At 35.8% G+C, this 71,368-nt stretch overlaps 4 protein-coding genes, 1 long non-coding RNA gene and 1 pseudogene across 16 annotated transcripts in view; 2 read left to right on the forward strand and 4 right to left on the reverse strand.

Annotated features, from left to right (window-relative positions):
• Window positions 1-219: 219 nt before the first annotated feature.
• LOC148291197 (protein FAR1-RELATED SEQUENCE 5-like) lies at window positions 220-3,748 on the reverse strand. 2 transcript variants are annotated; one of them, XR_015826165.1, is made up of 3 exons: window positions 1,025-3,748; window positions 798-941; window positions 220-531 (listed from the first exon to the last, which is right to left on the reverse strand). XR_015826165.1 is itself a non-coding variant. In XM_088245165.1 (2 exons), exons 1-2 carry the CDS (start codon window positions 3,169-3,171, stop codon window positions 848-850), a joined length of 2,241 nt encoding a protein of 746 aa, XP_088101291.1. In that variant the 5' UTR covers window positions 3,172-3,748; the 3' UTR covers window positions 220-847. The 2 variants fall into 2 exon arrangements, 1 of the variants encoding a protein (XP_088101291.1); XM_088245165.1 differs by having other exon boundaries at window positions 220-941.
• A 19,066-nt stretch (window positions 3,749-22,814) lies between these two features.
• Window positions 22,815-27,934, forward strand: CK1 (choline kinase 1). Of its 3 annotated transcripts, none has more exons than XM_021955487.2 (9): window positions 22,815-23,243; window positions 23,657-23,757; window positions 23,818-24,051; window positions 25,114-25,235; window positions 25,313-25,508; window positions 26,342-26,459; window positions 26,613-26,660; window positions 27,294-27,394; window positions 27,502-27,934. In XM_021955487.2, the coding sequence occupies exons 2-9, from the start codon at window positions 23,701-23,703 to the stop codon at window positions 27,622-27,624; spliced, it is 999 nt and encodes a 332-aa protein (XP_021811179.2). In that variant the 5' UTR covers window positions 22,815-23,243; window positions 23,657-23,700; the 3' UTR covers window positions 27,625-27,934. The 3 variants fall into 3 exon arrangements, with proteins under 3 accessions (XP_021811179.2, XP_021811177.2, XP_088101665.1); XM_088245539.1 differs by having other exon boundaries at window positions 22,819-23,243; window positions 23,657-23,731; XM_021955485.2 differs by having other exon boundaries at window positions 22,817-23,243; window positions 23,657-24,051.
• A 936-nt stretch (window positions 27,935-28,870) lies between these two features.
• LOC110754431 (NAD(P)-binding Rossmann-fold superfamily protein) lies at window positions 28,871-32,562 on the reverse strand. The gene is made up of 10 exons (XM_021955489.2): window positions 32,404-32,562; window positions 32,214-32,275; window positions 31,837-31,956; window positions 31,618-31,717; window positions 31,367-31,447; window positions 31,057-31,106; window positions 30,812-30,962; window positions 30,672-30,728; window positions 29,305-29,426; window positions 28,871-29,193 (listed from the first exon to the last, which is right to left on the reverse strand). The coding sequence occupies exons 1-10, from the start codon at window positions 32,509-32,511 to the stop codon at window positions 28,983-28,985; spliced, it is 1,062 nt and encodes a 353-aa protein (XP_021811181.2). The 5' UTR covers window positions 32,512-32,562; the 3' UTR covers window positions 28,871-28,982.
• Window positions 32,563-37,424: 4,862 nt separating this feature from the next.
• Window positions 37,425-52,802, reverse strand: LOC110754425 (DNAse I-like superfamily protein). 9 transcript variants are annotated; one of them, XR_015826262.1, is made up of 14 exons: window positions 47,539-50,480; window positions 47,233-47,392; window positions 46,894-46,968; window positions 46,401-46,473; window positions 46,171-46,275; window positions 44,780-45,623; window positions 43,791-43,975; window positions 42,949-43,057; window positions 42,400-42,542; window positions 41,175-41,409; window positions 40,893-40,936; window positions 40,204-40,473; window positions 38,476-38,539; window positions 37,425-37,623 (listed from the first exon to the last, which is right to left on the reverse strand). XR_015826262.1 is itself a non-coding variant. In XM_088245381.1 (12 exons), the coding sequence occupies exons 1-11, from the start codon at window positions 47,584-47,586 to the stop codon at window positions 40,913-40,915; spliced, it is 2,001 nt and encodes a 666-aa protein (XP_088101507.1). In that variant the 5' UTR covers window positions 47,587-50,480; the 3' UTR covers window positions 39,525-40,473; window positions 40,893-40,912. The 9 variants fall into 9 exon arrangements, 7 of the variants coding, with proteins under 7 accessions (XP_088101507.1, XP_021811174.2, XP_088101508.1 ...); XR_015826263.1 differs by lacking the exon at window positions 38,476-38,539 and having other exon boundaries at window positions 37,426-37,623; XM_088245381.1 differs by lacking the exons at window positions 37,425-37,623; window positions 38,476-38,539 and having other exon boundaries at window positions 39,525-40,473.
• Window positions 52,803-64,556: 11,754 nt separating this feature from the next.
• On the forward strand, window positions 64,557-66,278 carry LOC110754428 (3-ketoacyl-CoA synthase 13 pseudogene; annotated as a pseudogene).
• A 4,736-nt stretch (window positions 66,279-71,014) lies between these two features.
• The window catches only part of LOC110774438 (uncharacterized), a 1,230-nt gene continuing 876 nt past the window's right edge, over window positions 71,015-71,368 (reverse strand). The window contains exon 3 of the long non-coding RNA XR_015826053.1: window positions 71,015-71,240. This is a non-coding gene — a long non-coding RNA (uncharacterized LOC110774438). The remainder of the gene's footprint in view (window positions 71,241-71,368) is intronic.

Genomic DNA, 71,368 nt, shown 5'->3' on the forward strand with positions numbered 1-71,368 from the left:
ACACGAGTGACCATAAGCACGTGCAAGCTGCTCGGAAAAAGCTGACCCATACGACCGAGTGAATATGGCTACCATTGTTCAGTTGGTTGGGGTGATCGTGATATTGCTAAGAGGGAGCACATAAAATGCTTTGCAATGTAATTTTCTTGTGTGTGCGAAATTACGAGTAGTTGAAATGTTGGTGTACACTTTAATATTCTCCAAGCATTCGAAATGTGATTAGCTGCAATGTACTTATCATGCATAGAAGATGTTGTATTGTAGTTTGTATTTTACACGCTGATTTCTAATCATTGTGTTCCAACATAGTGCAAATTTCAAGTATCCTTCAGGTACGAATGTTTACAAAATCGTGCACCAATATTGCTTCATAGTCAAGGTCAGATCTTAATAACCAGTCAAGCACTAGAACATAACATTAGGAAAAATTGGTTGCTGCTGTAAATGATTAGTGTTGCTAGAAATGATTCGTGCTGGAAATCATTACTGCTGATGGAAACAACAGCTCCCTGCTGGAAATGCTACATTACCCTGTGATATAATCAATGAATCTGTGTCACTCGTTCATAATTCAGCATAAACTACCCATTGTACATGGTAAAAGTCATTGCTTCTTCACAAAACTCAAAATTTGATACTTTATCAAATGTCTATGAAAATTTCCAAATAGGGAGAAGACATGTAAAATTAACATGTGTCCAAATTTCATGCAAGAAGTAAACCAACCAAATTTCCATTTCAATTAGCAGTGGACATGAACAAACAAATAAAATAAAACTGCATATAGAAAACTTAACCTGATCATTAGCCTTCATAACAACCGGCCTTTGTATAATACAAACATAAATCATTCGGTAGGTCCGTGCATCCTGTAAAATTCGTCGAATAATGGGTCACTGAGATCTATTGGAGTTGATTCCTCATTGTTTGACGGTGATGTCCTGCATAAACACCAAACACAAGCACATAAAAAATTTAACTATTCAAATTTTAGGTGTTATTATAAATAGTTTTAACATCTTACGGTGTGTTCAAATTTCTTGGGCATTGTCTTCTATCATGACCAATGTCTCCACACTCCCGACAGTGTCGAATCCCTCGCTTCATTGGCTTTTCCTTTGCTCCCGTTACTTGTTTCCACCTTCCTTTGCACCTTACTCTCTTAGGGTCTTTCATATATTGTGTTTGAGAGCTAGACCCTCCAACTTCGTTATTACTTGGTCCATCCTTCAACAACTTCAACTTCACCCGCAAACTTTTTAGAGTCTCTGACACTAGCTCACATCCTTCTTCACACATTAATGCATCCTCAACCACATCTGAAGCAAGTCGGGACATTGTACTCCGCTTTATTAAAAGACCAGGATCTGCAGAGTCTTTAATTTCGTTGCCATTTGCATCTGACACCAATCCAGCTTTCGTAGTTTTCTTCCACCTTTTCAAAATATATTTATCGGGCATATATTCAATCTGGTCCCTTCTGAACAATGCTAGGATGTGCTTGCAAATAATCCCAACAAATTCAAATTTTTTGCAGCTACACGATGCGTGGTCAGAATCTTTGACATATACAACTTCTGCCACTCTTGTTTGCCAATTTTTCCTTTCGCTCACATTAAAGACAACTTTTGAAGCATCCTCTGTTTTGAGCTCTAGGAAACATGTTGTACTTTGTATTAGTTCTTTCTCAAACTTTTGAAACATTGCCCTTGTGTACAAGGTAGCCATTTGTTTGTTCATTGGCATTGGTAGAATACATTGAGCCACTTCAAATGCATCTACGTGATCAGCAGCTAACTCTTTTTGACGTTGATGGGAAAGTGCCCTCTCAAATCGTATTATGAAATCCATCAACGAATTTCTCCTTGATATGTATTGCTTGAAGAAAGCATGAGAACCTTCCGCTCTTTGGCTGCTTGACATTCCAGCGGCAAAAAAGTCTTGTGCGTAGGCTGGAACCCAAGATTCCCTTAAATCAAACATTGAACTTAGCCATTGATGGTCAGTCAAACCAGCCTTTGTAACCACAATATTCCACTTTGCATCAAACTCATCCTTATTGTCAGTATCCCATATGGCTTTCTGAAATTCACGCCAATACTCCTTATAAGCAGAATGTGGTAACTTAACATGGAACTTTGATGTGATGTGCCATATGCAAAGCCGATGAAATGTAGTCGGGAAGGCTATTGAAATCGCTCTGGTGATGGCCGCATCTTGATCTGTAATGATCGTTTTAGGTTCGCCACCTTGCATGGCTTTCTTAAACTCCTCAAACATCCAAATAAACGACTCAGTCGTTTCCTTGCTCAAAAATGTGCATGCTAAGACAATTGTCTGACCATGGTTATTAACTCCCAATATTGGTGCAAATGTCAAGTCGTATCGATTCGTGTTGAATGTGGTATCGAATACAACAACATCTCCATACAACCGGTATGCCCGTCTAGAAGTTGCATCTGCCCAAAAACATCGACTAAACCTGTCTTCGCCATCTCCCTCAATCTTGAAATAAAAAGCCTCATTTTTTTTCTGTTCAGCCATAAAATACTCGGTCACTAGTTCAACATCGTGGTTCCTCAGCTTCCCATTCACACTACATTCAAGATTGTAAATATCCTTTTTGATAAAACCGATTTTATCCATTCCTCCGGATTGCACCTCGAAAATACTTACCTTCTGATGAATGGGGATATTAACCGAACCCAACTGTTTTGTAAGTACTTTTGTAGAATCCGAAATACGACGGTGTGATCTCAATAAATGCACTCTTTCTGAGTCTGTCATCTTATGATTGTGTCCCTCTGCAAAAAGAGAGATGGCATACTTCTTGCTCCCATTTGTCTTCACAACCACAATCTTAGCTTTGCAATTGCATCTACTTATTCCCCGCTGTCTTTTTCTCTCCCGAGTTTCATCTTTCCTGTATGCACCTTGTTTGCAACAAACAAATTCTTTCCTCAGAATCTCTTTCTTATATGTCCCCCGAAAGCTGGAATGAAGTCGAATACCAAAGCCAGCCAAGAATGCATATCTGTTATAGAAATTATAAGCGAGGTCAAGCGAGTCGAACTTCATCCCAACCGCTGGTGTTTCCTCATTTCTTACTTCAGGAATGTAAACCATCCCATTAGCTGTTACACAGTCATCACTCTCTGAGCCCCCAGACATTTTACCCACATATATTTTTGAACTACTTCTAAATCACTGCATAGCAAATATTAATTCATTAATCAATCATTACTGCATTACAACATATCAATGCATTCCACTTACAATAAACATCGCCCAAATTGACACAAAAAAGACGCATAGCCTAGCTTGTTTGTAAGAGCCATTATTACACAAAATTTAATAATAGTTACGTCATCTCTTGTGCAATAATCTGGAAAAAAATAACATTAGAACCAACATGTTCAACTAAGAACACAAATGTAATTCAAACCAGCAATTACAGAACTTCTCCCAATATCCTCTCCAAATGCTTACTCCTAATGCCATTAAGCCTAAGTTTAGGATCTTTTACCTACATTTTATAATTTCCCACCCCCACCAAAAACAATCAACTAAATATATTGAATATTCATAAGGAAATGACGCATTATTGACAGAAAACTGACGCATTATTGACGGCAGAATAACACATTATTGACCGCAGAAATGACGCATTATTGATGCCACAAATGACGAATTTCTCACCCTCACAAAAAACAAACCAAACCCAATAAAATCAATCCAGCAACAGTAAACTTACCTCTCAAACTCAAGCGGGAGCTCCAAAGTCAATCAGCTTAAGAGAATGTGGTGGACATTAGAGAAGACTCTTTGGTAGTGGAGACTCCATCTCTACCACAATCGAGGAACAAATGCTGCTGCGGCGTCTAGCTACAGAACCAGATATGCTACTTTGCTTTCATTTGGAATCTCGTGTGCTGAACGAAAAAGAGAAGGGGTTTTCACTTCAGCCATAGAATCAAAACAGGGCAATAGCTAGATAAGAGCCATTAATCGTCATACCGAGGATGCCATAGATCACAGGCCTCCCAAGGAGCTGATGACAATGGAGCGACTATAGGGTTTGGGAGCTTTGGATCTTTCTAATTCTGGGTTTGCGTTACATTAAAAAACAGAGGATTGTGTTCTTGAATTTTTCAGAGAGGGAAATATCTTCAACTGAAGTTGGGTTTCCAACGGGTCAGATTCAACCCGGTTCTACATGCACCCTCTTTTAAAAACTCACCGTTGGATGAAATCCAATGGCTCTAACATACCCCTCAAAAAAACCCCTTATAACTTTCCCCTCACTATAGAAGCTCCCGCTTTTAGGCCAGTTTCTAGGCAATTTTGAAGCTTTTTTGGCAGGCCCTGACCAGTTTTTAGGCCACGTTTAAGCATTGAATTTCTGATCCATTTTAACACATATTCTAAGCAGAGTCGTTCTGTTGTGAATATGTCATATATAGACTATAGATGTGGGACTTTATATTGGCCTCATGATTCATTTGAATAGATGAAATAATCATATGGCTAATATGAAGGTCACATGATTCATCTTAATAGTTACCTCACTTAAGTTTAATAAAAAGGTTAACTATTGATTTGCCCTCTAAACTTGTACCTAACTTTCGATTTACCCATTATCCTTTTTTTTTTTTTTTTAGAAAATTAAAGATACAAATTTTTTTTTTCTTCAATACCCCCCGCCCTGCTTTGTCTAATCCTCAATATTTCATCCAATTTTCTGTTAAATCATTAATATAAAAAAATTTGTTGAAAAAACATAACCAAGAAAAAAAACCCTACCCCACCCACAGACCCAGCACCCCCCTCTTCCTCCCCTCTAGTTTTTTTCTCCTTCTCATCTTTTACCCTGACGCTTCTCTCCCACACCCAGCAACTCCAGTCCATTCCCAGGGATTCCAGCTCAGCCCCTGTGAAGACCCGTATTTTAAACGGATAAAAGAAGATATTTATCATTTGGATAAACTTTGACGATATTATTTTTTTAAGATATTTATTTTTTGGATACACTTGAATGATATTATCTTTTAAAGATATTTATCATTTGGATAAACTTGGATGATCTTATCTTTTGGATAAACTTGGATGTTCTTATCCTTTTAATATTGAAGTTTATCATATCCCTATAAACACTATAAATAGGAGCATAACTTTATAGTTTCAAAATATGAGAAATTATAAAAGAAATTGAGAGAGAGAGAGAGAGAGAGAGAGAGAGAGAGAGAGGTGATTCTTGGAGGAGATTTGGGGCTTAGCTTGTATTTTCTTAACTTGGAGCAATGCTTTGGAATCGAGGTAGGGATTTCTTGGGGGGCCTTACGGGGATTGATCTAATTAAATTTTGTGAGCATTATATTATGCATGATATTATTATTTGAAAGGCATAATTATATCATATCATGGAAATTGGCTGGAATTCTTGGGTTGATAAAGAAAGTATGGAAAATAGGGTAATGGGAAGGATCTTTTGTGTAGTTGAGTCTAACTCTTGGCAGGTACAAGGTCTCAGGGATCCTACAGTGCACATGATTTTTATTGGGTAATTCGGGACTGGCGACAGGGAGTTAGACAAGATGACTAACAAAAGGGAAAATTATGGGATGATTGAGATGGGTGTTAGTTCATATAAATGGGCATTCGAGACCAAGTGGTATAAGCATGGTATGAGACGTGCAGGTCTGCTTGTCCAGTTATATGAATTAACGGGAGTAGATGAAGAGCATTCATTCATGTATTATTATTAATGTGATATTTGGTTGTGTGATTGCTTGTCACTTAATTTAGTTATATCAATCTACTGTTGTAAGGTCTCATGTCCCTACTGAGTGGTGCTTGCTCATCCCTCATCCTGTTTAAATTTTTAGATGAATTAGTGGGCAAGACAAGGACTAAATCGGTTGAGGCTGAATTAGATGAGAGTGATAGAGCTTTATTTATTTATTGTAAAGTTGTAAGATTTTGGGATCTATTTTTATAAGAAAAAGTTTATTTTATGTTTTGGCTTCTTTTTATTTTATTTTACTTTTTATTTTCTCACGCACCGGGCGCGAGGTTTCCATTGACCCCCAAGTCCGGGGCGTGACAACCCCTCCAACCCTCTCTCTCTCTCTCTCTCTCTCTCTCTCTCTCTCAACCCAGCTGTATTTTCACTCAATATTATCGCCTCCTCCTCCTTCTCTTTCAAAGGACCCGACCCTCACCCCACCCCCCCCCCCCCCCCCCCTTCTCTCTCTCTCTGAATGGTCAATGGGAGTAAAGGAAAGCTCATATAGAACCCATAAACATGATCAGAATGTTTTTCTCTATGTCTCTTAGCCTATCAATGGCCAAGTCAAATGGGTATTTAAAATAACAAGCTTCAATTGGTGAAAACAAAACAATCATGTTGAGTTTTTGAAATTAAAAGTGGGTGTTGATGGCTTCGTGAGTTGGAATTAGGGTAGTGGCTAGTGAAATTGGATGGAATTTGGGGGAGGAGGAAAGGAAGAGAGAGAGAGAGAGAAGGCTGTGGGAGTGGTGGGTTGATTTTTATTAAAATTCTTTTATTTTTTGTATTTTATATTTAATGTTATTTTATTTTTCAGTATTTAGTTATTTTTAATGTACAAATTGACCAATTTACCCTTATATTTAATGGCAAATTGGATAAAATGTTGACGATTTAGATGGCAGGGGGGAAATTGACGAAAAATAAAAGTTCATATCCTTAATTTTCTACAAATAAAAAAAAGGATACTGAGTAAATTCAAAGTTAGGTACAAGTTCAGGGGGCAAATCAATAGTTAACCCTTAATAAAATGATCATGTGGCTAATATGAAGGTCCACATGAGAGGTCCATATATCACATCCTCACCATAGAATTTTGCATTTTGAGCAAAGCATCATCACATATCCAATCCATCATAGACTAGTCACTAGTGCAATGAAAAGTTCATTAAACTTACAACCCAAATGAACAAAATTGAAGACCAAATTTAAATATCCTTAGAGCCCTTCCATTCGTTGCCTCCAGCTCGAGCAGAACAGGGCCCAAGCCCAGGGAAGAGCTTCCAGTGGGCCACTCTTGCCAGGGCAAGCTGTGGGACCCATGCAACCGAGCCAGCCCACAGGCCAAACCAGCCTGACCTCTAGCCTGGGTTTGCTGACGTCAGCAACCAAAATTAAAAATTAAAAAATCTAAAAAAAAATTAAAAATTTCAGAATTTTAAAAAAATAAATACTTAGTCATATTCTTCACTTCCAACACCAAAACTCTATACAAATTCCTCTCATCATATCTCATGTGAATAGTGGTTGCCATGGCAATGGGTGGAAACACCACAACTTTTTGCAATGGCTGCCACTATTCACGTGAATAGTAACAGCCCTTGCCTTGCCCTTGCCCGTTGCCATGACAAATGGGTGGAAGTGCTCTTAAAACTCAAATGAAAACAAAATGCAATCTAAAGTTAATTCAATTAGAACCCAAAATAAGTTAGCCTTGCAAACCAATCAACCACATTGTTATTAAAGTGAATGGTGAAGGAAGTGGAGGAGTTAGATGTTGTGTTGTAGAAATAGTTGAAGTTCCATATCATCTATAAAAAAAAATGAAGTAAATAAACTAATTAATATAATTTTATAACAAATAAAGTACCTAAAACCAGGGCATGTCCATTAATTTTGGAGGCCCTGTGCAAAGAGAGATGTTAAGGCCCTATATATACAACTAAAAAAATTCATAATCCATAAATACTTAAATAGAACCAAACCCACCCTTAGTGACATCAATTACATCATAATCCACAAATAGAACCAAATCAATCTATATTTTTTTTTTTTTTGAGAAAGAGAATTCATTCATAGAACCAAAGACGTACAAAGAGCGACATGATACAGTGACCTTGTTAAAACCTTACTAGGACAACCTCATGGGACAAACCCTAGGGAAGAAAAGAGTATCACACATGTCATGGACTAACAACAGAGTCCAATTTAGGTCACGCTAGACCATTACAATAAAAGAACAAATATAAAATGAAAACTAACACAAAGACCTTCGACGAGAACCGCAACTAGAGACCAACACAATACACTCACATGAGAGGACAACAGAAACCCCAAATAGTAAACTCACATGAGAGGACCGCAGAACATCTCAATTGTCAAAAGAACCCTTCTATAAGCAAAATCATAGTCATTTAACACCTACACAAACTGCAAGGTATACCATAGCAGAAACCAGAAGAGAACACGAAGGAGGAACACATAAACAATAGTAAAATGACCCCTGAGAAGCACTCCACTTCAACTTAGAACCTGACAAAAAAAACCTCCTATGACCAAGCTTAGTTCTTCGGTCGATGCATAGTAGAGAAAAGCACCATATCCCAACAATTATCACCAGCGTTGCTGCTGCCGCCGCTGTTGAAACAAAGACAAAGCATTAGCCACCAATTATCACTACTCTCCCGAGAGAGACACAATCCAGCATCATTACTATCATCGCTGCTGAGACAAGGACAACACTAGTCACCTAAAACACTGCAAAAACAACCAAACAAAAAAAAAACAGACAAATAGACTAGATCCAAATAGATCTAGACTATCTGGGGAAGGGAATGACAGGACCCGTCCCGAATTCCTTGGAATCTGTGACGAACCCTATGGTTCTTCAGACATCAAATCAATGTCGAGCCCACTTACTAGCAGCATCTTCTTCTCTGAAAATAAGGAAAAAGAGGGTCTAGACTTTCTACCAAAATTTCGACAGAGTCTCCCCTGAAAAACGGACTTTTCCCAAAAATTCCAACATGTCAAAACATAGTAAAAAGTTCCCAACAAGCAGCACGCACAATACAAAGGCATACAGTTTACAGAAGAGGCCTTCGGCCTTACATCCAACCCTAACATGGGCGATAACAGAGCAATTCTAAGGAAATTCAATTTACAACCGAAAGCAAACTTTCAACAGAAACAAAAACAAATAGAAAATTTCCCTACAAAAGTTCAGGGCGTGGAAATGCAAATCTTGGCTCGGTTGCTCGGCTTAGATCAAGCCAGTACTTGGGAGGTGCAAAACAGAAAATTGTGACTGGAAAAAACAAGTTTCAACATGGTTAAAATCAACGTACTAACCCCACCATTTTAGAAAACGATACCAAAACATGCATTCAAAACCGATATATAACTATTTAGTAAAAAATAACACCAAGGTAAAACACAAATCTCGTAATAGTATACTAATACCCAAACCCACTCAAAACTTTTCCCTTTTTCTCAAACAACTCTCACCCAAAACGCGTGCCCGTTGGCACAGCAAGCGAGGATGGATCCTCACCAATAAATTAGAATAAAGGTATATATATAGGTAAGACCACTACCAAACTTGTATTGGGGACAAATCCAACCGGGGGATTGTTTGACTAGACCACATGGAAGAATCCTCAATTGACCATGTGGCTAGGGAACAAGCTGTCCAACTGGGGGACTGGGCTCACCAGCATGCACAGCAGAATTATTAATACTCATGCGCTTGTGACAAGTCCTGTGCGTGCAGACTACCCCGCTAAGGGTCTACGAAACACCCCGTCAAGGGTGCCCGGGTTCCGACATATCCAAGTATCCAATGTGTCTAAGTTTCCAATCCAAGTATCTAAGTACCGAGGAGGTACATAGGGTAGTGCTAAAAGCACTCCAGACTAACATAAACCACAACCCAAATCCCATTCCACAACCTCTTTCCAACCATCCCATGTAATCAACACATATCCCTAGACAACCGGACATCACTTGTGTCCAAGACTCAAATCCCAAAATATACATATTCAAAATATAGATAATAGCTCTCAAGATAACAATTAGTCAACCCAACTTAATCACGACCTTCAAGTATCCGAAAACATACTAGTGATTCCATAAAATACCATAAAGCAATATTAAAACAATATTAAAGTTTCAACAATCAAAATATCCCTATATATATATGCATAGCTTTCCACCTTTAAAAATAATGATTATTTAAAAACAAATCCACTCACAGAAAGTCTAAAGTTGCATGACCCTGAGAGGGTTCTGCTTCCTGAGCACGCTGAGCTTGAGTACCTATTGAAGAACACAAGGACTAGATTAAATAAAGCACTTTAAATTGAATCGAATTGAATAAAATGATTAAATTGGGTCGGGGCGCTACAGGGAAGGGAGGAGAAGAGGGGATTAGAGGAAGGGAAAAGATAAGAGAAAAAGAAGGGGAGATAAGGAGAAGAATGGGAAGATGGGCAGAGGGGAGGAGGTGGGGTGGCCACCTCCACCCCTTAGCTTCTTCCGATTGGTTGTCGGCAAGGAGAAAGGGGATGAGGGTGCGGCTAGGGTTTCTCAATTCTTATAAAAGTTAATAATATAATTTTAACGCAAACCAAATCGATCCTTAATAAAGTCAATTACATTTACGTTCTTATATTCATAGCCCACTTAATTGTCTTTTACATACAACAAATGTGAAAGTACAAAAACTATAAATAAATCTTAATAAAAAACAGCAACCAACAACCAACCCTTCATCCAGGAACCAAAACAGTCAACAACCAGCAACCAACGCTTCTAAAAACAGTCATCCTTGCATTTTTAGTTGCAAAATCATTAATCAAACGAGTACAATAAAGTTCTTCCAAAAAGTCACTTTCAATAGATATCAAACTTAAACCATTTAGTCTTTCTTGTGACATGGTTGATCGCAAGTAAGATTTCAATAACTTCAATTTGGAAAAACTTCTTTCAGCTGAAGCAACTGTAATATGTAAAGTCAATAATATTCTATAAGCAATGATTGTTTTGGAAAACAAATTAGCCTTTTTAAAGCACTCAAAATGTCAGTGGATGTCTCTGCTATAAAGGAGTTACCATAGCTTCTACCAAACAGGCCCACTCATCATCCACTAAACATATACTATCATATTTCCAGACAAAGCTAATTGCTCACCACTAGTGCACCTCCATCAAAACCCACTTTATATCTCAACTAGACAACTAGATATTGTATATTAGTGTGGCTCATTAGGCCATCTCCAGTCATAGGGTTAAATGTAGTCTAGGGCTAAAAATTTGGCCCTCCAAAATATTAATTTTTTAAAGAATAGTGCAGGGCTAAATTTTTCCATCTCTAGCCATACATGGCTATATTTTAGGGCCTTTCATATTTTATTATTTTGAGAAATAACTTTTAAAAATATGAAAGTTGTACCATGAGTGTTGTACAATAGTTTATTATTTTATTACATGGTGTTTATTAGTTTATAGTTTTCAATCAATTATTCTAACCTCCAATTCTAACCTCCAATTCATTTTATTTAATATATATATATATATATATATATATATATATATAAAATAAAATGAATTTAAAAATATTTTAAAAGGTTATTAAAAATAAAATAAAAGACCTAACACCTAGCTGACATCATCGATGATGTCAACGAGCCTTTAATATTGACTGTTGGATCTGCAGTTGCACGAGATGTTTCGTGCTCTTGCCTACCATGATACTTTCTCTTCTTGGAAAGCACATGCGCTGGGCCCACAAAAAAATTTGGCTTAGTTGAAGGGCTAAAGGGCCAAATATGGCCCTCCAAATTTGGCCAAAAAAGATTTTAGCCCATGACTGGAGATGTATTTTGCATTATTTTAGGACTATATTTGGCCTATGGCCCATGACTAGAGATGGCCTTATTACCTCTTATTATTTTGTCACTAAACTTGTACATATATATTGTACTACACACTGCACAAGAAATATGAATGAATACAAAAACATTTTGCAGCTTTAGACTCTTCATCTGCCACTTTTGGTAAAATCTCTCGTATGACTTTTAATAGGCCTTTCTTTGTTTCTTTTATAAATGGGCCTAAAAAAAATTTGGGGGCCTTGTGCAGTCGCCCAGCCTGCACAAGTTATGGGCCGGGCCTGCCTAAAACCTCAAATAAAGAAGAAACATTTACTTACTTGCTTCAATTTCTTCAAGCTCCCTGTAGAATGCAGGCTCATCTTTCGTTGGTTCGTTATAGAAGCAAAATTCCTTCACCCTAAGCCAATCACTTGTACACACTAATCCCTCTACCATTTTAGGAGTTAATGAACTTCTAAAGGGATCCACAATCATCTTTACTAAGCTAAAATCATTCTCAGTAGCAACGGTTGGAGATAGGATTGCAAAGATATCCGTGGAAATCATTCCAAGGTTTGGATATCTTGATTCATTTCCTTTCCACCAATCCAAGAGTTTGAAGTGCTTGTTCAAAGGGTTTTCAAATGGATCAGTCAAATACTTATCCACCTTATTGGATATCTCCATAAGTTATTCAGCTTTCCTTTGTTGCGCAAGTTCTTGCAGCATTTGAGCTTGAATATCATCCTCACCAACCTCATCATTGGCATCCTCTTCTTGTGCGTCATATATAGGTTGTGTACCAATGTTTGCATCCTCTCTATACTCACTATACAACTTTAGCAAGCATGTTCTTATCTCACCAACAATTTCTTCAATCTTATTTGGGTCGAAACCAATATTTTGATATGCTAAAACGTTGTGCTCCTCAAGGGCATGACCATATTGTATGATTGAGGTTCATGATTAATCCATGTTGGCAGATGAGTGCACAACAAAAGATCTCTACCTTTAGTAAAGATGGAGAATGCTCTGACGATATGATTCAAGAGTCTTTGGCCAAAGCATTAGGTATGATTCAAAATGGTGATCCCAATCATACTTGTATGAGTTATATAAGCTTGAAGTTCACATTAGGGGCTTGCAATGTTTTCCATGCATTAATGATGTGAGAGAAAGCATTGAGTTAGAGAATGACCGTATTACATTATAATTCCAACTGAATAGGTTCTCCACCTTATTCGACATTGGCTTGGATAACCGTAACATGTTGCTAGACGTCACTCACGGTTTGTAGAAACTTTGAGGATATGCCATAACTATGTCCTCATAAAAGGGAGAGTTAAAAAGGGGTTTTAATTCACAATCAATTAAGAAAGAGTCCAAATTGCCCACTGCCTTGCCGATTAGAACCTAACCAATCATACACCCATAAAGGTGAAAAGTTAAAAATTTATTAGGAGATGATGAGCAAAGATTAATTAAATAATCTGTCACATCCCGGATCGGCTCCGCCGTAACACGATATTGTCTGCTTTGGGCCCCCCTCTCTGCCCTCACGGTTTTGTTTCTGGGAACTCATGAGCAACTTCTCAGTGGGTCACCCATCCTGGGATTGCTCTAGCCCAAACTCGCTTAACTTCGGAGTTCCCATGAATTCGAAGCCAGTGAGCTCCCAAAAGGCCTCGTGCTAGATGGAGGTGAGTATATACATATAAGGCACATCACCCCCTCTTCGTTGGTCGATATGGGATGTTACAATCCACCCCCCTTAGGGGCCCGACGTCCTCATCGGCACACTCACACCGCACGGCAGAGTGGCTCTAATACCATTTTCACATCCCGGATTGGCTCCGCCGTACCACAATATTGTCCGCTTTGAGCCCTCCTCTCTTCCCTCACGATTTTGTTTCTGGGAACTCACGAGCAACTTCCCAATGGGTCACCCATCTTGGGATTGCTTTAGCCCAAACTTGCTTAACTTTGGAGTTCCCATGAATCCGAAGCCAGTGAGCTCCCAAAAGGCCTCAAGCTAGATGAAGGTGGGCATGTACATATAAGGCACATCACCCCCTCTCCGTTGATCGATGTGGGATGTTACATAATCAAAGCTCAGGACTTTTATTGGGCCTAAAATTAGTTTTAGAGGTTCAAGGCATATTGGGCTCATAAGATAAGTTGTACATGACAACTTACAAGATGAAGTCGAAAAGGCCCAATAAGGAGAGAAATTTGGCCATATGGTGAAGTTAGTGGGTTTGACATGATGGCTTACATGGATCATTTTAAGTGAAATGGGTGATGGGTGACCCAACTTATAATGCCTAGCCTACAAACATATGGCTATGGGTTGATTCATCTTAGGGTTTTTCGGATGATGGGAGGATAAGGAGGCAACACCATGCCCCTCCCTCCCCTCCACCATGGCCGGCCACATAAGGAGGGGTACTAGCATCTCCACCTCCTTGTGTTCTTCATCTCCTCCTCCATCCTCTTCCCTTGGAGTGTATGAAGTTAGAGGCCAAACATTTGGGTGGCTCTCTTTTGGAAAATCATGTGGTGAAGGCCCTCCATAGGTGATCAATCTTGAGCTTTTCTCAAGGTAGTGCTTCAAAGGTATAAAGAAATCTCTACTATCTCTAGTAGTTTGCATAAGTGTCTAAAGTGCTTCAGTCCTTTTAGGCCTAAAGATACTTTGGTTAGATTTTGTTTTTAAGCTCAAAATTTTAATTTTTGATTCCCTTGCCTAGAGATTAAGTGTAATCTCATCTTTGTGCCTTAATGAATCTAAAATATCATAAGGTTTCCTTCATAGTGGTCGTACCACCATCTCATTATACCTTCAAGATTTCAACACACAATGATACTCATACATGAAAATTGCCTCCACGTAAGCATTATATCATTCTCTCACTCGCACAAACAGAGCAAAAGAAAACGAACATGAAGGGGGTCACACTGTTATAAACCTTTACCAAATTTACCCTCGCAAAGTTTGTCTACATACTTAAGCACAAATGTACTGCTACAATTCCAGTCTCTTGTAGGGTTTTACACTTTGACCACCATCTCATTATACCTTCTTGATTTCAACACACAATGATACTTGTTGATTTAAGGGAGAAGAGGTTTAAGAAATAGTTGGTTTAGTGTTTAGGACAATAACTTGATGTGGAATAGAAAACTTTTTGAAAGAGTAACAAGATGATTTTATTTTATTGATTGAAATAAATAAAAAGGTACAAGGCTTTAGAGTTGGTTGATGGGAGAGTTAGACATGCTGTAGTTTTTCAGCTTACATTTTTGTATAGGCATCAAGCCTATATATATAGGAGACTTAACTGACAATAGCTTAGTCGGTGAGATTAGCTCTTTAAATATTTTATATTATAACACACTTTGATTTCTTAGATTTTTTGTATTCACCGACTTTGCTAAGTCGGTTTGCAGATTCTTTAAAAATCTAGACTTTTCTATATTATTCAAGACTAAGTGTGCATTACTTTTTAACACTCCTCCTTAATGCACATTTGCGTTACTCCGAGCATGCTTCGTAGCAGTTCAAATTTTAGTCTTGGAAGTGCCTTAGTGAAGATGTCTGCAATCTGCTCTTCTGTCTTGCAGTACTTGAGCTCAACTTATTTTTTTGCTGAGACTTCTTGTAATAAGTGATGTGAGATGGCAATATGCTTTGTCCTACTGTGGAATACTGGATTCTTCACCATTGCTATAGTAGGCTTGTTGTAACAAAATATTTCAGTAGCTTCTGTTTGGCAGTCTCCCATATCTTCAAATATTCTTCTGAGCCAAATAGTTTGGCATGCTGAACTTGCTGTTGATACGTACTCGGCTTCTGCGGATGATTGTGCCACGGTATCTTGTTTGCTTGATGACCATGAAAATATACCGGACCCAATTGTAAATGCATGGCCTCATGTGCTTTTCATGTCATCCACTGATCCAGCCCAATCACTATCTATGTAGCCAAATAGTCTTGGATCTATAGTAGACTTATACCATATGCCATAGTCAATTGTGCCTTGCAAGTATCTTAATATTTTCTTTGCTGCTCCATAGTGTATTTAGCTTGGATTTTGCATAAACTTGATAGTAAGCTCGTCGCGTACATTATGTCGGGTCTAGTTGTTGTTAAGTATAGTAAGCTCCCAATGAGACTTCTGTAAACTGATCCATTGACTTTACTTGATCCATCATCCTTTCTTAATTTCTCATTGGTGATAAGTGGAGTAGCCACAGTCTCGCACTCGTACATTTTGAACATTTTCAAAAGATCCTCGGTGTACTTTTTCTGGCATATGAAGATTCCATCTTCTTCTTGGTTTATTTCAATGCCCGAAAAATAGTGCGTAAACCCAAGGTCACTCATCTCAAATGTTTTCATCATATCTTTTTTGAACTCTTGAATTATTTCTGCATTGTTTCATGTGTAGATAAGGTCATCCACATATAGAGATACGATCAAGATATCGGACTTACTTTGAGTTTTGGTGTAGAGAGTAGGCTCGCTTTTGCTCCTCCTGAAGCCTGCGTTGATGAAGTATTTGTCTATGCGGCTATTCCATGCTCGTGGTGCTTGCTTGAGTCTATACAAGGCTTTCTTTAACTTGAGTGCTTTATCTTCTCCTCCTTGCTCAATAAATCCTTGTGGTTGCTCCACATATATTTCTTCTTCGAGCTCTCCATTTAGAAATGCAGACTTTATGTCTAGCTGATAAATTCTCCATTTCTTTTGAGCTGCTAATGCTACCAGTGCTCTTATAGTATCAAGTCTTGCAACTGGTGCAAAGGTTTCGTTATAATCTATGCCCGACTGCTGCGAGTAGCCTCTAGCTACTAACCTCGCTTTATGCTTTTGTATTGATCCATCAGGATTAAATTTGGTCTTATAGACCCATATGATCTCTTTATCTTGTGGGCGATCAACGAATTCCCATGTTTTGTTTTTCTCAATTGTTTTGATTTCTTCTTCCACAGCTTTTCTCCAGATTTCTTCTTTTACTGCAACTTCAAAACTTTCTGGTTCTATAGTTATGAAGTTGCAAGTTTCATATATATCTTGGAGTGATCTAGTTCTTTGTTCTGGTTCTGAAGAGCCATCATGTTGTATAGATGGAGGAGTTGTAGGTGGTGGAGTCGTACCTAGAGTTTCTTCAATTTCCTCTCTGCACGGTTGTGTTATAGTAACACTTTTCTTTTAAACTTTTTCTTCCTCCTAGTCCCATGACGCCGATTCATCGAATTCAACAGTTAATTGATGCTCTACTCCTTCATCTTCACAAAATTTGTTGAATTCTTTAGAGGTATATTCTTTTCCTCTATCACTTCTTAGAGCTTTAATATAGTGGCCACTTTTTTTTTCAACATGGGTTTTGAATTTTTTGAAAATATTAAATACTTCTGATCTTTCTCGTAGAAAATAAACCCACGTTATTCTAGTATAGTCATCTATGAATAGGATAAAGTACCTGTTGTTATCAAGAGATGGAGTCCTCATAGGTCCACAAACGTCTGTGTGAACAAGCTCCAACAAGGCCTTAGCTCTCCAAGCCTTTCCAGATGGAAATGCTTGTCGATGTTGTTTGCCAAGTTGGCAACCTTCACAGACATCATGGATCTCTTTTATGTTTGGAAGATCTCTCATCATATTCTTTTGATAAAGAGTTTTTAGTGCATAAAAATTAAAGTGGCCAAATCTTTTATGCCATAACCATGAATCTTCTACTTATGCTTTCATGGTTGTGGTGGCTTTTACAAATTACCATTGGATAGGAAAATTTCTATTTTCCATCCTTACTTTTGTTATTATGTGATTTTTATTTCTTTTATCAAATATTGTGTAGGAGTTTCCAGAAAAGTGCAGAGAGTATCCATTTTCAATCATTTGTCCAACACTTAATAGATTATGCTCCAGGCTAGGAACTAGTAGAACATCTTTAATATATTTAGTTCCTTTATTAGTTTGGATAGTGATTGTACCTTTTCCTTTGTTCTCCACCAGTGTTCCATTTTCCAGTTTTACTTGTGATTTTAGGGACTTGTCTATGTTGGAGAAGATGCTTTCATCTCCAGTCATGTGCTTACTACAGCCGCTGTCAATATACCATTTCTTGTTGGTTTCTTCTGGTGTGGCTTGGTGAGCATAAAACACATGCTCATTCTTCTCACTTTTTTCTGAGTAATTGGCTTAATAGTTCTTGGTCCGACAGTCTTTTTCAATGTGCCCAAATTTTTTACAATTTTGACATTTGGGCTTGGCACGGAACCAACAATATTTTTCTAGGTGGTTTGTGGCAGGGATGATAGTTTTTTCTTTCCTTTATTTCTTTTTTATTTCCCCAATTCTTATTGAATTTATAATCTTCTCTTCTAGAACTTTCTCCAAATTTCCTTTCCCCCTTCTTTAGTTTTCTGAGACCTTAAATTTAGTTTTGACTAAAAGTCTCTTTCTACTGAATTTTCACTTCGCCTACTCATTCTTTTTGTCATATGCTTCATGAGAGCCCATTAGTTCTGTCATTGACAGACTAGTTAAATCTTTTGTCTGTTCAATGGAAGTAACTAAAGGATCATACTTATCAGGAAGACTTATAAGTATTTTTTCTACAATTCTTGAATCATTAATATTTTCTCCATAGGCTCTCAATTGATTAATTTTTATTTTTATTTTAGCATAATAGTCTTGTGTGGTCTCAGAATCCTTCATTTTAATGTTTTCAAACTCTCTTCTCAAAGTTTGTAGTTTAACTGCACGTACCTTGGCATAGCCTTGAAATTCCTCCTTTAAGGTATTCCATGCTTCCCTTGCAACTGTGGCTCCCATGATCCTTGGCAAAATCGTATCATGCAAGGCTTGTTGCTGGGCACATAAGGCCTTTGCATCTTTTCGTTGATCCTTCTTTAGTTGCCTCAACTGTTCCACGGTTGGATTTTCTAGATAATATTGAAGCCACTATCAACTATGTCCCATAAATCTTGAGACATAAAATAGGTCTTCATTTTAATACTCCAGAAGTCATAGTTTTCTCCCGTGAAAATAGGAAGAGGGTCAGAGTTTTGGCTAGTGGTAGACATGATGGAAGACTAGTGAACCAATGCCCAAGGTTGATCGGAACCATAATATGAAATATCGATAATATCGACGAAATATCGAGGATATTTCGGATATTTCAAATCACGGATATTTCGGAACATATCCATGTACATATCGTATAAATATCTACAATATCGACGATAATATCGGAAAATATCGATGTCGATAATTTCGCTCACACTTCAGCAATATTTTGTCAAAATATCGATGCAATATCGCTAAAATATAGAAAATATCGAAAATATTGATGCAAAGGAAAAAAAAAAGGAAAAAGAAGAAAAGAAAAAAAATGGAAAAAAAGGGAGAAAAAAAACACAAAGGGAATTTGAACCCCTCTCATTTTACTCCTCCAACACCTTAACCACTATATCACTTATGTTTTTGTGATAATATGCTAAAATATTTATATTTATATTGTTTTGTTTTGAATTCTTTTTGCAAGAATCAAATTTTCACATGAGAATGAATCTTTAATCCATTTAATGTTATTGATTATTTTATTATTCATTATAAGCACTTACATTACTAAATTTCCCTTCAAATTGATGCTTAATTACTTAAATCTCTATAATTATTTTCTTTATCTACTATTTAATTCTTCCTTGGATAAATTTATTTATGTTCTTAGTTAATTTTCAATCTTCACTATTATTTTTTAAGCATGGTAAAGTGCCTAATTTTCATGAAAAATCAAGTTGGTTTACATCTTTAATTATTTTTAATTTTTGATAAATAATAAATATAAGAACGTGTACCATGTCCAATGAATAATGTGAAATAAGGTTACTCATGTATCTTACCATGTAAAATATTGTACTAAAAAATGATAAATAAATTACTAGGGGGTGTTTAATTCTCTTTCATTAATTACTCCAGATTTTCTAAGTCACAGAGTTTGTTGGGTCGCAATATAATCAACTTAAATCACTCAAACCCACTATGCAATACATTTCCTTCCAATTTTTTGTGTCAAAATAATAGATGATTGACTAAATAAACTTATTCTAAAGTTTCATTAAAAATTTCCATTTATTTATCACAATTTCCGTGGTTTTTATTCAATTTTTATCGATATCGATATTTTCCCGATATTTCCATCGATATTTAAGACCTTGATCGGAACAAGCTCTGATACCACTGTTGATGTAAGGGAGAAGAGGTTTAGGAAATAGTTGGTTTAGTGTTTAGGACAATAACTTTATGTGGAATAGAAAACTTTTTGAAAGAGTAACAAGATAATTTTATTTTATTGATTGAAATAAAAAAAAAAGGTACAAGGCTTTAGAGTTGGCTGATGGGAGAGTTAGACAAGCTTAGTCGGTGAGATTAGCTCTTTGAATATTTTATATTATAACACACTTTGATTTCTCAAATTTTTTGTATTCACCGACTTTGTCAAGTCGGTTTGCACATTCTTTAAAAATCTAGACTTTTCTATATCACTGAAAACCTTTATGTATTATTCAAGACCAAGTGTGCATTACTTTTTAACAATACTCATACATGAATATTGCCTCCATGTAGCATAATATCATTCGCTCACCCGCACAAACAGAGCAAAAGAAAATGGACATGAAGGGGTGACGCTGTTATAAACCTTTACTAAATTTACCCTCACAAAGTTTGTCTACATGCTCAAGCACTTAGGCTCTTCTAGGGTTTTACACTTTTCTTTCCTCTTCCCAAAACAATATCAGGTAAGCTCTTCAACTTTCTTTAGAACCATTTAGGCTTATTTGGTCAATCCCTAAAATTGCCACCTCGTTGTAACCACCCTACTCTTCATGCTACAATCCCTTGATTCGTGGAACACTTCTTCTCAAGCCACCACGTCATTAGACACATGTTTATCATGGATATAACCACTAACCATGATTCCCCTTTTTATTGAACCACTCTCCCACATTTTCATATTTTCGTAGAGCCAATAACCACCCAACTAACTAGGTAGTTATCCTTCATCTTTTTAGTTATAGCCGCCCACTTCTCTAGTCACCATGCTAGAGTTACGCACTCTCTAGGTAGTTATCTAAGTAGCCTACTTCATCAACGATCTTAGCTCCAATTACTTAGGTGTGTCCACTTCACTTGTCACAAGCCATCTTCGTACAACCTTAGCACACTTGCGCTCGCCCGATTAATGTGTCTAGAAAGTATAAACCAATAAACACCATGTAATAAAATAATATTTTAATTTGACATATGGAATGAAATGTATAACTCTATGTCAAATTACTACATAAGTCATTAAATTCAAATTTAATGTTTGATATTTGACATCGCCTTGGAGATGCTCTTAATATTTTTGTCCAATAAGGGTATTTTGATATTTTTGAATGTTTCATGGATTATGCTTCATAAAATTTTCATCACTAGTCTCTCTGCAAGCGCTTCAACGCATGCGAGAGGTTTTTTTTTTTTTTTTTTTTATAATTTTAATTTATTTTAGAATTAAAAAAGATAATGGGTAGTTATGTTCCATAAAAATATGATCCATTATCTGATTTTTCTTTTAATTTTAATTTTTTTCAAATGAAAAAGTGTGAATTTACCATATTATCCGTATTTAATTAATAATTTCAATTCTTAATATTTGCATTAATCAATGGCATTTTTTGGTATTTTGGATGTTTCACCATTCTCTTGGTATTTTGAATGTTTCACCATTCTCTGCCTTTTGCTTTATATATAGATAGATGACAATGTTTAAAAGAAAAGCCAAACAGAGAAAAGAGAACCTTCCTCATTACACTCTTAACGGTCGACATACATTTAAATCATGACCTTTAAATCTTCTTGTTCTTTTGGTTATGGATAGCAATGATTGCCAATACAGCAGTGCCCACAGAGAACCCCATTACATTAAAGTCAACTTTTGTTTGGCAGTGCTCACTTTTGTTTTACGCTCCTTCATCAAGCAAATATATTTAATTGAAAATTGGTCTCTTTGTATACGCTCTCGCGTCTGTGGGAGGTTTTTTTTTTTTTTTATAAAAAAAATTTAATTTATTTTAGAATTAAAATAATATAATGGTAGTTGTGTTCCATAAAAATAGGATCTATTATCCGATTTTTCTTTTAATTTTAATTTTTTTAATATAAAAAAGTGTGAATTTACCATATTATCCTCATTTAATTAATAATTTTAATTCTTAATGTTTGGATTAATCAAGGGCATTTTCTTGTATTTTGAATGTTTCACCATTCTCTACCTTTTGCCATATATATAGACTAGCCTCTCTGCATGCGCTTCTGCCCCTGCGAGAGGCTTTTTAAAAAAAAAATTAAATTTATTTAGAATTAAAAAAGATAATTGGTAGTTGTGTTCCATAAAAATAGGGCATTATCTGATTTTTCTTTTAATTATATTTTTTTTAAATATGAAAATGTGTGAATTTACCATATTATCCTCATTTAATTAATAATTTCAATTCTTAATGTTTGCATTAACTAAGTGCATTTTCTAGTATTTTGAATATTTCACCTTTCTTTGTCTTTTGCTTTATATATATATATATTACAATAAATAAATAAAGAAATAAAATTTAAAATTACAAGAAAGCCCTTGTGCCGACAAAACATGTTCTCACCACCCTCTACACACGTTTTCAACACAAACAATAAAATAAGAAAATAATTAACATCCCAAACAAAAAGAATATATATAATTAGCATAAAATTTTCAAAACAAACATGAAAAAGAAAAAGAAAATGTGTGGAGAGTTTAATCCCACGCGTTTATTTTTTTTATTTTTTTATTCATAATGATGCATCGAAAATATACAGAAAAGAAAAAAAAAAACGAAAAACTCTTTCGTCAGCGAAAGAAAAATCCAAGCAGAGAAGAAAAAGTCATCTTCTTGGAAGCTTTCCATTCACATAACTGGGCCTCTGCAAGCAACCCATTTCCTTGTTCTGCGTAATCCATACAAGAATAAAAAAGTATCACGATAAGAACAAGACTTTGACTTTTAACATTCACCGTCTTTTGACCAAAAAAAAAGAAAGGAAAAAGCTTTCACCGTCCTAGCCTCATTTAGAAATTAGTCAATTCGAGTTGGGTACGAAAGTCTGACCCAGAATCTGCGCCAAGATTCAGAATTTCCAAACTACAGCTGCCCATTTTAGTTTTACAGCTTCACAACAAAACCCATTTCAAGAATTTGCTTCTGTCGCTTTTGGCAGAGAGAGGAAAAGTCAGTTTTTGGACTTTTTTTTCGGGAAATAATATTTTTCTTGGGATCCTTTTTTCAAACATACAACCCCACACTGTTATATAATTGGCTTGAAGGGTTCTCGGTTTTGATTGTTTATTCATTCGTTTCTTTCTTTTGTGCCAAAGGTCATTGTTTTAATTCTTTAAAGTACCAAATAACTTTCAAAGATTGTTTGAAACATTTATATAAGGCTCTGTAGTTTGGCATCAACCTGCAGCTTTCTTGGACGGTCCTGCCTGTCTTGCTGTTATTAGGTGAGTTCTGTTTTCTTAGATCAGTTCTTCTTTTTGCTGGGTTCTGTGGAACTCATATGTTTCCTGATGTTTTGAGCATTTGCTGTGATCTTCTTGAATGCTGAACAATACTGCCTTAATAGAGCAAGTTTAGCCAAATGAGCATTTCAATTAGATGTTACTATTAAGATTGCAGCTTTGAACTTAATTTTTCCTCCTTGCATGATTGTTGGGTAAGTTTACTTTTACTGAACAGGTTTATAATTCTATCAGTTGTGATGATTAATTTTCTGAATTCGTTGATTTCATTATGTATATCTTTTGATTTTCTTTAGTTCTTTTGAAACTTTCAAACTGTTGTTTGAGTGTTTTGATAAGATTCCAGAACACTATAACATTACAGCGCTGAGAATTATTTCCCCTTTGACATGCAGGTCAAGAATTTCAAAAGAATTTGCTCTCTTTGTATTGATACATAATGGCCATAAAGAGAGTTGGGTTAATCAAAGGTTGTCTTCCAGAGGAATTAAAAAAGGTACTTGTATCTGTAGCTTCTGAATGGGGGGACGTAGTGGATGATTTGAATGCCTTGCAGGTCATACCACTGAAGGGTGCCATGACTAATGAGGTTTATCAAATAAGTTGGCCCACGAGGGATGGTGATTTTTCCCGAAATGTTCTGGTCCGGGTTTATGGCGAAGGAGTTGAAGTTTTCTTTAATAGGGATGATGAAATTCAGACCTTTGAGTGCATGTCCAAGCATGGCCAGGGACCGCGTCTTCTTGGGCGGTTCGCAGATGGACGGGTTGAAGAGTTCATTCACGCTAGAGTATGTGAATTGCTAAATTTCCTTACCATTTCATATTATTTTCTATTTTTTTAGTATGGGTTGCTTTAAGTCTTTAACTAATGACATTCTTTGGGATACTTTCACTAAATCTGCTATAATTGCCACTACTTTTCTTTATTCCTCTCTCTCTCTCTCTCTCTCTCTCTCTCTCTCTCTCTCATGTTACTTTAATGGTTTCATAGTCATTGGCGTGCTGTATTGTATTGGTTGAAAAGAATAATTAAAAAAAAGGAATAAGGTCCAATATGCACTTTAGGACTAAATTGGATGGTGCAGAGAGCAAACAGGGTCAGGCAGTACGGTCAAAGTAATGTTTCCCATTCTTTTTCAGGAGGTGCTTTAGCTTTGTTTATGATAAGGGTGTCTGATTTCTTCTATTGCTGTGAAAGTAGGAACCTGTTACTCGCTTGAAGGATCATTCTCAATTAGAAATCTTTTGATAACTTTGTGAAGATTATGAATGATACTACAAAAGCCCAAACTCGTTATACCAGGAAATAAAGACTATTTAAACCCTGACTCTTAGGCCTAAGTTTACAGAATTATATTTACTGAACTATAACTTGGATACACAAACAGCCTATTTGCAGAATCTTTTAGTTACCCGGGTAAAAAAAAAGAGAGGCAATAAATCATGTAGCTATCTAGATAGATGATGAACGTGTAATAGGTCCTGTTCTTCTCCAGTTTCACCTTCGAGTTACTGAATGTTTCAGCAGTACCACTTATGTGTCATCTAATTTGAATTAGACGTTAGTGATCTTATATTTTCTAAATGTGAAGCAGAAACAAACGAGATGTATGTCATGGTTAAATATTCTTCACTGATCTGCGTAGTCAAAATTTCAGTGTTCTCCAAATTCTAAAGTAGCAAGCAATTTATTTTTTTCGTCTCCTTTAGTTCAGATTTGAATTCTTCATTGTTCATTCAAATGAAGCTAGACTATTAGTCATTTCTAAAAAGGAATGTTTGAGGTTCACTGTATAACCTATTTCTGAAGATCCTTTTTATCATAACCATACTTTCTTTTAAATTCTCAGACACTATCAGCTGCTGACCTCCGTGATCCTGAAATATCTGCTATTATAGCAGCTAAGCTGAGAGAGTTCCACAATCTTGATATGCCTGGTCCGAAAAATGTAGTCCTTTGGGATAGAATGAGGTAGCTATATTTTTCAAGAAGTTAAAGTTTCCCTTTGAGAATTTAAGACTTTTTATGCAGTTCACCTTTTTCCACAGAAACTGGCTTAGTGAGGCTAAAAATTTGTGTTCAATAAAAGACAAAAAGGAATTTGGCTTGGATACTTTAGAGGAGGAAATTGGTATGTTAGAGAAGGAACTATCACGGGACTATCATGAGATTGGGTTCTGTCACAATGACCTGCAATACGGTAACATAATGATGGATGAAGAGACCAGATCAATCACTTTAATTGTGAGTTTCTTACTGTGTTCTGTTCTTATTATCTGTTTCTGTGGTTTTGAAAGTAATTACACTTTCACTTTCTTTATCAGTTTCTTCATGTTTCTTGCTGGGAAGATTTCTCTGTACCTCTACCACATAATTAGGGAAACTGCTAGGTTATAAGAAACATCCTTTCAAGTGATTCCATTTGTGACCTATGATGGTAGCTGAAGTCGAACACTTTAGTTCATTGAACATGAATTTAATTGTTTTGACATACGACTGACTGTTTTAGTTGTTCTTAATAACTTAATGGTGCCCACTTCTTGAATGGTAGGGAACATTTATAAAGATTGAAAATTCCTACCCCCAATACTTTTTATTCAAAAAATGTACGAACTGGAATCAATAATCTGAAGGATTATTCAAAAAGAACAGAACAAGAGAAACCAAAGGGGACTCATACTCACCTATTTTGTATTCGAGTCGACATCTACGATTTTATTTATATGTCTATTTTAGTAACCAACCCCTCCTTTTCCAGTATGAATTATGATGTTGATGTTTCTAGTTATTCAATACAGAAAATTCTAAGTAGTATTTTTTCAGAATGTGACTTAGCAGCCGCTGATGAGTAACTTTCTTGGCATGCTTACACGTGTATGTTATTCCAGTTCTCTAGCCTTGCATTCAACAAGCATGATTCAATTCAAGCTATCAATACAATCATTGTTGGATTTTCTTTTCTTTTTTTTATTTCTTTTAATGTTCTAGCCAAAGAAAGTATACACCAAGAAATGTCTAGAGTTCTGTTGCAACGATTATTTATTATAATTACTAATATTATGTGTTAACATGTCCAGGATTATGAATATGCCAGTTATAATCCTGTTGCTTACGACCTTGCAAATCATTTCTGTGAGATGGTAGCAAACTACCACTCTGAGACACCTCACGTTTTGGACTACAGCAATTATCCAGGTAACTGTTTAATCTGTTAATGATTTGGTCTTCGTTGCATTTTCTTCTACAAACTTTGAGAATTCAATGAAGCTGCAAACACGGAATTAAGAATTTTGTATTGTCTTCGTTATGAATTTAAATATTTTGATTTTCTTGACTGCATTGCATCAGGTCTGGAGGAGCGCCAGAGATTTGTCCGTATATATCTGAGCTCTGCAGGTTAGCCTATTCATTTCATGATTTCTCTTTTCAATTGTCTGCGATACATGATATTGGTCATTTTTCCTACATTAAACTGTTCAACTTTCTCATGTTCTGATACTACAACAAAATTAACTTATTTGATTTTCACCTTATCATATATGGCTCATATTATCTGAGACTCTTTACCAGTAGATAATTGTGTGAGGAAGATTTCTGCAAGATTTAAGCTTGGTTTGTGCATGCTTGATGCTCAGATTAGTCATGCTTGACATTTAACATTCTTGACTTCTGAAAAGTTCCAAGAAAGAGGTTTCTCTTTACATTAACAAAGTCATTGCTTTGACTGGACAAGTCTAATGCCACTTTGAATGATGCAAATGAAATTAGGAAATCTTGCAATTCTTTTGTATAATTTTCTGGCCCGAGTGGTTCTAGTGTTTTGTTTCTTGGAATCATGCTGCATCCTCAGCCACCAAATAAAATGAGTTGTTTTCAATTAATCAGGGTTATTACAGTCTGACGTAGACCAAGTGTGTGTTGAGAAAACAGATAGTAGGAGAAATAATTAAACAAATTCTTCTAAATTAAGTGTTCTCTTTGAAATCTTTGGTGATTCTGAACATACTTCATCTCCATTATTTCTAATAGGTTACCAACCCAGTGATGCCGATGTGGATGAGCTAGTTGACAAATCAGAGAAGTACACTTTGGCCAACCATCTCTTTTGGGGCTTATGGGGAATAATTTCGGTAACAATTTCTACTTTTATTACACTTTTATGCTTCACAATAGCTTGTGTCCGAGTGATTGCTTCTTCGTGTGTATAACAAAAATAAGTTACCTGGTGGTTTTGTAGGGTTATGTGAACAAAATTGATTTTGACTACATGGAGTATGCAAGGCAGAGGTTTCAGCAGTACTGGTTGAGAAAGCCGGCATTGTTGGGTTCTTCAAGGTATTTACCGGTGATAAAGCAATAATGGCCTTGTAGCATATTGAGGGTCCTCTGTTACTTCATAAATTTCATCTGAAAGGTGAAATACTCTGTAAGCAAAGGTAAAAAAAAATAGATGTGTGAGATAAAAATAGAATAAATAAAAAAGATGCAGGATCGTGTAAAATGTGTATGTCATTGGCATTGACAACACTTAATATTGAAACGGATGACTTGTAAATAATGTTTTGTTTCTTCTTTGTTTGTTCAATGACTTGTGCAAGTACTTGTTAACTAAGAGTTGTTCAGTGCTCTTGTGAACTTTGTTGTGCGTATATTAAGGTTGTTTTGTACCATTTGTCAAATTTCTATATATTTTTGCTTCAAACGCTTTTATTTTCGTGGCATGTTTAGTTACTTAGAATGATGGAAGTTATGAATCGGGAAAGTCGGGACAAGGGGAGAGAAGGAATATGCATAAGATCAACTACTCCCTTCAATTTTATAAATTAAAAATAAATAAAAAAACCAAATTGGTCAAAAAGACAAAATAAGTGGAAAGAAATAAAAATAGGAAGACCAAAATAAAGCGGAACAAAGTATTGGTCTTATTATGGACACAGTAGACCCAAAAATTTGAGTTTTAGTTCCAAATTTGACTACTCTCCTTGTACAATTTGTTTAATAATCCTAAAAATTTAGGCCAATTAGCGGGCAACAACATTATCGCGTTAGGGATTTGTCATTGGTTTTGCTTTGATTTGATTTGACTTTAGTTGATTGAACGACTTTCATGTTTACAGAAAACAAAATAAAGCTGCCGACCTCCTTTGCCAATATGGGGCATGAGCTCTCATTGGGCATGCACCAATATGAGTCTGCTCCTGATTATCTTACCAATACTTTATTGGATGATGAATTAGGGAGGGCCCATGCTAGGACTGTGCCTGTTTAGCCCTTCTTTCTCTTGGCTTCGGCCATCCTTGTAACCAACAAAAAAAAAAGGCTCTTTTATCTTCATGTGGCTATACAAACCCATGCTTATCATAGTGATTGCTAAGAAAGCGGTGTTAGCATCAGTCGTGCGTAGATGTCTGATGCAACATCAACCATTGATTAATGTGAGACTCGCAAAAGGTGCATCACATGCCCATGCGTGATGCTAGCATCTTTCCTTCCTTGCTCGTAAGGACCCGTAGTCCAATGGAAACCCTACCACTCTCCTGGTTTTTTGGGCAACTTACTACTTTCAATTCATGGTTCACATATATTGTAGAAGAGAAAAGAACGACTGTTATATAAAAGGTAAAATCTGCTCTTTTCCCCATTCATTCGGCTGTTACTACATTTACGTTAAATTTCTCCGAGCAATTAGAATCACAATATGGGGTTCTAAACTTGAACTTATGCGGAGATACTAGACAAACTCTTGAGACTGTCCAAAATGGAGTCGATTACGGCATGAGAGCCACTGGTGGCCGCAAACAACAGGTGTTTAGGTGCTTCTGCTCTGTCGAAATAAAACGATCCTGATGCTAGCTTTTCTTTTGGCTGTAAAGCCAACCAAATTATGGTGTCTGCACCTTCCTCGTTTGTTCTAAGCTTTCCCGAAAGACTAAAACAAATTTAAGAGTGAGAAATAAGAGTAGAATAAAGGAAAAAGAACGAGATGGCAGATATGATGAACATATGGAAGAATTTAGAAGGTTAAGGATAAGTTCCGTACGCTTTAGAGAAACTTGGCAAACTCGTGGCAACCCCTGGTGTCTCAGCCCAACCTGGGTGCATTGAATAGAATCCAATCCCCTTGTTTTTGTTTATTTCAGCCCATTTCTCAGTTAATGCCACCTGAAAAATAACAATGTTAGCTCCGGAAAGTAGCTGAAAAAAAAACAGAACTTATGTTGAAAATTATGGGGATCAAAACAGAACCGATACTATCATATGGTATTTCTAAGTATTAAGAAAATCATCTGTGATAGGCTAAATACATCAAAACAAAGAGGCTCATCCATCCTGGATTTGAGCCAGGAATATCAAGAAAAACAAATTTAAGGAATATCATTTGGCATGTATTATTCATAGGTCCAGTAAGAAACTAAAATAAGGAACTGAAAAAGTAGCTAATCCTAAACTATTAGATATCTTTCTATAGGCAAGATTATACCACTCAAAGTTCAAATGTTTTAATCTTGGCCGCAAGAGTGTTTTTAGTCATGGATCTAGGGGTGCAGATTAGCTCCTCCTTATTTTACATAATTTAACATCAAAGTTTCCATACTAGTCACTCCTTTCAGACCAAGAAAAAAATTAATTCCTTATTAGTTTCTTATACAGAGTCATATATTCATTTATAAGATTAGAAAAATAAAATAAAATAAAATAAAATAAAATAAAAATAAAAAAGAAGCAATTTATAAGAATAGGAGCAATGTATCATTCAGGATGTGTTGCTTGAGAATGGTTGTATTTCACTTCAATTTCTTCAATAAATTTCCATTTCTAGTTTTTTTAAGGAGCAATTAACCTTATTGGATGTTGTGAAATTCCTCGCATTAAAAGTTCTTAGGAGGAACCACAAGAAATTATATTGCTATGACCTCTAAAAGCCTAAACATTGTCTCCCTAAATGTAAATATGACTTGTGCTTGGTATATTTTCCCTTCAAATATTGTCATATATAAGAACTGACAGTTTACTTATCATGTTTCATGGCAAATACCAGGGATTCCATTCAATCTCTTGAACTACAGAACTACCAACTCCAACCAATATCATAGCTACCAAAACCAAGCACTAGTATTATATTTTCAACCGTGTTCATATGAAGGAAGAAAAACTCAAGCCTTAAGTTTAGAACACACTGCATTCTACATCATTGCATGTGACATATCAGAAAGTTGTGTGCAAAAAGCATTTTCTACAACTTACTTTCTTGAATGCTTAGTTTTGCTCCCCTTAAATTCACAGTAGGTATAATTGTATCACAATATTAAGTTCATCCTTCTTGACATTTGGTGAAGCATAACATAAAAAGGATAAACGTTCACTACAAGAATGCAAACATATTATGTCTCTTACAGATCATCAAACCTGAACTCTCTTGTTCCGAGAATACTGCTGCACCCCATTAAAGTTTTCTTCACTAAACTGCATTAAGACATATTTTGGAATTTGATAAGTATCAAATAGATAGAATTACATTGCTAACAGAATTTTATAGAAGCAGATACCTGTAAATCCATGGTCAAGGGTGAGGTGTACATTCCACCAGAAGAAACAGTAATAACCCGTGCATCAGGTGCAGCTTTCTCCAGCAATGGCAACATCAATTCCGTCATTGCATAGGTGCCTAATACATTAACAGCAAAGTTCAACTCAAACCTGGAATTTGAAATGACAAAAAAGAAAAAACAAATTACATTTTAGAAACCGAATGTCTAAAACTAAGCTGTATATAGAGTAATCAAGGTCGCACCCTTCTGATGTGGTAATTCTATTATGCTCAAGCAGACCAGCATTATTCACCTAAAGGCAGTGGAGTATGCACAATTAGGTTTCTCAAAATCACGCAGAAAGCTACATCACAAGCAAGTAACCAAATTGCAAACTAATGTAATTACTTTAATTCATAATCCCAAAAAACCAGAAATACATTAAAAGAGAAAGGAGAAGAAACCAATGTGTACATATATATAAAGTTTAGATGACTGGTTATAAAACTAACAAGAGCCTCGTACATTTAACTGCAATATCATGTTACTAGCAGATTAGAATGGATAAATTACCAATATGTGCACTGGAACATTCTTTGAGGAAAACTGCGACGCAAATGACTTGATATCACTAACAGATGAAAGATCACAGACCTGCAAACTAAAATCATATTAAGCCATTTATGATCAAAACAAAAAAATTTACATACTGTGTTTACTAGTTAACCACATAATTTGCTAAAATGTAACATCCGACTAACCATAAAACACTTGAAAGGAACCCTGACAAATAAGTAAGACAATAAAAAGGATGCCATATATACCTCCAAATGAACATTTTGGTTTCCGGTGTCAGACTGAATTTTAGATTGTGCAGCTTCACCCCTCTCCTTATTTCGACATACCATATACACATTTGCCCCACTGAAAAACATTATATAAAGGAAAACAAAAGCAATGAATTAGTTCCTCAAGGTATATTTCTAACACCTGAAGTCAAAATATATTAGCAACTAGCCAACAAATAAAGCAGGAAAAAGCACCGTGACGCAAGTCCCTCGGCAGTCGCAAAACCAATGCCAGAATTGGCTCCTGTTACAATGCAATTTTTCCCTTCTATCCGAGTTTGCGTATCCTCTGGCTGGAATTTCTTTGAATGTTCTCTACAATGAATATACTTCAATTTACATTGTAAAGAGTGTAAAATAGACTATTGCCATGAAGTTAAAGTTTTCACCTAGATCTCTAATGACAGTGGGGATTTTATTTCATAAAATGAGAAATTAAATTTAGCATCTAACATGGAAAACTTTATATGCTTTGCTATTCAACAAAGTAAATGAGCAATTTTTACTGAATAGCTATAATCTTTACTGGGATCAATATGATCCCAATTAAAAATATAGGAATTGGAGCTTACATGAAACCAGACTTGGTGAAATTCAGGTACCCATAAATCCCAAAAGCTGTTTGTCTCCATGCCTGTAAGAGAGAAAAAAAAGTTCAAAATTTAAAGGAAAAAGGTCACAATTAAAAACACAAGACTAAATAGAATTGTTTTTATAAAAAAAATACAGATTGAAGGAAAATAGAACTCATCAACGGAGTACCTTGAGAAGAAACATTGTAAGAGCTCCAACGGATAAGTGAAGTTCAAGTCTGACGGACACTGAAGTCTTCTGCAGTTTTTGCGTCCTTTTGGGCGGAAACTCTTCCATGGGGTTTTAGAGGAATTTACTTTATTTTTTGGTCAAATTGCCGCCCATGTGCGCATCTCGTGTACGAATTAAAGTTGCAGTTTAATTTAATGGTCTGACGTTATGCCACGTAGCAGCAAATGCTGCCTCTAATATCAAACCATATAAAGTAGCGTTATTAGTAAAAGACATAGGTTGGCGGATGTTGCGAAAGGAGTTTGATATTTATACATATCTTTTTTTGGTTGATATTGTGCTTGTGAAAGAGTGTTAGAGCAACTCCACCCATTTGCCTTTTGTCATGGCAAGAGGGGGGCTAGGGCAGCCACTATTCACATGAATAGTGGTTGCCCTTGCAAAAAGCATTGTGTGTTTCCACCCGTTGTCATGGCAAAGGGCAATTACTATTCCTTTTTTTATTTTTTTCACAAATTTTTTTACCTCAATAATTAATTTGGATAAGATTTTTTTTTTTTAAACATAAAGAATTAACTTTGAGAATATTTCGAATAAGATTTCTTTTAATTATATTTTGTTTGATGTATTGAATGTGTTGAAAATTTTGTGTAGAAAATGAAAAATAATAGAAGGAGAAGAAATTATAGGAGGATTTTGTGTTGAAAATGAAGAAGAATGGTAGGTATTTATAGAAAAATAGTTTAGAACTTTTTGGTGAATTTTTAAAAATTATTCGAATTTTTAAAAATTATTCGAATTTTTTTCACATTTTTTTTTGCCCAAAAAAAGCTCAGCCGTTGGATTTGAAAAAAAAAACCCATTGGAGCACCAGAAGACGCCATGTGGCGCATGACGTCACCTCCCCCTCAGGCTGCAGGTTGGGCGAGACTTGCCTTCGGGCCAGCCCGTCTTCATGGGTCCCACTCCTAGCCCGGGCTTGGGCTCCTCGCTGGAACTGGATTCCCCCCCCCCCCCCCTTCCCCAGACAGAGGCTGGGCTTATCGCTGGAGTTGCTCTTACATGTCCAAATTTTAGTATGTTTTTTACTATGCATCCGAGTTCAAAATCCCCTTCTTTCCGTAATTTAGATTAGATTAAAGTAGAATATCGTTTATATATATATATATATATATATATATATATATATATATAAAGTAATATTATTAGTTGAACCAAGAAACAAAGCTGGCTTAGGGTACACATTTGATCACAACCAGTAAGAGCATGTCTAATGCAAGGGCAAGGGGCAAGGGGCTAGGTTTTGTTTTAGCCCCTCAAAATAGTACTATTCACAAAATCTAGCCTCTCAAATTTTTTGTGGTTCTAGTTAGGGGTGGGCATCAATCCGGCCGATCCGGTTACACCGGCTGAACCGATTATATTGGTTTGGTTTGGTTTGGTTTTGACCAAAGAAAAAGTCAACAGTTTGAAAAATCGATCCGAACCGGATTGGTTTGGTTCGACTGCGGTTTGAGTGTTTTTGAAACTGTCCTAAACCGAACCGAACCGATATAACTCCATTTAATATTAATTTTATTTAATATACATGTGTCAAACAACAATTGGTTAGTAAAAAGTCATATTATATACCCTTTCACACCTAATTGGACCCCAAAACAGAACAAAACCAAGAAAACCCTCCACTACACTCACATTCGAAGCCTCTCTCCTCTTCTCTACAACTAAAACTCAAACCTAATCTGAAAAAAAACCCCAACGTTGTCAAGCAGCCGCCAGAAAGTCTTGCTCATGCTCAATGGGGCTTGGAGAAAATAGCTCATACCACTTCATGTCTGTCTTGAGCTTAGTATTCTGTATCTAATCTCACCACTGTCTTGCTCAATCCCATTTCTGACAAACCTTCCAAAACATCTCCTCCTCCTCCTCATGCTGTAAGTTTTTTCTGTCTATTTATTCTTTATTCTTTTTGGTTCTGTCTTGAAATGCTTTATGGGTTATTTTGTTTATTGGTTTTTGTTTTATGATGTAATTGGTCTGGTGTTTCTTTAAGTTCTGGTAATTAGTATTCTGTTCATTGTGTTCAAACCCAATTCATGTTGTATGTCTGTCTTGAGCTTAGTATATGGGTTTTCCTGGATTTTTTTTATGTTCTGGAGCTCTATGTGCTTGTTCAGGGAGTTCTACTCTTGGAGTTTTTTTATTGTGGGAACTTTTTATTTTTTTTTCCGATTTTGCTTTGATTGAATTTTGCACTTAGAACTGAAATTCAATACTAATGATTAGAACTTTTAGATACAAGAAAATTTTAGTTCAGTTTATATTTAGGATCACTGATTGGCTTTGGTGTTCCTATATTTGTCATTCAGTTTGGAATAATATGGAGGCATTTTATTATTTATTGGAAAACATCAGGTTGTGAGTTTGCATAACTAATATAGATGAATATATTTTTTGTTCACATCTATTGAACTAGATCATGTTAGATTTAGACTTTACAAGAAGTTTTCCGAGCCCTGACTATGTAATTCTCGTTTCCACAGGAAGATGAGGATGAGTCCAAAGGAAGTCCAAGAATACATTTGCACCACCTCTTTGTGGTAGCTTCTATGGTGTTGTGCTTGATGGGCCTGGAGGTTCTGTGCCAACAGTGACAGAGTATATGGTTAATGGTTCTCTCAGAAATGCCTTGCAGAAGAATAAGAAGAAATGTGTTTGTTTGGCTTTTTGTTCTTTGCATTAATTTGATAAATCAGAATGAATGTTGTAGCTGACTAGTTGGTATGTAATTTCCAATTGTATTAATCAATTGGGTATTGAAATTTGTTTGTATTTGTATGAAAATATGGGATTGTATGTTGAAGTTTGTTGCTGGAATTTTGGATGAACTTTGATGAAAATGTTTATGTTTGTTCGGAGCAAGTTCAGTTTTAGGATTATTTGATGGAATATCTCAACAGGTTTTGTGTTATTGTAAGCATGTTTTCTTTTATGTTTGTAAGCATGTTATTGTAAGCATGTTTTCTTTTATGTTTGTTCGCACCAAACCGGATATGAATGGTTTGGTTTGGTTTGGTTTTCGTTTTGATTTTAGCTCAAACCGAACCACACCGGACCATGAAAGTTTAATTGGTTCAGCTGTGATTTGAGGGTGAAACCGGACCAAACCGGACCATGCCCACGCCTAGTTCTAGTCGTGGTGATGGGCTAAGGACTAAAACTCAAAACTTGTTATTTTAGTTTATTATTATTTTATTTGCAATACAAATCAAAGCATAAGAAAAGCAACACAAAAATTTATTTTTGGAAACAATTTTGAGCAAAATGAAAAAAGACTAACACTTTTTTTCATTTTCATTTAATTTTGTAGTTACTAAGACAACATATATTCGTGCCTCTAGTACACATGTTCAACTAGATCATTTCAAAGACTATCATGAACATAATCAAACCTAATTTGTGAAAAACAATCCATATAGCCTCCAAGATTTTGTACGTCTCTATCCACTGGCTTGAATTCTTCATCACTTGGTCGCTCATATATTCTTGCTTTCCTTGGGTTCATTGGGTCAACTTCTTATACATCTAAATTTTCTTTGTCTTCGGCATGCTCATCCTCCACAATCATGTTGTGCATGATTACGCAAGCTATCATGATGGTTCGAAGGGTAGCCCTATTCCACATTCAAGCAGCCCCCCGAATGATGCCAAATCGAGCTTGCAGTATACCAAAACATCGTTCAACGTCTTTACGGTATGCCTCTTGGTACTTGAAGAACATTTTTTTCCTCTCATTATTGGGCTTTGGAAACATTTTCAGAAAAGTACCCCACTTTGGATAAATATCGTCTGCCAAATAGTAGCCCATGTTGTAGTCATGTCTGTTGACATTGTACACCACCTGAGGTGCTCGACCTACCTTGAGTTCATTGAACACCGATGATTGTTCGAGCACGTTGATATCATTTTGGGACCTAGGAATTCCAAAATAGGCATGCCAGATTCAAGTGTCGAATGAGGCAACAGCCTCTAGAATTACAGTGGGTTTTTTTTGTGACCTCTTAAAGCTCCAGTGGATGAGTATACTGGTTGATGCATTCCCGACCATTGTGAGAACCTAGTTCGATAGGCGGATTGGAGGAGGAGCTTTGAAATTCTGCTATGGTGCCAAAGATAAGAGCGTTTTCTGACATCTACTCTCATCATCTTCTTCATGATCTCAGTTCATCTTCTTGAACAATATCTTCATTGTGAAATGATAAGAAAAGATATCCAAGTGTTGGATTTTGAAGTATAGAGATGAGTTTATTGAGAAGAAGATGAAGATGAAGATGAAAGCCTACATATTGAGGTTTGTATGTAGAAATGTTAAAAAGGTAAACAACTAAAAAGGTTTGGTGTGTATATATATATAAAGGAGTAAATAAAATAAAAAATGCAAAAAAAGGTATTAAAAAAAAGGCTCACTAGCCGTTGAAAACTGAAAAAAAATAATAATAAATAAATAAATAAATAAAAACTAAAAAGCCCAGCAACTAGTCATTAGGCAATTGTCATTGAAGGCCACGTGGCAGATCCTCATAAGCCATTGCATTTGGAAAGGCAACTTTTGTTGCCTTCCTATTTTTGAAAAGCTGATCGTGGGCCCCTTTTTGCCCAGGCCAGCACTTTAGCAAAACCAGCCCCTTATCTTGCTTTAGGGCAAATTGGACTGAACCAAACACATGCATTATAAATTTTTTTTTTTTTTTTTTTCATTTGAGGACAAATTTGGACCTATGACAGGACCCACCCCAAATTCCTCAAAAACCGTGACGAATCATGTGGTATTTTCGACATAAAACTGATGTTGGACCCACTTACTAACAACATCCTCTTCTCCAAAACAAGGAAAAGAGTAACGAGACTTTTTGCCAAAATTTCGGCAAAGTCTCCCCTGAAAAACAGACATTTCCCAAAAAATTTAACCTATCAAAACACAATAATAAATCCCATCCAGCAACATGCACAATGTAGTAACACACAATTTACATAATAGGCATTCGGCCTTACATTCAACCCTAACATGGGCGATAACAAAGCATATCTAAAAAAATTTAGTTTACAAACGAAAACAACGTTTAATGGAAAAGAAATTAACAAAGGTTGCCCTACTGAAGTTTCAGGGCTCGGAAGTTCAAGGCTCAGCTTGGCCGCTCAGCTCAAGTCAACTACTGCCTGAGGGGTGCAAAATAGGAAACTTGTGAGTGGACAAAAACACAGTTTTATTATATTTGAAAACAAGATACTAACCCCACCATTTGGAAAACGATGCAGAAAACATGCAATTGAAACCCGATATGCTCGTATATAATTCGTTAAAACTAATTTGAAATCTATATCCCATAATAATTTACTAATACTCAGACTCACTCAACACCCTTCCCTTTTTCTTAAACAACTATCACCCAAAAACGTGTGCTCGTTGGCACCACGAGTGAGGAAGGATCTGCACCGATAAATAAGAACAAAGATATATGTATAGGTGTATATATATATATGACCACAACCAACTTGTACTGGGGAAACAATCTAACCGGGGGATTGTTTGACTAGACCACATAGAAGAATCCTCAATTGACCATGTGGCTAGGGAACGAACCGTCCAACCGGGTGACTGGGCTCACCAACACGCACATCAAAATTCTCAATACTCGTACGCCTGTGACAAGTCCAATGCACGCAGACTAACCCCGCTAAGGGTCTATGAAACACCCTGTTAAGGGAGCCTAGGTTCAAACACATCCAAGTATCCCAAAATTCCAAGTATCCACAACTCACTCACATCCCATTATCCCTTTCCAACAATCCCATGTACCCAACACATATCCAAGTATAGATAGTAATTCTCTAAAATAGTGTATATCAATAATGTATATCTACAAATATCCAAATATACTTCCAATACTTTTATAACAATATCATATTTCCACATTAAATATATAATAAGCTCAATAATCATATAACTCATTATGCATAGTTTTGGGTCTTGAAAATAATGATTATTATTCAAAAACAAGGTCCACTCACAGATAATCCAAAGCTTCTTGACTGTGAGAGGGTCCCGCCTGTTAAGTACGCTGAACCGGAGTACCTATTGAAGAATACGGAGACTAGATAAAATAAGGGTAATGATTTCCCCACTTCAATTTTATCCACTTACACTCCTTTTTTCGTTATAAAATGGAGTGTAAGTGGATAAAATTGGAGTGGGGAAATCACCACTCTAAAATAAAATACTTTAGACAAGAACTTTAAAATAAACTCCTAGTTTTCTCGGGATTCAAGTTGTGTGTGTACGACGAACGAGAAGTTCCTAAGGTCCAACTACGTGTTTCGAATGGTGGAGTAACCTCGGAAGACGCTCGGTCAATGCTGGTCACTTTGGTACCGATCTTGTGGTCGGGGGTGGCTGGACGAGAAATCTGCCGGCCAAAGAATGGTCGGCTGGAGCTGTTGCACGAGAGAGGGAGCTGAGGTCGGGGGGAGAGAGAGAGAGAGAGAGAGAGAGAGAGAAAGGAATCTGGTGGTTTTTAAAAAATTCAATTTCGAAATATTTATGGTTGTGCTACTGCACTTTCGTTGATCGTAACTTCTTCGTTAAAACTCTGATTTGAGCCCACTACATGTCTACGAACTCGTATCGATGCGCTCTACGCAACAGTGCCAGTCAATTCCCCAAAATCCTATCAGATTAAAAAGTTACCAAAATGACCCTATCCCAAGGGCAAAATTGTAATTTCATAATTAAATAATTTAAACAAATTATTAAAATTGGGTCGGGGTGTCACAACCTAGCCCAGGTTAGATAAGTCCCATTAGACATGCTCTAACAGTTCCATACCTAATCAAATTGAATTGAAAGTTTAGTACACCGACTCATAATTAATTCGTGTTTAAAATAAGGATATGATTTCCCCACTCTCCTTTTCTCCATTTACACTCCCTTTTGCTTTTTAATACTTTTTAATCAATTTTGTTCTTTCTCTTTCCCATTCTACCCTTATTCTACATTAATTTCTTTTTACTTCGCTTTTATATTAGGTTTTTTTCTTTATAATTAATTTTCCAACTTGCACTCCATTTTCAGTATTTTTTTTCCTTTAATCGAGTAAGAAATTAAGTTTTTTTTTTTCCCTTTAATACTGCAAATGGAGTGTAAGTTGGAAAATTAAGTATAAAGAAAAAGAAATAATATAAAAGTGAAGTAAAAAAGAAATTAATGTAGGGTGAGGATAGAATAGGAAAGAAAAAGAAAAAAATTAATTAAAAAGTATTAAAAAGCAAAAGGGAGTGTAAGTGGAGAAAAAAGAGAGTAGGGAAATCGGCTCCCTTACAATATTGATTAATCATATAAATTTTGACCTATAAAAAATGAGTTGAACTCTCTTCTGAACCAAACTGATCCGTATCCAAACTTAAGTTTGTCAAAAATACGATAGCGTTATGATCTTTTTATGCCATAACCAAAAGGAAATACACCAATGAAGTATTTCCCCAATACTATGTGGACAATAGTGCGCCACAAGCTGCAATATATATCTGTCTTTTTTTTTTGTCTGAATATATATATATCTTTGTTTCCGTATTTACTTTACGGACTTTAAATTGACCACTTCGAGTCATCGTAATTTTGAAAAGGGTACTCAATATTAATATTAATCTTTTATTATGTTAGCCTAAGATCATGCAATATATAATCTTGCTAGGGTCCTATGAAAGAGATTGGGGCTCAAAAGAGATTATTTGATGCTACACCTGGCCGCCGAAAACTCAAACACTGGCAATGTAGGTTCGGTGGTCGGTGAGTCCCCGTTGGAGCGGGGTGGTCGGTGAGTCCCCCTTGGAGCGGGTTGGTTCGGTTGCGAAGCCCTAGTACACCATGGTTGATGACTCAGTCTGTCATTGTCAATGTTCCATATTTAGGATTCCCAAGAATTCATCTCAGTAGATTCGCTCCATCACCAAGGAGATAATTGAACTGCGTCAAGAATGTCTGCTAATCTGTCTTTGAATTTTGCTTTTCATCTTCTCAAATCATTGTTTAGTGGCCAATGAAAAAGATAAAAGAAATGGAAGACATTAAGTACAAAGAACATAGATGTGATCTGAGCATGGAACACCATCTAAAAAGATTGCATTAAAAATTTGTATTGAGATGTATTATTTCTATACAGCTTAAGAAAGCTTCTCTCATGAAGGTTGATCATACAAATTACAACACACATTGATACACGTGTATAAATCCAACTTACTGTACAACCTGTATGCTCTATGACTCAACTAATATGCTCAAGAGACCAATGGCCAAGAACCGCTATAACATTTACACTCTAAATGCAACATACATCACTGTTGAGTGTTGTTGACAAATTAATCATGGCAAAGAATGAATGTAACTCGCAAATTTCGAAGAAAAAAATTTCACAAGTTGTTGGAACTCCCACCTGGAGTGCATTAGCATCCATCAACGTTCCCAATCAGAAATATCCTGCGCGGGGAAGCAAGTTCAGGAATAGAAGACCAAACCTTTTAAGGTATTCATGAAACAAAGTCGTATAACAGAAGAAAACACATACATAAACTCAAACCCAGGAAAAAGCAAGTTGGTTAGGTACTAGGATCAACAACTCTAACTATTCTATTAGTTTTACCTAGTAATAGTAGAATTCAGAAAACCAACCAGATAGGTATAAATCACATCACATGCCTAGCAGCAAAGTACTCACTTGTTCCAATTTTAAGCAGTTCATTCCAACATCAATACCCATATCCATTGCGATTTCCTCATTTTCAATCTCTGCATCAGTGAATGTGAGGGCCCGTTGAAGCTTCCTAGAAGAGAACACCTCAACCTCAGCCATATATGTGGCAGTCACTGGTCGATGATCAGAAAGTTTAAGTTCAGCCCTTCTATAGCTCAGTAACCTCATTCCTCGGCCATAAGAAAGAATGCGGTCACACCTGAGAAATGGAGGCACACTAGGGTAAAATTTTGTTCAAGGAATTGATAGACAAATCAAAATAGAAGAAACACAATGTACATGGAAAAAGAATTCAAACATTCATTAAAATACGAAAGAAAAAATTTCAAAAATTCATTAAAAGTATATCTAACATCACTGTAATGTTACCGAGTAATGAATCATGTTACGATTTCTCAGATTAAGTCTCTCGAGTACTAGAAGAATGCATGTGAGGAATCACCAATACATATGTATATTTGCTAAGGGCCGTTGATAACCAAAGTGAGGAATCACCAATACATATGTATATTTGCTAAGGGCCGTTGATAACCAAAGTGAGGAATCACCAATACACATGTATATTTGCTAAGGGCCGTTGGTAACCATATTTTAAAAGACAAGTTATTCAACACGAAACCTACCACCCATAAGTCAAAATCTCAAAACAAACCAAAACTTTTAAGATCTTTAACTATTATTGTAACAGTTAAAATAATTAGTAGAATCATAAAGCGACATTGACAGGGAACGCCAAAAAAATGAAGGTGTTATGTGGTGGTAATCGCAAAACTACAAAGGAAAAAAAACAGATCCATAGCGCATTGTTTAATCTATGAGCATACAACGTCAGGGAACTCAAAAAGGCATTCAATATCAAAAGATGTCTTCTATAGTGTACACACTGGAACAGCTGTTTAGTGGTACATACTAATGATGACCAGATAGATGGAAGGAACCAATAAATCTTTTATGACATGTTACAATATAACAAGCTATCATGCATTTGTATTAGTTTAGTAAACATTGTAAAACCTAAATTAAGATTACTGCAAAATTATACCCAAAAAAATTCCAAAATCAGCCTGAAAAGGAAAATGGTGGACACGCAGTTTCGCAAAGCATTAATTGAAACAGAACACCTGTATTATTATGTAAAAAGTAAGCCAAAAAAATAAACATACAGATATGGAGATCAACGCAGGCCTACCATGCTGGAGTCCGCCTCCCAGTCTTCGGATCATCACCGTAGTACTTCTCTGAATTAGCCTCATATTTATATGTTGGTGGAAACTTCAGAACACCCTCAGACCATCCATCAAATGGACGACCTTTCTTAAGTTGTCGGGCAAGCTGTCAGAATAAATGTCAATGTGCTTAATAGTTATGTTTGAAATCCTGGTTAACTTCACTGAAAAGCTAAAATTCAATCAATTAAGAAAATTCCATTGGCTCAATCTCACCAAAATGTCCCGTCCCTAATTTGCACTCGAGTCATATTATAATTTTTATAAGCATAGATGTCGTGCACTAAAACACACAACTCCATTAATGGAATGGCTGAACAATCAGTCATGCACATTAGGGTAATTTGATTTACAACACTCAAGCTATTGGCTTCAGTTTTTCGATTTTCCAATCCAATGATAAGCCAGGAGAAGAACACAGATGCATAGAATGCTACTAGACAGACAAGTATATCAATCAACAAAAATAATTTCAATAAAACAAACTATCTTAAGAGAGGTAAAAGATGTACCTGGTCGTTCTCAAACAACTTGGACCACTCCTTTTTGGAGATAAGTTCTCGTGTTTTTTCATATGACAAGTTAAGGCGATAATTTAGATCGCCCAACCAAATTATTCTTCTGCAGGAAAGAGAAATACACTTTTACTGTAATTTCTTCAGGAGGGATAAATATGTCCTTAAAACAATAGTAAATTAAAGTTATAGCATAGTTGAAACCAATTTTTCACATCAGTTAACTAGAATGTGGATAAGCCAAGGTTTGCTCTTACCATATAACAGAATTATATGTAACTTATGTAGTTTTATCATTTGTCTGACATGAGATGCTCGGGTATAGGAAAACCACTAATTGGAGAATATTGCATCCAAATAATGTTACTGTTATCCAAAGACGGAGGCTGTTCTTGACTTACACTTCCTGCTAACCGAATGTCTTATCCATTTAATTTTAAAAATGTGTTTCAATATCCAACAGTTTTATTAGGAGATTACTACTTATAAATATTTAGTTGCCATTCTAGAGTCTGATGAGACGATTACTTTAACAAGTTCTCTAAGTTAAACTCCCCATGTTTTTTAAGTTAAGAATAAAACTTGGATTCTAGAATAGCCAATATAGTGCAACGTATCTTTCTTTATGAGTTCCAAAAGATTCTCTGCAAAAACTGATGACAGTTGATATCATGCAAAGTGGAAACATTTCTTAGTTTTACGAACATAAATAATTGATGATTCATGAACCATAATTCCAATTTCCATCAAGACAACAACAAATAAAAAAGAAAAAAAAAAGAAGAAGCATTAGCTCCAAAGAAAAGAGTATTGTAATTTAGTAGCAGCAAAATACTCACTCATGATCATAGATACTTCTGGGAAGTCCAGTATCAGAAAATGAATGAAAGTGAGTTCTTCGATGTATTTCATGCACATCAGCATTCCTTTTTATTTCATCTGCATCTTTCTCACCTGCTGTCAGGTGAGTGCACACAAAACAAAAAAACGTCTGATACACTGACATGCTGACAGATATAGATCCCTGAGAAAATTAAGAGTTGATATCAAATAAATGAGTAGAAACATTATTCTTAATATCAAATAAATGAGTAGAAACATTATTCTTACTATTATAAAATTACTTTAGGAGGTGATTGTAGTGTTGAATATAAAGGCATGAACATATGGAAATGGGACACAGCACAGGATTATTACCACAAGTATCTACTTTCAACTTATTCGAGCAAATCATCTAAGCAAAACAAGTGCAATCTCCTAACCAAGAGTTCTATCCAGAAATTAATCAATTAAGAAAAATAACACATCAATGGTTGATAACGATCAAATTATTTTTAAATTAGAGGAACAAGTCTCTAGACAGAACAAAAGTTAACCAAATCATATTTATGTTACAAAGCTACAAAGTTCATCCGTTGAATGCTCTTAACAAAGAAGAAAAATTACAAGGTTCATGTGTTGATCACTTGCCAAACCCCAGAATCTAACGGGTCCTAATATGGAATAATATCCATTTAAATTAATTTTCTGTATATGGCTCATGTACTTGGGCTATAATGTTCACCCATGGCTTGTACAGTACGGTTATCAGCCATATGAAAGTCATACTGCAGTTAGAATTCCACATCAGTGGAAGAATGGATCCATTACATAAATGTGAGATTATGTTAGTAAAAAAAACAAAAGAAAGAAAATAACTGTGAGATTATCAAATAAATACTAACAAAAGCAATAATTAAATATGTTGGCCATCTACCAACAACACTCATAATGGGGAAAAAGAATTCACATAAAATGGAGATAAAAAACTTGTAGCATAGAAACAAACCTTGTTACCAATATATCCCATGACACCAACACCAACAGTAGACACCTTTACGTTCTGAATATGTTTACGCAAGCTCCTACGAACCCATACAGTGAGGAAAATCCCAACCATCTGCTTACTTACAATCCTTACATATGATGATCTTCTTTTCCGTTTCATTAGAGACTCAAGATCAATCTCTGCAAGCAGAGCTATTTCTGGTGTCATGTCATTCGTAGCTGGCTTGAAAGAATTGTAGGTTCTGAAAGACTTCATTGTTCGAAAGGAATTTCGTCTGTCTAACAAGTGCTGAGATACCAAGTTTAATGGAGGCTCCGGCCAGCTCAAACCAATCCTTTCAGACCCACTAAGCATTTTGGTTAACTTTCGATTTTGTTGGATACTAGAAGTTTCTTCATCTAATGAACAATCGGTGGTCCTCAAGCAATATAACCTATCTAATCTCTTTGGAGAAGAACTTTGCCTTTGTAAATCCTGTCCAATTGGCATGCATGGCTTGCTACTATCACTAAAGTCTGGAACTCGAGAATCAACATTCACTATTTCACTAGTGATTGAAGTACCGTTGCTGTCACCAAAATCTTTGGGTTCGTCATCCAATGGATGGACTTCTTCACCAACATCACTATCACTTTGGAGTAACATCTCCTCTTCTATATCAGGGACATCACCAGATGGCTTATACTTTGATGGAGATGGAGGATCGCTAAAGGATTTAACCTTACTTGTCATAGGTCGAACTCTATCCAGTGCTTCACGAATAATGTTTTCCCACTTAGTGATTGGGCGCCTATCTTCAGCACCAAAGATATTTCCAGCATTTAAGGGTACAATCTCCTGAAGGCTGAAAATTAAGCATTTTTCGTACTTCTAAGATTAACTCTTGAAAATGAAAAACTGATTCAGACAATATAGATCAAAGTGGTAGAGGATATTAAAGAGGACAAAAGAAAGTGATGCAGGACGCATAGGACCCAAATTTATTAGTTTCCTAATGTATTTGTTAGTTTCCTAGATTCTCTAGTTTTCCAAGTTCTAGTAGGATTTCTAGATTTCCAGATTTCTAGTTTTAAGTTTCCTATTTTATTTGGGTTAGGATTTCTGTTTAAGCAAGGGATTTTTATGTACTACATCAGAAAGCATGCTCACTTTTATCTTGTACAAAAATTAAAGGACAAACGTGACAGGTATAAAATCCGACACAAGTGATGTAAGGCATTTTCAATAGCATTTTTTTAATTTATATTTGATCTGATTTCAATGAACAACAACATTTACATAATAAACAGATCATGATAGAAACAGCATAAGATCCCTAAATGCAGAATCAGTGAATCAAGGAAAGGGGAGGAGGAGGAGTTGGGGCAGGGGGGAACCAATCCAACACTTACCCAATCACGTAAAAGTCGGCTGGCTCATTAATATCTAGCCAACCATCAATATCCAAGTCATCAGGTGGAATTTCCCCTCCGACATTCCATGTTGTAGCACATACTCTGAAAACACCCAAAGAAAAGATCAGCAATTAAAGGCTAGACTGATAAATGACCACCTTTGCAATAATTATGTTAAGTTAACTAGTGTTTACTTTGACATCGCAAAAATACAAGGAGCATCAAACCTCAATTCCTTTGTGTTTATATACTGTGCCCTGAACGTCTCTGACTTTCGTCTTCGTACCCTTGGAAGCGCTTCTGATTAACCAAAAAGAGAAGAGGAAAAAAATAATCATGAAATTAATTGGAAAAAAAAAAAGCAATATATTGGAATTTGGATATCCCATGGGATAAAATAAAGAATATAACACACAAGATACTCAAATCAGTAGTTCAGGACTGGAAATGCATATGACCTCTGACTCTGAGACTAAATAATGTTACAAAACATCCAAAAGCAATTGGTCAAAAGTTAAGAAAATAAGAAAACTAGGTGCCTCCTTGAAGACTTGAAGCTGTATGAAAGTCACATTATTCACTTTCATCTTCAGAGCAAACGTTTAGCCTCAGGAAAAAAAATTAGTAAATTTGTATCTCAAAAAGGTGCCAAAAAACAGTGTTAAAATGATATGAAATATAGTAAAATAAATGAAGAAACAAAAGTGGCCAAAATATTACCACTAGCATCATCACTCTCAGACTCATCTTCCTTGATGTCTTTAAACCTTGATTCTCTTCCCCGTTGAGGAAACTCTGCAAAACCCATTTTACAGTCAGGCTAAAACCCCAAACGCATACTCCTTAAAACATGAAACAAAGTCCCAATTAACTCATAAATTAAATATAAAATAAATAAACAAAATTCACAAAACCGAACCACATCAAAAACCCAGTTTGCATTGAAAAAAAAAAAAAACCATCATCAGATTTATCACAATTCAAAACACAAAGAACAAAGTATGAAAGTTCAGTTTTTTCTTAAAAAAACAGAAAAAAGAAATGTGGAAATTGAAGGACCTTGGGTATCGGAGTCGGCATCACAGTCGGAATCTGCGTCGGTGTCGGCGCTGTAATCGGATTCTTTGGCGGAGATGTTGAGCCATTTGCGCATGACGACTCTGGGCCAGAAGAGCTGTAGGCACGACCAATCCAAACAACACATTTCAGCCCAACTCCTCTGCACATTTCTCTCATTTTCCCCAAAAATTAACAAAAAAACCAAAACCAAAAAACAACACAATGGCCCACCTACCTACACAATATATATATATATATATATATATAGAGAGAGAGAGAGAGAGAGAGAGAGAGAGAGAGAGTTACCGGCTGCTGGTTCTTTGAGTGGGGCTTCATCTGTGATTGAGAATGCATGGTTGCAGAACATAACAATTAACAGGGTACAAATTAGAAGAAGAAGACCAACAATGAAGTAAAGGCTTTTGATGGAGAAGGAACCAAAGATTTCTTAAACTTCTAACCAGAATTTCCGAAACTGATGATTGTAAAGGAGGAGGAAGAGGAAGAAGAAGAAGAAGACGACTACCGCCACAACAGTTGGAAATTAATGAGGCAGTTGAAATTGGTAGTTCGACTCGTAAATTTCCGCGCTTTGACTTCTAATTTATTTTTTTTTAAAGTGAATTACAGCTACTATATCATGTTGTTTTGAATAAGTAATTATACTCCAGCATTCAACTAAAAAGAAATTAATACTTAATTAAGGGTTATGTTACTGTCACTTCAAAATAATCATTCTTCAATCCTCTAATAAAAGAAGTAATGCATAATAATTATTTTATAGTGTATAATTAAGCCTATTGAAAATGATCATTATTCACATTCCCTCTTATGGCACGATTATACACGTTTACTTATAAGTAATGGGAATGAGAAGAAGATGAATGATTTCCATTCCTGATTTCCCGTGAGTTTACTTGCAAATAAAAAATCATTTAATATGTGAGTCCTACCTAAAAATCCTTCATCAAATAGCCTAAGAAATGGAAATCAGATAAATTATCCCTTCCTAGTTGATCTGATACTCATTCCTTGTTTATGTTATTCTATTAGCACTCGTTAATCAAAAAATTCGAGGATATCATTCACACATAGCACCAATGTAGGAGTTTTGATGCTATCGTCACACAATAAAATTTTTGACGTCAAGGGCTATAAAAAATAAGGGGGTTTCACTAAAACACCCAAAATGGGGGCTGAAATTATAAAAAAACCCAACACCCAAAACACTTTATAAACACACCCAAAACTCATCATTACACACACTCAAAATCCATTTATAACCACACCCAAAAAATATACAATTGTTGATTTTGGGTGTGTTTCTATGTTTAAATAGTGTGTGGGTTTTTTTTATAAATACATGCCTAGGATTGGGTTTATTTATAATAATCTAAAAAAATAATGCAGTCTAGGGCTGAAAAAAATATTTAAAAAATATTTAAAATTAAATTTTGACATTACTTTTCTTGTGTTCTAAACTATGTAAAATTTGATTACTTGGTTGGAGCAATTTTCACCTTCAATTCATGTTCACGTGGCAATTTGACCTCTCATTTAGATGCTATAACTGAGAATAAGAATGCTATTTTTTTCCTTGGCCAAACTGAGTTTTGTCTCTTGTTTGCATTATGTTGATTTGTACTTTTGAGAGTTTTTCTTCTTCTTTTGTTTATAGCATTTTGAGTTTAATTTTTGTTTTTCTTTTAAGTGATATTGTAACATTTTTGCAGCTTAATGTATGAAAATGTATTTTAGGTTGTAAAGAAATACCTAAGAAGAACAAAAAAAACACAAGAAAAAAGAAACACTATACTCTAACAAAGACACAAAATAAAAAGCAGACATTGGCTAAACCAAGTTGGCTAGAGGGGATATGCTCCCCACTCTGCATCCGAGTTTGAATTCCATTCCCCATAATTTAAAATAGATTAAAGTAGAATACGGTTTGTATCAAAAACCGAAAAAAGACACAAAATAAAAGTGAGAGCTACCCCATCCTATTCCACCCTCTAATTGGATGGCAATCCAATCATTTGGCTTCATTGTGTTGGCCTCTCTTTACTGTGTCGTTTAGTTTGTGTCCAGCATTTCTTCCTTCTTGTTTTGCTCTAGATCTTAAGCTGTAAGCCAATTATCCAACCAAAAGAAAAACTTTTATTCTATTGGGGCTAATAGGAACGGCAAGTCTCTTTTATTGAATTGAATAATAAAAATATTGAAGCTTCTAGAGAGACTTTGAGTTTGAGGTGCCCTAAATGCCGCCAACCTTGTCCTTTGTGTGGCTTAGATTTGATTACATATTAAAAAGTTATCTATTTATGAGATTCTAATAAGGTTGTTGATTTGATTAAAAAAATAAAGAAAGAATGGAAAGAATTATTAGACTAGTGTGGCTAGTTAGCCACCAACCTTAACCTAATTCACAATTTTGGGCAACGCATTTGTTTAACTTCAACTACCATTTTTCTTTAATAATGAAAAGAAATCGTACTCTTAACTTAACTTAATTAATTTTTGGGAAAAATATTTGAATGTGGTGGGGTAAGAACTCTTAACCTAACATAATTCATTTTAGAGAAGAGGAAAAGATTTGAAGATGGCGTTGTTAGAGTGGATAAAATTCAACATTGGGAAATTAGGGAAGTTTTCTATTCGTTACATGTGTGAAAGTTCGACACATGTTATGTGGAATTGGCCCATTAAAATGGATCTAGAAGCTTGTCTAGCCTAGGGTAAATAGAACGACTCAAGAACAAATTCCTAACTTCCCGATTCATGACTTCTCTCGTCCCAAGTAAATAAACATTTCATAGACGTTAATCCTCAAAGACTTGCAGAACCTCTCAAGAAAAAAGGAAGAATTATGGGAAAACAAACAGATACCTAGTGCTCTGCTCATTATGCTTGGATGATGAAGAAGCTGACCAGCACAAAAAACAACTTCTTTGGACCAGACAGGACACTTTCCCATTCTGGACAAACACACTGCCATACCTATCAGGTTTTCGTGTGGTCAGGGACTTTAGGTCAGGCGCAAAGTAGAAAAACCTATAAAAATAATTTCCTACTTTCGACAAATTTTCTTATTAGGGACTTCGACCAAAATTATTACACGGGGCCACACAAAAATGTGTGATTTCCTATTATCTCACAACATTCTCTATCCAAATAATCTAGTGGAATGTGGTGGGAATATACTAGTGAACGTATATACGTATATTTTTGCATATTTTATGATTTTTTTAATGTAGTATTGAAAAAAAGAACCTACAAAAAAAAAAATTAATAAAGAATTATAAGTTTTATAAAATGTCGAAATTTTTCACTGTATATTTTTAAAAAATTTACCAAATAATATACATACATATTATACCTCGTATTTTACAGTTACTTATATTATTTAGTTAGAAACTTTAAATCTACACCGAAAAAATTCAACTTCTTTCAATAATTGTTAACATTTTATTTAATTTCGAATTAAAATTTTAATTTAATTCTGAAAAATAAATAAAAAGGAACCTATTTTCACGACCACATGTTATATTGTTTCAATTAATTTGAATTGGGTCAAATGGTTAAAAATATTTACCCTTGTATCCGAAATTTAGGTTCAATTTTTTTCTTTCTCAGTATCGTTTGTATATTAAAAACAAAACAAAAAAGACATGTGAGCACGGGAATAGGATTTTCTCTCTCCCATAAAAATCTCATATTTTGGACTGTCCAAATAATTACCAAAGCTTCTTTGGTGCAAAGCGAAATTGGTGATCCCACCCCATTTGGGGTACCAAACTTTACTAATGGTACAAGGTCACCCCAAACTTTAGGTGGCATCCATCCATGTGACAATAATGCAGACTTCTTTTTTCGGTCGGACAATAATAAAGAAATGTAGCAGACACCGACATATATGCATGATATAATGTGAGACCAGAATATTCAAAATCCCTAAATTCATAATGCAGCTAGAGATAAGAAATGAATCTTTCTTTTTTGGGGTCGTCCTTACATCGCACTTGAAAATAATGTCTTCAAATATATTTTCGGTTTTATACGCGACAAAATCATGAGAGGACACTCCCCCAAACTAATCCATGATCAATGAGGAGGAATTGAATTAAGGAGTTGTACTGATTCCCTATAATTTCCTATTTCAACAACGATTTTTATAAATGGTTATCGCACTTAGTTTTCACTTTTCTTTTTAGTCTTGAGATATTAGTCTCCACTTTATTAGAGGAGATTCTAAGTTCTAATTTTGTGAACGCCAATTTTTTCAATACGAAAAAGAAGAAAGATGAAAATTGTCTCTCACCTACCGGGCATACTAATTATATATGTTATTTTTCAGAAAAATTATCTCCCAACGGACTCTAAATTAATCCCCCTCATCCCTTTTTAGGTCGACACTAACAACAGAAAAAATGCACTAAATAATTTCAGAGTGGTCCATGAACATGATGAGTCATCACTGAGCAGCAGCCAGTAGATCATAACCACTAAGCTGGGTCACATTCATATCGAAGCAATGTCTTATAATATTTTATTCAATATGGTGAGGGGAAAATAGTTCTTGGACTTATTTGGGGAAAATAATAATAAATAAATAAATAGGTTCAAAAACTTAGAGATACAGTTAAGTCCCTGGTCGTCACATCTTCAATGATCCTCGCACAAGGTTTGAGAGATCTTGCCTAGTAAAACAACATTTTCATAACGATCTTTATCAGAAAAAAAAAATTCCATTATTGGACTCACCTAAATTCTTTCTGCTAAAAATAAATATATTAGGATTCTTTTTAAAAAAAAATTATATATTAAGATTTTATTATGTCGCCAACGAGATCTATCCCGGTGAAAAATGGCTTTAATTTGTAAATTAATGATCTTGTATTCGAATCTCCATAATAACTTCGTAGTGTGTGTGGGAGAAATTCCCCTATTATTGTAGCTCACCGCAATTCTTTCTTTCAAAAGGAAAATGATTAAGAATGGTTAGATGAGAGCTTCTCAAGTGTACTTTATTTTCACACTCCAGTTTTGTCTGTTTGCTTGCACCCTTTCATTTGTTTTTGTATTTTCTTTTTCTTTTTGGTTGATTGAATTACCAGAACACAAAAATCAGAGAAATGAGAGCAAAACCTTTGGTGATTACAAACCCAAAAGAGAAAAGAAAACTTTGTAACAAAAAGAAGTTGGATTTGTGCGGACTTGTATAAACATAATAACTAAGAATAACTAAGAAATCTTATCTTTTCCAAAAGGGAAAGTTTCTAAGCTCTTTGAACCAATTTCCAGTCCCAAAGAACATGAACCTCTTCATGAAGGTAACTAGCTAGCTATATATGAGAGAGAGAGAGAGAGAGAGAGAGAGAGAGAGAGAGAGAGAGAGAGAGAGAATTAATGAGCTTGTGTATATGCAGACATACCTTTGCTTTAATTTATACACCAGTAATTTGGCTCTTGAGAAGACCAGAAGACTTCTTCTTCCCAAACCACAGGAAAGCAAACAGCTCAACTGATCTCTCAGGAAAGAAGCTTTTTTTCCTTCTCTGTATGAAAGGAGGTTTTTATCTACAGTGCAGATAGAAGATGGCTTCTGCTCAGCTTTTTTTTTGGGTTCTTTTGGGTCAGAAAAGGATTTTGCTCAGCTTGGTTGTGTTGCTTTTGAGAGAGAAGTGGCTGGGCTTTAGTATTACTGGCTGTTTATAAAGTTGGAAACCTGGAAGAAGCAGCACATGTCTCTTTCCTCACACCATGCGTGATTTAACACAATTTTGACACCTAGCATTTTGGCTTCTCTTCTCTATACTGGCATGTATTCTTTAACTAAGGGCTTTCCTTTTCTTCTCTGTATTAAATTAATTAACAGTGGACAGACACCCTATGGTTGTTTAGATGTAATTTTTTTTAATTAGCAATGGAAGATGAAAAAGCATCTTCATTTAAAATAAACACATGAGAAATTTGAGTGACAATTTAATGTTAAATATTTAATTTGAATTTATTTTAGCTAAGAAAGGACAATCTCATTGTAATCCTTGTAAAAAGGATCTCTTTTTTGGTTACTAAGATTAAGAAAAGTTGGTATAGTGGTTACTGTATGTGTTTCTTCCTAAACCATTTGGCCGCATCCTTAATGCTTTTTAGTATATGTGGTATGCCAACGAGAAAGGTTCAAAACTTTTGGGAAAGCTAGCCACTTGCAAATTTTCAATAGTAAAACGTAGAACGAGAAACATGTTTAAGACTTAATTATCAAATTTATTCAACAAGAACTGATCACTTTATGCGTCAACATTTTAGTTGTTAATAATAAATAATGTTTAAAGTGGACTCAAATTTGAATAAATAAAAATGATTTGGTTAATAAAATTTGCCGAACATATTTGGCATTCCTAGGACTATTAGTTTAAATTAGATTTTGTTCTTGTTTGGCATTGCTTATTTGGGACCAAAATCACTTATTTTCATAATTTTAGCTTTCTCATCCCATTTGGTAAAAGAAGATATAAGTGATTTTTTGGAGAAAATTGATGTGACTCACCGTGATCTCCAAAAATCGCTATAGCACTCCTCCAATTGCAAGGACGAGTGGTGTAACACAACCTAATTGGAGGACGCGGTAACAATTTTTGGAGATAATTTACAGGCTATTCTACAATTAAACCCTATTACCCTCAATATATTTAAAAATGGGAATTTCTCACACACTTCTAACGGCTAGACCCCGTTGGACTAACTACTTCAATTTTAAAGAACGGTGGTTAGTACTACCTCCTATAGGCCAAAAGCATTTGGATTTTGGATAGTTGCATGTGCAGTTGGATCAACATTTATATTTTTTCTGACCCAACAGCTAAAGTGAACGAACATGTGGATTTTGGATAGTTGCAAGAGCAGGTAATTGAATCACACTATAATTGCTATATTTAAATTACTTGAAGTTGGGCGGTTGCTGGAGATTATTCATGTCTTAAAAATTTAGGGAATTTCAGATGGCAAGAACAGCCAAATTGTTTAGGCTTTTATATGGATTAGTTAAATAATTAGGAGGTTAATTATTACATTAATTGGACAAACCCACCAAATGAAATTTAGAAATTGGAGTAGTTTGTGGAAAAAACTCAGCAAAACAGAACAGGTGCCAGCTATAATATACACAAGGACACTCTGATATCATTATAAGCTCAAATTAATAGCCTCTTATGGTTATCATTATCATGATTCCATTAATATTGTCTATTTGCATGTGAAGTGTGGGATTGATTTTCCTTCCTAGGGAATATTTGTCTCAAGATCCCTTCTTCCTCTTCGCTTCTCATTATTCCTGTAAAACAACACAGAGTGAAGCATGACCTAAACAATCGATGATGGAGCCAAAAAAAAATAGTGGGTATGTGATACATTATGTAGAATGTCACTAGCTTATATTACATTACGTAGAATGTAAGGGTCTATATTAGAACAACCCTATTTAAAAATATATAGTTATAACAGTACATATGTTGATGCAAAAGAAAGAAAAAGAAAGCTAGACCTTCTTTATTTTTTCTTTTTTTTCCCACAAGAAACAATAAAAATGGAATTACTCTCAGGTGACGGCAACAATCGTAGCAGAGGCAAGCAATCCCATTCAGAGGCACCAGAAAATTTTGTAGCAAAACCCTAACAAGTTACTGTTGAGCCATGAATCGTCTACCAGTCCTCTTGAAAAATTTCTGACTCTTGACTTAATTATGGTATATATGAATTATGGTGTACTTGCTGTAATTTCAGTAAATCCGTAATATTTAGTTACCTTGCAAGTACAGTACATACAATAATTTTCAGTAGGTAAAGGACGATGGCTACTAGATATATGTCTTATCATATACTATTTATTTGCTTTTTATGCTGTTTTGAGACCCAACAAAAGATCTACAACATAGTGGCTACGAAACTTCGACTTGCTGCATCAACGTACAGAAAAACTTAGTTGCAACGGAAATAGTATTATTTTGTTATCTTCGACTAATAACGTTATACTATTTAGAAAAATTATCATGTATATCATAGTATTATTAGCCAAAACTAATAAAATAATGTTATCCCAAAATTTCATGCAAGTATTTCTCGCATATTAGGGATTCAGGATAATTTCAACCATCAAAAGGAAACTGAGCAGACAGCAGAGAAGGCAGCAACATTTATACATTTTAATTCTGGAAAATGCAAGGTCGGATGGGCCCCACTAATCACCAGGTGTCATAACCCCTAGCAGAAGAAACAACACATCAGTACTGGACAAACTAGCAAGTGAAGGAAATTAATATTGGGGACCCATTTGCAGAAAATTTGACCTCGCATTTTATACGAATGGACACAGAGGGAACGTGATGTAGGACAAAATATGGCTAATTATGGTGTGAAAAATTGATTAAAGTAAAGTGGCTCAAAGTTGGAAGAAAAACATGTAATAGAGGAAAATTCTAATTATATATCAATTGTGGCGCTATGAAAAGAAGGAAGGCGTATCGTTGGAATTTTTTAATTGGTTGAGGAAGTTTGAAGCAATTATGATTATGTCAAGATTTGTATTTAATTTAATGTTTTATTTTATATTTTGAAGAATAAGTTATCCATTAGGATATTATTTTCCTAATATGATTTTAGCTATGATTTTTATAATTTTCTTGTTAACTAAGTTTAGGAATATTCAAGAACCTAGTGTTTCCTACGATATTACAGTTTCTTTGTTTTCTATTTAAGCCAACTCATGATGTTGTATTTGTCAGTTTATTCATCTTATTTTCAATCAATATATTTGACGTTTACTCAATTTCTTTGGTGGATTCCAGTTTGTTGGTAGATTCCGACATTGTTACTTGTAGGGTTATTGTTCGATCTCCTTATCCCTTATATCTCGCTACGTCAGTTGGTATCAGAGCAGGTTTTATCTTACTCGAGGTGCCTCCAATGGCTCGTCCAGACAAAGAAGATAGGACCTGTGGAGATGGGGAACCAATCACTCTTAGAGAACTTAATGCTGTAGTTGTTCCATACTTCATGGGGAGTAATTGCATCGAAGGCTTTCTTCAATGAGTTGCAGACGTAGAGGAAATATTTGATTCAATAACGATCCCAGAGAAGAAGATGGTGAAAATTGTTGCGTCTCATTTAGAAGACGATGTCACTTCTTGGTACAGTACATACAATAATTTTCAGTCGTTATAGGTTGATGGCTACTAGATATATGTTTTATCTTATCATATACTATTTATTTGCTTTTTAGCTCTTTGAGACCCAACAAAAGATCTACAACATGAGGCTACGAGACTTTGACTTGTAGCCCTCATATACCAAAATACTTAACAACGGAATAAGAATATTTTATTATCTCCGATTAATAATGATATGTCACTTAGAAAAATTATCATGTACTTATATTTGGAATTCATGATAGTTTCAACCTGCAGAAGGAAACTGAGCAGACAGCAGAGGTCAGGCAGCATTTGTACATTTTAATTATGGAAAATGCATGGTCGGATGGGCCCCACTAATCACCAGGTGTCATAATCCCTAGCAGAAGAAACAACAAATCAGTACCGGACAAACTAGAAAGAGGAAGGAAATTAATATTGGGGACCCATTTGCAGAAAATTTGACCTCGCATTTTATACCAATGGACATAGAGGGAACGGGGTCTAGTTCAGTTTTCAGGGTGAAAGCCTCGGAAAAAGGCTTCGAGCCATGTATTCCGACGAAATGCTATTGATTTTAGGAGGACGACAGACCTACTCACGATCTACTAAAAGGGAAGATATGAAATGTTATTGATGTCGGCCAAAGGCTTTGTGGAGCCCGACAAAAAAGTACGAACACCTTTCATGTGCCAAAAATGTAGATCTTGTATAATTGCTTATTAATGAGTGGCCCAAATTCAAAGAGCAGAGAACTTCTGACTAGAATTTGTTGGTGGCGATTTGCAAGTGTGCAGATGTTTCTTGAATACGCTGCAGTTAGGTAGTACGTCGTTTTATTAGTGTTTCTCGCGTGAAAAATGAAACTTTCATTTTCTAGAGAAAACAAGAAGAATTCTTGCCCTAATGTTTGAGGAATTTGAAAATTATAGAATTTAAAATGATGAGATGTGAAGTTCTAAACATTGTGATGGCAGCGACAACCGTGAAAATGATATTGCTGATGGTCATGGCAATGTGGAGGTCGACGGGAATGGTGGTGGTGGTGGGATTGGCGGTGAGATAGTATGATGTTTTTTCTTAACTCTCTTTCTTGGAATTTCATTAGCTATTAAGAAGTTGGAATTCATGACCTCTAATTTCCAACGTTTTTTTCATGTAGAATTTCTCAATTTCTTTATTTATGAACCTAAACAAGAGATGTATTACCTGTCAATTTAAAAATTTAGGTTTATGTCCAAATTTCAAGTTCACATGGAGTGACGTTTTAGTGTAGTGACACGGTGTTACTGCCACCTATTCTTTATTTTTATGAATAAGAGTATGAGTTCATATCTCACGGACGATAGTTGTTAAATAAACATAAAAAAAAAAAACTTAGAGATATAGTAAATTAAAATTTTGGAGTATTTTAACTACTAGTCCAACAATATAGATATTGAGCATTGGAGATATAAAAGAAATTTATTCTTAATTAGAGACAAATTAACAAAAAAATATTAATTGTGTTGTCAATTATGTTTCTTAATATATTACAGTTTTTCAGTGTATATAGCAGGTATAATCTCGTCAGATTTATATTATTAACACGAGTCAATATGATTAATGGTTACACTCTTCTTGTGTTGTCACGCAATACAAGTGAGGAAAATGGCAGATGTGAGTTAGGCCAATTGGCAAGGACAGTGAGTTCGTCCCCTTGCACCTAAGTTCTCCCCTTCCTGTAGAGTAGATTAATTTATAGTATTTAAATTATCGCTTAGTATAAAACAAAAGTAGTGAGGAAAACATTTCTTATACACAATTTACAACAAATCAACTATTTAATCACCAAACTGTGTATTACAATAAGTCTTACTATTAAAATTTGAGAAATTTGTGGCTCACAGAAGATTTGATAAGTACGCCCTTGAGAGGTGCACACAAAGCCAATAACACATGTTGTCAACTACCTTCGCTAGTCTCTCTTGTGTCTTTTATTTCTACATGTGACTACATTTAAACTATGGATAAGGACTTTTCTCTAACTTTAATGTTTGATAGTATGGTTCAATAAAACAAATGTTTTTGATGGTGTTGACGGTGGGTTTGGACTGTCAAAGTCAGAGCTTTCACTGGGTTGGGTAGAGGCAGCGGGTCTCCTCCTCTCTCTGCTGGTCTGAACAGAAGGACAAAATATTGGTCATCCAAAGGCAGTGTGGTACCAATCAAGCCCTCTCTAATGTCAAAGTTAAGGCAAAGTTAAAGGCAAAGTTGGGAAAGTTAGGAGAGTGTTTAAGCATGGTGTCTGGATAGGAGCAGTTAGTACTTTTGTCCTAATTTTTGTTAAATTCAAAGAGATGGTCCAGTAGTCCATTACTAAAAACACTGATATTGTCCCTAACTTAACCACCTAGAAAGCCCAATAGGTGTGGAGTGTTATCACAAAAGGCCTCAGTGGTATTAGTAGTAGAACCATTCATTATATATTGTATTTTATTTAGTTAATTTTCCGATGTGGACTTATATTCTTCAATACGCCCCCTCACGTGAGACCACCACATAGTGGGCCACACCACACATGGAGCTAAATCCACATTGGAGTCAATCATTTAAGTCCAACACGTGAACACCATATATTGGGTAAGGTGTATGGGTAAACATTCAAGCCCAACATGTGAACACTACATATTAGGTAAGGGTAAAGGCCCAATTCAGGCCCAGTCAATCAACTTGCTCTAACACCGTGTTAAGATTTCAGGGAGAAAGGTCAGCGGCCCACTGCTAACAACACCGATATTGTCCCTAACTTAACCACCTACAAAGCCCAATTGGTGTGAGGTTTTATCACATAAGGCCTCGGTGTTATTAGTAGTAGAACCTTTTTATTATATATTATATTTAATTTAGTCAGGTTTCCAATGTGGGACTTATATTCTTCAATAATTTTGGTATTCTATAGTCCTTTGGTGACCATTGGATTTGGAAAAAAAAAAAAAAAAAAAAGCTAATCCACACCATTCAATTTGGGGTAACATGAAAACCTGTTATTATAGGTTAAATTTAAAATACATTTGGTAAATAAAAAAAATCACGCTAGAACAAAAAAACGTACTATAAACTATAATGTGAATACACTCTTTGCAATTATTCTTCTCCATTAAAACTCTATGCCCCTGTCTTCCCAGGAGCATGGCCGTAAAAAACTACAAGTTACACTCCTCATACAGGACTATTGGGATTTAAAGAGGCCAATTTTTTTACAGCATCAACTCTTCAAGGTTTGGAAATCTCCAGATCTTTGTGGTGGAAAAGTGTGAGGCATTTGGCCATCTCCAGCATTAATTTTCCTACTTAACTTCCCATATTTGAGTATTTCAATGGAGCCTGGACCTTGAAAGTTTGTAATAGAAAAAAAAATACTATTGCCAAACAGAGATAATGTGTACCGGTACACAGGTGTACCGTAGATGTTGCCCAAGATATAAGGCTTTAGAGGAAACAACTTCCTTTAATCAAGGGGAGAATGTGTCTGGTCCATGGCCTAATCATGATGAGAGGAGTTGTTTGGCCATGCCTAAGCATGATTACAAGTGATGATTGCAGGAGGCATTAGCCAAGGCTTGACATGGTTAGGAATGCATTTTATGTATGGCAAATATGGATAAAAACTTCCTCAGTATCTTTAGTTAACACAATAGCTGAAACGATATGGAGATAATCACTCTCGAAAGTAAATTTTTTATAAACCCTTTTTAGCATCATAGTTTCCCCAAATCTAGTCGAATTACATTAAGGATAAAATCAGCTGTCGCTAAATACATTTCTATATAATTTATTCAAGTAAGATAAATTTGATATTTTATATCATTTATAAATAGCTAACAAGAGGGCTCTTATTAAAAACACCTTGGTGAAATTTTGGGAAATATTTGACCAATAAAATAAAAAATTTAGGGGAATATTGTAGAAAAAAATAACTTATCGGATAGGGGACAGTTGTCTTTGATGCACACAATTTCGGCCCCATGTACATATGTATACTGTTCACCTTAAAAACAGGATCTCATGGATGGATGAAGCAGTTGTCAATGCAACATTAACTTGAATTCGGTGGATAATGTGTGAATCATAAAATATTTAAATTCAATGTTCAGCAAATTAGGCCAGGATGGTGCAAGATTCTTTGTTTTATACCCATGTCCATAGAAAACATTGTATGAAGTGATTGCTTTTCTTTCTTGAAACACATTTATGAGTTATATATATATATATCCTATGATTTTGCATATAATTATCTTGTTTTTTGGTTCTTCCTTCTAAACAATGTTCGATTCAAGATAAACCAGAATCCCAAGACATATTTGACCGTTGGAATATCAACCTCTAAATTAGAGAATATGGTTCTATTTTCTATATATGCATATAAAGTCAAAACTAATTCACGTGGTTGTTTGAAATTTAGAGGAATATATTGACACGTGTTCCTTTATAATAGTGTCACCGAAATTGGTAGTCCCAAAATTGAATATTAATTTGAGAACAAGCAACAATAAGTATGATCTTCCTCACTATTTAGTATATCTCCCTAATGAAGAGGGTTACCAACTAGGCATATTTATGAGACAATATGAAGTCTAGCATGTGCACGCAGATCTAGGCCAAACAAAACAAAAAGCTCCATGTTTCAATGACATAATTAGTCCTTAGAGTGGAGAAAATATGGTTGCCTTATGCATGCTCGGTTATGTTTTGATAGCTCGCCAAGAGCTTCCTGAAATTTATAATCATTGAACTTAGAAGAGTTCAAAGATTTCAGATCGGAGTGACATTTAAAAGAGAGTAAACTATCTCACATCACATGTGTAGTTTATAATATCCATTAGCTAAAAAAAATCCTTGTTCTTGTCATATGCAACGTCGAGATGATAACATTATTTAAGGAAACATAAGATTATTGACATTTGTTTATTGGTTCTTGTTTTTTTTCTTTTTGATTCAGGGGCTTTTATTAGTCACAAATGTAGTTGGTTTGGTTCTGGGAAAGTTGGAGCTTGTCTTCTGTTATGCATGGGACTTGAATAGGTTACAATATTTGTTTTTGTTTGTGCAAGTATTCATTATCGTTTCTTGGCGGTCCATGTTGAACCAGATGGGCCAATTGCTTGAGGCACCGTCTGTTTCTTTTTGTTCTTTAATCGGCTACCGTCAGACAAGAAAAAATTTAGCCACCCAATCATATGATTAAATAGTGTGCTGTTGTCGGTTATATATATATATATGTTCTTCAAAGGAGAAAAACTCTCACGGGATAATACTGTTTTATTATTTTAAATCAATAATATAATGACACGTGTAAAAATGATACTGCTTGTCATTTCATTATTGGCTGGAGATAGCAAAAAATATCATTGCACTATTGGCTGTAGATAGCAAAAAGTGTTATCCCCATTGCAAGAAAGTCTCTCTCGTTAATTGGACTATGTTACGTACCCCTTCTTTTTTCATCGAAATTCGCATCCTTCTTCTCATAGATTAGAGCGCTGTCAAATATCGCGCTGTAAAAAACAATCATGATAATAGAGTATGAGAATGAAATATTTAAACTAATTAACGGAGACGGTGATGTAAACTTTAAAACTTTTTTCCAGTTCAAATCACCAACTTGAAACATTTTTGACAAAAAAAAAAAGAAAAAAAGAAGAAGAAAAAACTTGAAACTTCTCTCACTTTGGAAAGTGAAAATTTTAATATTCGAATTTAGAAAGAAAAATTGGTCGATGATTGAAAGAATAATTTGCAGTAGGATTCTCTCTTGGTGATGAGGATGGCTTAATACGTAACAAGAAAGAGACTTATGATGTTCTGTTAAGCATATGGCATGTGATAAGCCTTGAGAGTCAACGTTTGCTTTATTATTCTAGAATATTTCTGCTTTTGGTCTGTGGTTGGATTCCATCATTCTTGTTCCTATCCTTGTAAGTAAACATCAAATAATGGTGCTTTCTTTTATTTAACAAAAGTCTAATTTGTGCTGGCTTTCATGTTTTTGGGAATTCTATGCATCTCTTTCGTCTGGAGTACTGCAGGGGACAAAGTCCAAAACAAACTTATACCAGACCCTTCTGGGCTTGCAACACCGATCAAGTCTTCCTGAATGCAAATCGACTACCGGCTTTAACAGGGAACGGGATCCAAAATCAATTGGCCCAAACCTGTGACTCAGTCCATAATTGGTTGGATGGGCACAATCCGAATTGAATCAATTTTTTTTAATGAAAATCAAAACTAAAATCATACTGAACCAAACCAATTAAAATATGTAAGAATTGGCCAATGAGGTATAGCTCAGTTGGTTGAGCTTTTCCACTTCCACTAAGGCTCGACCTTGAGCCAAGGTAAGAGGTGCGACCGCCCTAAACCCCGGCTCAAGGGAGGGCCCAATTTTAATTTTAATTTTTTTTTTTAATGTGATCAGAGTTTTGTAAAGGGTTATATATGTAAGGGCGGCAAATTGTAGCCTAAGTTCTCTCCAGTAGCAGTGGCGGGTGCTGTTTTTAATCCACATTAATCCTAGGTTCGAATCTCAGCATTGTGCTATATACACAAATGGTCTATTTTCAACGTCGCCCTAGGCTTAAGAAATCTCAGGGTTGGCCGTGCCTCTACTTACGTGGAGTAGAGGTTCAAAATCTAGAACTAATGAATATTTGTGTAAAACCCCCTCTCCTAATCGCTTGTACTAAAAAAATTGTAAGAATTGTTAAATAATAATCTATTTGTCTTGGTTCAATTTTGAACGAATTTTCTGATTTTATGTATGAAAACGAAACCGAACTGTTTGGATTGGATTGGATTGATTTGAGACCATACAAAGGATATGTCTTCAATGCTTGCACTCTCCATAATGAGACCATACAAAGGATATGTCTTCTATGCTCTTCTGAGACCTAGAGAACTATTTGAGCATGGTCGTATTTCCGGCATGACATGGGAAATCTGTTGACCAGATCAGAGTGAAATGTCAAAGGCCAGAATAATTAAACTATTGCATGCGTTGTTCCCAGACAGCATTGGTTGAAGATGCAATAACTTCAAGCAGTGGCAGACGCAGCATCGTGGGCATAAATATTATATAATAATATTATAATATTTATTTATGTAACAATATTATATATTTATAAAACTATTTATTTTATGAACACAAAATGCATGTGGGAGGACAAACTAAATTATTTCTTGTACGCCTTGATATTTTGTCAACTTTGGGGCCTTGATAATTTTTTTTGAATAAATACCACAAGATGTCTTCACACAAGAAGAGTGTGATTAATCCCCGTTCGAGGTTCCGTTTGTCCTTGACTACAAAGTGCTTCTAACGGGTTTCGAATCTCTGTCATTGAGGCACTAGGTAGGTCGCCAGCTGGAGATGGAAGTTTGACAATTGCACCATACCTTGCTGGAGGGGCCTTGATATTTTGAATATAGGAAATTTGGGTTAAAATCTTGAAGGTTTTGTTTATTTGTTAGTCAAATGTCTTATTTATTGTAGCTTACATGATTGAAGAAGAAATTAAATGTAGGCAGGAGCCCACACTAGGCTCTATGTAGGTCATTCAGTGACTTCAAGGTGTGAACACTTCATACTAGGCTCAATGTAGGTCCTTCAGTGACTTCATGGTGTGAACACCTCATCAAAATGATATAATGACTAGTATTTTTTTTGAAACTTCATTAAATGATAAAAGGGTATGATAAAGGGAATAGAAAAAAAATTAATTACTTTGCAGTCTTGGAAACACAAGTATCATATTCTATCACACTTTGCTTTTATCTCTCAAAAAAAAAATCACACTTTGCTTTTATGAAAAAGTAACACCAGAATTCCCAAACATCATCACAAGTACCCTGTGAAAATTGAAATCCCACAGGCCTTAAGGTAGCGGGTTGGTTTCAGAGATTTAAATATTTTACTACCCAACAATACAGGACTACAAATTGCAACTGGCAAGGAAGGAGCCATGCCCATATTCTAAGGTATTTCTCCGCGTATTATCCCAAAACGACACAATAAATTCCGTAGTTCCCCAACTGTTTCTTCTTCTTATGTCAGTCGGCATAAACTAAACTGTATAAATCTCTGAATACACATGAAAAGCTAGCTGTATATGCCAATCACCTTTCACATTACTTTATATATCTCTCCATCCTCTTCACCACAATCTTCATTCACCGAGTTTGCAAAAACAAAAGCAAACCCAACTCTGCAAAACCGAACATGAAATCCATTTCAAATTTCAAATTCCTCCTAGCCTTTTTTGGAACACTTTTACTAACCCTAACCCTCCTGTTCGTTGAAAGAACGTCTAGTCCAGTTCCATCCAGTCTAATCCGGAACGGGGTCCTAATTGAGTCCTTAATTAATCCCCTCCTTCGCATCATCTACACTCACCCCACCTTTCTCTTGTCTTGCATTTGGTGCCTTTTCCTTTCCATCTTTTACTACTACATCTCTAGTCCCAACCCAGTTTTTCTCCTGGACTTCTCGTGCTTCAAACCAAACCCTAACCAAAAATGCAGCTACAAAGCCTCTGAGCACTTTGTATTCAGGACGAATCGCTTCAGCGAGGAAAGCCAAGAATTCATGCGTAAAATCTACCTCAAATCAGGCCTAGGGGACGAAACATATGCACCAAAATTCGTCTTCCAATCCAACCCGAAAGCCGACCTCAAATTAGCCATTGATGAAGCTCAAGAAGGCATGTTCTCGTCGATCAACTCACTCCTCTCAAAAACCAACATCGACCCAAGTCTTATCGATTGCCTAATTGTAACATGTGGCAGCTTCTCCCCCATGCCCTCCCTCACATCCCTCATTGTCAACCATTTCAAGCTCAAATCCGACGTAAAAACCTACAATTTAAGTGGCATGGGGTGTAGTTCGGGAGTAATGTCAATCGATTTAGCTGCCAACGTACTAAAGCACAGTAAAAAAATTGGTTATGCTCTTGTGGTCATAATCGAAACTATTAGCTTGAATTGGTACTATGGTGATAGCCGTCCCATGCTTGTAACAAATTGTATTTTTCGCGTCGGTTGTGTGGCCGCAATGATCACAAACGATCCGAGTTGTCGCAGAGTTGCCAAGATGGAACTCGTTCACTCGCTTCGAACTCACCACGGAGCGAATGACCGAGCTTATAAAGCTGCATTTCAAGAGGAGGATGACAAGGGATGTACTGGGTTTTCACTAACTAAAGATTTGATTCCAGTCGCAGGCATGTTTTTACGTGAACACATCAAGATTCTGGGTCCCCGAGTTCTACCACTGAGTCAACTCGGTCTGTATGTCTACTCGGTAATTCGTTCTACAATGACGAGGGGTGCGTCGAAACCAATCGTCCCGGATTTCACCAAGGCTTTTGATCATTTTTGTATTCACACGGGAGGGAAAGCGGTGATCGAGCAAGTTGGTCGGGTTTTGAGATTGGGGAAAGAGTTCACTGAGCCCGCTCGGATGACTTTGCACCGATTCGGGAACACTTCGAGTAGTCTTGTGTTTTATGAGTTGGCATATCTTGAAGCTAAAGGGAGAGTTAAGAAAGGAGATAGGGTGTGGATGTTAGGTTTTGGGACTGGGTTTAAGGTTGGTAGCCTTGTTTGGAAGGCACTTTTAGATTTGGGAAATGAGAGGGATAATCCCTGGAGTGATTGCATCGACAGTTACCCATTGAAGTCATGGTAAATCTGATAAGGCTAAGTCATACAAATTAGTCAGAAAATTTAGGTGGCTTTTGGTATGCAATTCAATTAGGAAATTCGAAAATTTTAATTTTTCTTAAAAATAAGGAGTTCTATATAAATAGATATTTTCTATTTCAAGTATTTGAGTGTTTTTTAGTTTAGGTTTTCAAAATCGGTCTATACCAAATAAATTTTTTGAGTTTTGGACTCAAATTTTGTTTTTAAATTTTAAAGTTGAATTCAAATAGAATACCAAACACTTATGTTTCTTTCGATCATAATAAGGCTCTTTTCACTATACTATAGTGGGGGCCATAAGAAGACTGTTGGTTATTAATTCTTGGCTAAAAGTCACTTTTGGTTCTGTAGTTTGGCACTTCAACCACTTTTGACTCTATAGTTTCAATTCCGTCAATTTTGACCCTGTAGTTTCGTATTTGTAGAAATTCAAGGACAAGTTAGTATTTTTGTCAATTTCTTTGACGGTGCAAGGGGCAATTTTGTCAACCCAAAATCCTTGAGCATAAAAGCTTGTCTGAAACTCCCCTAATTTCATATTAGGGCTTGAAATTGATCATTTGGGTTTAGGGTTCTTCAAAAATTGGGATTAGTGGTTGAATTTCGAGCCCTAATATGAAATAGGGAGAATTTCAAACAAGCTTTTACGCTCAAGGATTTTGGATTGACGAAATTGCCCTTTGCATCGTTAAAGAAATTGACAAGAATACTAACATGTTCTTGAATTGCTACAAATACGAAACTACAATACCAAAATTGACGGAATTGAAACTACATGGTCAAAAGTGGTTGAAGTGCCACACTAAAAGAACCAAAAGTGACTTTTGGCCTTCATTCTTTAAGCATGAATAAAACTTATCTACTACTGAAATTCTCCCCCAACCAATTGCTACATGGATCCAAATCCTCCAGTGCTTGGTTTTTATACTGATTTAACGGCTAATAAGAAACACATAATTTCTTAGTCCTGTTTTTCTATATTTGAAATTAACCAAACATCTGTAAATAACTGTTAACAACAAGAAACAATTTGTATGTTTGACTTCTCTCATGCAAAAATGTCTCCTCATTTAATTTCATTCAAGAGTTTGAAAATTACACATCAACTAGTGAAAGAAGGCACTTTTAGATTTGGGAAATGAGAGGGATAATCCTTGGAGTGATTGCATCGATAGGTACCCATTGAAGTCATGGTAAATCTTAAATAGAAAAAATCTGTATATTTAGAACTCCTTATTTTTAAGAAAAATTAATGTTTTTGAATTCCCTAATTGAATTGCATACCAAAAGCCATCAAGAGTTAGGCTTCAAATGGGTAGCCAAATCTTTTTAAACTCCTATTAAGACTGAAAGAAGCAGTTAGCCGGTCAGCACTTGGCTTGTATTTGAGTGTTTTTTAGTTTTTTTTTTTTTTGGGTCAAGAGTACTTTCATTCCAAACGAAAGAGAAGTACAAGCAAAGGGCTAGGCTACCCACAGCCACAAACAGAGAACAACACAGCTACCAACAGTCAGCAAAAATAAAGGAGAAAAACAAGCTACGGCGAAACTAAATCAGCCACAGCAGAAAGAGATGAAAAACAAGCTACAGCAAAACAAAAGCAAATTTTGTTAAGAGGCCAAACCTATGACACCTCCCAATAGGGAGCGTGTCCGCCTCTAACAGCCAGGACTCACATCGTAGGGGGACATGGGAGCCCATCAGCTTGCAACACAAAGACCAAAGAGGATGAGAGGCTGGATTCCCAAACCTCATCACACATCCTCCTTCTAGCTCGAGAAGCTACAACATCTGCTGCTTTATTTGCACCACGGTGCAACCAATTCCAAGAGTACGAACTGAAACCACTACAGGCTCTTGGAATTGCCGTTAGAATGGGGAAAATAGTCCATCTACTCCTCTGAATATGGCCTTTGACAGACTAGACCAACTCCTTTGAATCAAATTCAAAAACCACATGTGATATCCCCATTTTGAGTAGCTAAATGTACTCCACTCAACGCTGCGTGCGCCTCCGCCTCAATAGCCGACGTTGCCAATCTGATTTTACAGCTGCCGCCCAAACACACAGCATTGGAGTCCCGAACCACCACACCCGAACATGCTAGCTTCGAACCTCCTTCCCAAGAAGCATCAACATTTACTTTACAATATGCATGGGGAGGGGCAGACCATTCATATTCATTATCATTCATATTCATCAGCATTATCATTCATATTCATCACAGACTCAGTTTGCACTTGCATGAATTCGCTAACCATAGACTGGACAGCACACAAAGTCTTCTGCGGGCACACTGAACACCCTCAAAGACAGCAGCGCATCGACTTTTCCAAATGCTCCAACAAGTATATGTAATTTGAGCCTTGAGCCAAGATCGATCGTGAGCATAGCTTTGAGGGAGTTGCGAGGTCCTCTTTAGCCGCTCACCAATTGTTGTAATACTTTGTCTAATTATTTTATAACATAAAGGGCCTCCAAACCAAACTCCTTGAACCCAGTTGCATAATAGAAAGAGATGCTCTTCAGATTCAAGAAACTCTCCACGTAAAGGGCAAAGAGGCGAGGGACCAAGGTGTCTCCTATGCAAAGCCTGACAAGTCGATAAACAACCCTTGCAAATTCTCCACAAGAAATTTTTTAATTTTGGCACCAACTTCGAATTCCATATTGACTTCCACAGAATCTTATCTATTGTCCAAGAGCCAGAAGGCCTACTGGTGTTAGAACTAAGAGAAGCATTGATGATTAAATTATACCCATATTTTACAGTAAATCTTCCATCTCTATTGAAAGGCCACACCATTCTGTCAACCTTAGTCCCGTCTCCTAAAGGCAGAGCTTTAATCAAACAAGCATCCCTGACATTGACTTGTCTATCAATAGCATTCACATTCCAGACACAGGTTGAAGGGTTTATAATTGTTTCAACCTTTTCCTCCTCATTTACCTCCACACCTGGTTTTGGCATTAAAAGGCGATCAGGGGAGCAAGGAATACACTTGTCAGTCCACAATTTAATTCGACTTCCATCCAAAACTTGCCACCGCTCACCATTGAGAATGACGTCCCGGCTTGCCAGCAAGCTCGACCAATCCCATGAGGACCTAGCCCCTTTTTTTGCTTCTAGAAGTCATTGTTCGGAAAGTATCGACTCTTAATTAATTGAGCCCAAAAAGCATCTGGCTTCATCATCAATCTCCAGCATTGCTTGGCTAATAAGGTAGTATTGAAGTCTCTTAGGCTCCTAAAGCCCATCCCTCCTTCCTTCTTTGGCAGCCCCAATTCCTTCCAACTAATCCAATGAATTTTATTTGCTTCCTGGTTATGTGTTATAAAAAATATACAAAATACATTTTTCCTTTTCCGTAAAGCCAAACACAAAAACATTATATTATAAATAACATATAAATAAATAGGAAAGATTTTAAAGTATAATGAAATTGAAGAAAACAAAATAATAGGTAAGTAAAAGGAAAATAAATAATAAGTAAGAAGATGAGTTTGGTAGGGTGAAGCACGTCAAAGACGCTGTTCTAAAGCCTTTGTAGCCTCCCTACGTGTAGGTATTGACGGTCTACAAGACTCCAGAGATATGACCCCTTGTACACAAACTCAAGATCTGCTATGAGCACGTTCATAGACGGATATAGGTATCCAAGTCACATAACCATTGCCAAAACTAATAATATAAGTAGAGAAAATATAAAAAAGTAGAAAATGAGAGAATCATATTGTGGTGGTGATTGTGGTATGTGATATTCTGATGGTGTTGTGTAGTTGTTTCAAATGTGAATGAGGAGTGACCTTTTATAGGCATCCAATAACGTGTAACCTTCACCAACCAGAAAAGTTCACCGACCACAAAATTAAGGTATTCAATATAGAAATAAAACCTGAATATTATAACCCCCACAATAAATAAAATAAAACAGCCAAAATAATAAATAAATAAAAACGGTTAAATTTTTAAAACCTTTTAAAATTCCAACATTATGTCCCCACCAAAAGTTGGCAAGAATGCTATCAATCTCCTTGCAGAAGCCGATGGGAAAAGAGAACACTGATATGGGACAAGAGGGAATAGCCTGAGACTACAACAAAAAAGCGCTTTAGCAAGGAAATATTTCCTCGCCAAAAGTCACGATTTCCTCGCTAAATATGTACAGCGAGGAAATTGTGTTCCTCGCCCGGTCGACGTTAAAGCCCCCTCGTAGAAGCCTGTAGCGAGGAATGCTCATGTTTCCTCGCTGAATCATTTTTGCGACGATTTAACTTTGTCCTCGCTGAAACACTATAGTGAGGCATTTTATCATCGCTAAAGGTCATATAATTTCTCGCGATAAGTTATAAATGAGGAAAATATTTTTCATGTACATCATACAACGAGGAAACTAGTTCGTCGCTAAAGCAACACAAGCATCGGTAATAGTTATAAGTGTATTGCGATGAATACCACAAGTTCGTCGCGGAATAGGTATAGCGAGGAAATAGGTTTCCTCACAAGTTGAACGCTAAAACACTGTCGTAGAAGCCTATAGCGAGGAATTCAAGTTTTCCTCGCTACTACATTTTTGCGACCTCTTGAATGTTTCCTCGTGGTAGAGTTATAACAAGGACATCTTATATGTAATTTGTCACTAACGTCTTAATCGCTTTCTCGCTATAGGGATATTATAGTGAGGAAATTTGTGTTTTGACACTGTAAGTGATATTGACCTATAATGAGAAAATGCTGGCCTTCCTCCCCATAGCTGTACAATTCCTTTTTTTACTCAAAATTCCTAAAACATTTTTTCTTAATTGGGGGCAATTTTAGTATAAAAAGTAATAAATATAAAATGTTATAACAATGTCATAATATTAGCCATCGTAATTGAAAACAACATTCAAGTGTGGTGCTAGCCTAAGCTCCTTTTCTCTATGAACTCCTCTTTCTTTCTTTTTTGCTTCTCTTCAAGGTGTTTCCTCCTCTCCTCCGGTACTTGGATAACTCAACTCAACATTGATAATCAAGCTCTTGTTGTCACTCACATTTTTGTCAAAGTGTTTGCTCTTCTCCTTCAATACTTGGTAGAATCCTGCTACAACACATGCATTACATTAACCAAACAATAATTACTACAACTCCAGCAAATGCCATTAAAATCATTTAGATTAACTTATATTGCACAAAAACCTCATGTGGCTCGTATGATAGCAAAGACAA

Source organism: Prunus avium, chromosome 8 (genome assembly GCF_965620075.1).
Source record: "Prunus avium chromosome 8, drPruAviu1.hap1.1, whole genome shotgun sequence".
In the NCBI taxonomy this organism is placed as follows: Eukaryota; Viridiplantae; Streptophyta; class Magnoliopsida; order Rosales; family Rosaceae; genus Prunus; species Prunus avium.

Excerpts from the sequence above, each read along its gene's own strand:
- LOC148291197 (XM_088245165.1), bottom strand. The coding sequence starts at position 3,171 with ATGTCTGGGGGCTCAGAGAGTGATGACTGTGTAACAGCTAATGGGATG. Across the intron at positions 942-1,024 it reads CCAAGAAATTTGAACACACC|GACATCACCGTCAAACAATG; the intron begins GTAAGATGTTAA and ends GTGTTTATGCAG.
- CK1 (XM_021955485.2), top strand. The coding sequence starts at position 23,701 with ATGGCCATAAAGAGAGTTGGGTTAATCAAAGGTTGTCTTCCAGAGGAA. Across the intron at positions 25,236-25,312 it reads GTCCTTTGGGATAGAATGAG|AAACTGGCTTAGTGAGGCTA; the intron begins GTAGCTATATTT and ends CTTTTTCCACAG. Across the intron at positions 27,395-27,501 it reads GCTTATGGGGAATAATTTCG|GGTTATGTGAACAAAATTGA; the intron begins GTAACAATTTCT and ends GTGGTTTTGTAG.
- LOC110754431 (XM_021955489.2), bottom strand. The coding sequence starts at position 32,511 with ATGGAAGAGTTTCCGCCCAAAAGGACGCAAAAACTGCAGAAGACTTCA. Across the intron at positions 31,718-31,836 it reads GCCGAGGGACTTGCGTCACG|TGGGGCAAATGTGTATATGG; the intron begins GTGCTTTTTCCT and ends AATGTTTTTCAG. Across the intron at positions 30,963-31,056 it reads AGAATTACCACATCAGAAGG|GTTTGAGTTGAACTTTGCTG; the intron begins GTGCGACCTTGA and ends TTCAAATTCCAG.
- LOC110754425 (XM_088245379.1), bottom strand. The coding sequence starts at position 47,586 with ATGCATTCTCAATCACAGATGAAGCCCCACTCAAAGAACCAGCAGCCG. Across the intron at positions 47,393-47,538 it reads ACTCAAAGAACCAGCAGCCG|AGGAGTTGGGCTGAAATGTG; the intron begins GTAACTCTCTCT and ends AGAAATGTGCAG. Across the intron at positions 42,543-42,948 it reads AGTTGTTTGAGAACGACCAG|CTTGCCCGACAACTTAAGAA; the intron begins GTACATCTTTTA and ends TTATTCTGACAG.